We start from the raw sequence: 70,533 nt of genomic DNA, 5'->3' as shown, positions 1-70,533 counted from the left end.
GCTGGTGGTCTAAATAGGTAAAATAAAAATCCTCAGGGGGGTGATGGAGGGAAAAGGACTTGCAGAGAGTGGCACTGGGTGCAGGATGGGGAGCTGTGTTCATCATCTCCAGTTCTTGCTGTCAGAAATGCACGGAGGCAGCAAAGCGCAGCACGGGGGTCTCTGAGGACGTGTCGCTGGGAGGTTCATGTGGATTTGGTTAGGGGCATGAAATAGCGATGCTGGTAAGAGCACTCCCATCCCATTTATCACTGCGTGGGAGATGGGCAAAGCCAGCTGACAGCCCTGCTCGGTAGCTGTGAGACAGGAGTGAGTAATGACAAGTGAAATCCCACCGAACACGTCGCCCCCTGCTCACCACACGCATTTCTCCACTCAATCCTCTGCTTAGCACCTGCAACACCTCCAGCCCTGGAAAAGAAGGGCTGGGGGGGTTTGTCAGCTGCTGTGAGAAATGCCCTTCATTCCTCCTCATAGCTCCTGTTCCTGGGTAGAGTCATTTGTTTCTCCAACAGGATTTTTTTTTGGTAGGTCTCCCATGCCAAGATTATGTCAAAAGGGAGGCAGGGGAGCAGGCGAATTTGGAAGACGAATGTCTCACCTGCTATGTCATGTTAGTGTCAAGGCGTAGAGATCAGTGTGAATGGATATTGAGCTGGGAAACGCAAGGAGGGGGGAGAAGAATAAGGTGCAGACATAAGGAATAGGCACTGTCACGCTGTCTGTTTGCAGAAGGTTTGGAGCGGCTCCACAGCAGCTTATGAACGCTGAGTGCTGGGCTGTGATTTGAGTTTTTGGTTGTGATTAGAAGGGTGGTGAAACTGGGGAAGGGGCTGGAGCACAAGTGTGATGGAGCGACTGAGGGACCTGGGGGGTTCAGCTGGAGAACAGGAGCTGAGGGGAGACCTCCTGATCTCTGAACTGCCTGAAAGGAGCTTGGAGCCAGGGGGGTCGGGCTCTGCTCCCAGGCTCAGGGTGTGTGAGATAAACACCTACCCAATGAAATGGTTTTGATTTCAGTCTTGGAGGTCACTGTGATGGGCTCCAAGTCATGGCCAGGGATGGCAGGCACACGGACGTTGAAACGGAGCAGTCCGTCACAGCGAAGCGCCGATGTCACTTGAAAACTGTCAACAAGGGCCTCTGGGATTGTGTGTGAATTTATTTCGCGCCCATGAACACCAGTAGCACGAAGAGGAGGAGCAGTAGCTGTGTTCATATCTGCTCTGCAGTTGCGCTGTGGAAATAAGCTGATTTATCTGTGTTAGTCATATACACAAATGAGAATAACTTGAGTCATTGTCTGACTCCAATTTCTTCAAGCCATGATTCAGTAACAGACAACATGTGCTTAGCTCTGAGTAAGCGTCCCTGCTTGTGTGTGTAACAAAGTATTTACAGGTTTGGGGTAGAAAACGTGTCTAAAACCCACTGCAATAATGTGACAATGGTGATTTGTGCTTGGGCACTTTGTCACTAGCTGGGGACAAACACAAGACCGATACTCAAAGCCTGTGGTGTAGATATTTATATTCACATAGTCTTATTGATGCCACAAGATTTGTTCTTTGCATAAGTGCTTGTTGCTATGTGTGTTTCAGCAGTCAGATTCTGAAGAAAAGAATCTTGTATTGCTGCATGTCCCATGGGACAGACTTGCATGGGCCAGCTGGTGACAAAAACTTCATGCCACTTACAGGTTATGGATCATTAATGTCATGAGGAGTCACCATGTGATCGGGAGAAATAGCTCTGTAGGAAAAGGTTAAAGCTATTAAAAGTTGCCCTGACCCAGGTTTTTCCTTGCATGTAGCCTCTGGTCTGGTGCCTGGCTCGACTAAATGGAGCTTGCATGTCCATAGTGGAAGGAAAAGTAATAATTAGCAATCTGAAGATATTTATAATGACTTTGATCTTCATCTCCTCTCCCTGCAGCCACGCATGTGACCCCGGCTCTGTGCTGGATAGACTTGTTCTTGTAGTGCCTTGGTCATGGCGGATGCTGCTGACGCGTGATGGAAAGATGTGAGGGACACCATCAAAGCTGCCTTGTCACAGGGAACCCTTGTCTGCACCCTTTGGGCTGGCTTAAAATAAATTTGGGTCAGCAGCGGGGAAGCCTTAAATGGGCAAGAGAAATTAGAAAGATGCCCGGTCATTAGATAAAATAGTGTAGTAGAAAAAAAGAAACAAAATACAAACACAGGGGGCTTTGGATGTTGAGGTGGGTTATTAGACTGACGTGTGTAGGGATGCACATGATGGGATGTGGAGGGGTGACACAGACCATGTCACTTGGGGCACAGGCCCATGGGGACAGACTTTTTAGCAGGGCCTGTTGTGATAGGACAAGGGGTGATGGTTTTAAACTAAAGGAGGGAGATTCAGGCTGGACATGAGGAAAAAATTGTTGGCCCTGAGGGTGGTGAGAGCCTGGCCCAGGTTGGCCAGAGAGGTGGTGGCTGAACCATCCCTGGAGACATCCCAGGCCAGGCTGGACGGGGCTCTGAGCAACCTGAGCTGCTGAAGATGTCCCTGCTCATGGCAGGGGGGGCACTGGGGGAGCTGGGAAGGTCCCTTCAACACAAACCATCTCTGATTTGGTGAATTCTTTGCTTTCAAAAGCATTGACTTGGCTTGATTTAAATAAACCACGTTATTGCAGTTTCGAGAAAAGCTATTGCCTTCTCCAGGGTTTCTTCTGAAACTAGGAGTCAAGTATGTTTCACAGACACAGAAAGGGAGTGTAAATGGGGCTTATAGGCTTCTCTCTCCTGGTCCTCTTTAGGTTACAGTCACTGTTCCTCCTGCTCTCCTGGAGCAAACCAAGATGCTTTTTCTAGCAGTGCATCCTACCTGGGGTCAACAGGTCTACCTGGCCTTGGCTTGATCTTGTCTGTCATGGCTTATTTGAGGTCTCTTGGCTGCCTTGGAGAGTTTTCTGCTTCTCCTTGGTGATCTGCTCTGCACTGGGGACTATGAGCACAGAGAAATGTCAGAGAATGTCACGTACCTGCCCTGACCTGCTGCTGGGCCGGGGGCTCTTCCAAGGCTTCATTTCCACTGGAAGTTCCCATCAAGCCAGGAAAGAAGAGCCAACATGACCACTGCTTTCAAGATGCCCAATAACTTGATATTTGGGCCAATTCTGAGCCCTGGCAATTAAAAAGAAAAAGCATGTGGAGAGAGATGGCCTTTAGAAATCTCCAGACAAACCTGGCTGGAGGGATTATTCCTGCTCTTGCCTTCCCTAGAATACTGTGTAACTTTCATTTTTATTCCTCTCCAGTCTACCCCAGGTGACACCACCTCTCATGTTGCCCTTTGATATTCTCGTCTATCTGGTTGCATCTCATCAATTCGCCAACCTGCATTTTTCTCTAAGACTGCCATCTTTCCTATTTATTTTAGTGCTCTTCCTTCCATAGAACATCTGCAGCAAAAACGCACCCGATTTCCACCCCCTCATACAACAGCTTTGGAAGATATGAGGGGTTAACTTTTTTCTGCTTCCTTAAAAATGAACATACATCAAGAAATTAGCAGTGAGATACATCACACTGAGGAGGAGTATTCTGCATGCTCACTTAGCAGCAAGTATTATCTCGTTCCTAAATGTGGGTTTTTGAGTGGGTTGATAGGAAGAATATGTCACTGAGTAAGCGCTGAGCCTTGTCAGATAGTGATTTCCAATACAAGCTACGGGATGGGACATGACGGTGAGCTATTGCCTGGGAAAAGGGTTATTAGGATGCTGCAAAGTGCTCTTTCTGACAACTTCTGGGCTGAATGGGGCTCTTGGGAGGGATGAAATCCTATAACACAGTATGTATGGGGTCTCATGGTCCTCTAAATCAGCCTTACCCTGCTAGAGCCAAGGGTCAGATCAGAAATTGGCCAAAATCGCCTAATGTTATATACACACACACACACACACACACACACATATATATATATTACAGCTGTACTCTGCCCTTTCCTTTGCATATGGGCTGAATAATGTTAATAAATCAGTGTCCTTCTCCACCATAGAGAGTGGAAGAGGAAATAAGGGTCTCGGTGTGACCAAGGGCTTTGGGAGCTGCGGTGGGTCACAAAAATTACTGTGTGGCTTAAAAGATGTTTTTGACATTATAGTTTTATTGCCCAGGCTGAACCTCAAGGGTGTCCCTTTGTACCTTCGTGTTTTCCTGCAGAAACACACAATCCTTTGCTGGGGCTGTAAGAAACCTCAGAAATACACATTGATTATAGTGAGAGTGAAAGAAGAAAATTTCTGAAGGATGCAAGATGTAAATAAAATAGGAGAATATATAGACGGAAGAGCAAAAAAATAGCTGGATGTCCTATGTTTTTGTGTTGCTTAAAGATGGAAACGGGGGGGGTGAAATATATATGTATATATGTTTGCACTCAAGCAAGTAGCCACTAGATGGCAAGAGCACCCTGCCAGGATTGGCACCTGGCTGCACTGTGAGGATGCTTAGGATGGTGATTTTGATTTTATTTTCTTTTTAATTTATTTTTGGGGCATCCTGAGCCACATTTGCTGTTTGGACGCCTCTTCCCCTCCAGCATTTTGCTGCAACATTCACCTTAGAGCTGTTGTATTTTAGGGTCTGTACCGTGTGCATGGGAGGGCTGGGGCAAAGCAGCTTTTTAACTTCTCTGCTCAATCAAATAACATTTACCTGGGTAGGGAGAAATCTTCATCTCATCAGGAGCTCTTCTTGTGCTTATTCTTGGGCTGCCTGTTTATTTCTTCTTTCTTCCTTTCCCTATTTTTTCTGTTTTGGGGAAGATTCTCCATTTAAATCGCGGCTACCATACTGCTAATGGATCTGATAAAGCCCTGATAATGGCTTTAGGAACATCTGGGACAAGATATAGGTCAAAGAAATGCCCAGCTTTGCTTTAGGATCACAGAATCACAGAATGGACTGGGTTGGAAAAGCCCTCAGAGATCATCCAGTCCAACCCTTGGTCCAACTCCAGTCCATTGACTAGATCATGGCACTAAGTGCCGTGTCCAATCTCAGTTTAAAAACTTCCAGGGTCCTGACCGTCTGCAGGAAACCTCCTGACTGAGCTGGATTTTCCAGCTCTGTACCCTGTTGATAAGGTCTAATTCCCCTGAGAGGAGGAAAACAACATCATTCCAGGTCTTCCAGCCTCGTCTGCTGGCTCCAAAAGCTTCAACCCAGGGCTGAGAGGTACAAAAGTACCTGAAGTTTGGTTAAAAGATACCTTGACCTTGGTATTCTTTTTATCTAGGACTTCATAAAGATACCTTGATCTCAGGCCTTTATTTTTTTAATCCAGGACCTCTGTTACTCTGAGGACAGGATCTCAAGCATACAGTGAACCATGTCTGCTTCCCTCGGTGGCTTCATTTTTCTTAATATCCCTTGCAGGGGGTGCTCAGCAGCCTGTCCTGAGGGTGCACCCCAAGTTGTGTCCCTCTCCTGCATCCCTTTATGTCCCCAGGGACGCACAGGGATGCTCAGTTTGCTCTTCCTTCCCAGGACCGGTGAGAGCAATTGAATTTCGAGGCATCTCCTCTTCAAGGCGCATTTATTTTCCACCGAGGGCAAGCGCTGGTGCGTGGAAGGGGATGGTACAGGTTTATGTATTTATAAACTACTGAAGACATCTCCCATCAGTCCTCCACGCTTTTTATTGGCCATAAATTCCTGCTACTGCAATACTTTATTGCACCATAAGCGGACAGGTGGCCGTTCCCTTTTACAACCCTTAAAACATGTTTTTCACCGACTTTTGGTCTGTGGCTTTTTCTGCATTTCCAAGCAATGGAAATACAGGTGTTGGCTTAAAGTGACTTTGGTCAAATGTTAATAAATGGCAACTGGGAGTCACCTCTGAGGGCTGGGACTTGAATTGGGGGCATGTGGAGAAGGAAACAAGTTGCTCTGCATGGAGGTGGCAAAATCTGTGCTGCTGAACTGCTTTGCAATCCTGTGTCTTCTGCAAGAGAAAGAAACAAGGATATTGCAGAACTTGTGGGAGTTCACCAGGGTTGGGAGGAGGGAAGCAAAATAATTTGGGGGGCTCTGGAGCTGAGAGGGGGGTTGTGGTACCCATGGTGAGCGACCTGGGGCTTTGGGAATCCCTGTGCAATGTGTGTGAGATCTGCCCTCACCTGGCATTCATCCATCAGTGATTTCCACCCTGATGCTTAGCTGCTGGGCATCCAACTGATGCTAAATTACCTCTGCAAGCTGCAGCGCACCGCTGAGCGCAGAAAGGCTGCAGGTATGGATTTAGACTTCTTCTGCAGCTGAGCTCTGAAGTCCTGTACTTGCTTTTTAATGATTTCTTCGGCAGCCGCTGTTAAAGCTCTGGTTGGAGTCTCTGCTTCTCTCAGCGCTACTGTCGGGAGTTCATTATCTCCCTCGGGGGCACTGACTGAGATGAGGGAGTCAGCAGTGGGGGGCCTGGGGGTGTGGAAACTCTGTGTGTGCCTGTTAGATGCTATGAGGATGTTGAAGTTGTCTGCTTCACGCTGTTGAGGTCACAGTCCCTCACGAATTGATGCTCAGGTCGGATGTGGGGAACAATTTCTTCCCCAAAGGGCTGTGGGGCATTGGAACAGGCTGCCCAGGGCAGTGCTGGAGTCACCATCCCTGGAGGGTTGGACAGATGCATAGAAGCCTTCTAGGGACATGGCTCAGTGCTAGACTTAGGTTACGGTTGGACTTGATGACCTTAAGGGTCTCTTCCAACCAAAAGGTTCTCTTCATCCCAGACTGCCCAGCACCTGTGGGTGGCTTCTACAGGATGTGGTCCCGGGCTGTTATTAGTGGATGCATATTCTCCTATTCATTTTATTATTGCTTTGGGAAGGAGGAGCTGGAAATCTTGGTCTCACTCACTTTGTGGTCTTTTGGTGGGCAAAGGGCTCTCCAGCCACCCCTGGGATGCCATCAGCAAGCTGGGAGCATCAGGGCTGAGTGTCATGGGTGCTTTGGCTGAAGGCAGCTCCGGGATGCTCTCTGCAGCAAAGGGAAGTGTTTTTGGGAACGGGCTGGGACTCATTCTCCGGTTTCTAAGAGTGGGAAGGAGCAAGAGATGGTGCTTGTGCAGGATGCAGCCCAGGAGGGGTCAGCACAGCCCAAGGATTGGGAGGGGAGCAGGTAGGGGATGCCCGGGCCAGGGACCAGGAGAAGGACCACGGAGCATCAGAGCATCGCTTGTACCAACCTCAGCAGTGCAAAACACGGGGCAGTGGCCTTGGGGACCACACTGGTACCTGTTAGGACGGTTAAGACAAGGAATATCAGCTTTCCCTGGGAATATCCCGCATCCCTTTGTCACTGTGATGAAATAATTCAATGACGGGCAAAGATGTTAATTAATAGCAGAGGTGGTGTGGGGTAGGTTGATGATAAGGATGCTCTGCTGCTGGCAGATATTACTGCCATACTACTTATTGTATAGGTTTCAAAATGTCACTGCCTTCTAGGGTTGTGGCTGTGACACTGGCACTGTTAATTACTAATTACTGGGGAATCAGCTGCCCTAGATGAATCTTCTTGTGGTGCTGCCTGCCCTGGGTGCGTGCTCCCCCCTGCCAAGCTCTAGCAAGTTTTGAATGGCTTTAGGATGCAAATCTCCAACACCAGAGCATCCAGGAGCCAGAGAAGGAGGGGGCTGGGAGAGACAGACAGAGGTCTCCCATCTGTCTGCTGTCTGTCTGTCCTTCTGCAGAGGTTGAGCACAAAAGCACAAAATCTTTCTTTTTAGAAAGGGGATGCAGTGATTCTGGGTTTAGGGCCTGAACAGATGGCTTGGACCATGCCAGACCTTCGCACCGGCGCCGGCTGACAAGGGCAGGGAAGTGACACAAACCAGTTGCTAATTTGTAATTAATCAGTGAACCGCGCTGAGAGCAGGAGGCTGCAGCAGATGATGGGGATGGGGGTGTGTGTGCGAACAAACGGACGATGCCCCCGGGAAGATGCAGATCAGGTGTTTGCAGCCTCTGCTGATAAAACACCCCTGGGATTTGCTGCTCCGCATGCTCCTCTCGCCCTTGCTGGGTGTTTGTGGGGCTGATGTTTAGGAGCTCAGCCTGAGTCCCTTTCATGGGGCTCAGGCACAAAACCTGGGGCTGGTTTGGAGCAAGCGCCATCCTGCTGTGGCATCCGTCCTTGAGCTGGGCTCACGTGTGATGGTTGGCAGCAGCACAGAAGGAGTTTTCCTTCTTTTTGAACAAGTGAAACCCTGAAGGCCACATCTCAGAATAGGAAATGAATAAATATCTCCAGACTTGGAGACATGGCCATTGCACGGTGCCTTAGTGGTGGGAGAAAGGTGGTTTTGCCCACGTTCAGCTCCCCTTGCAAAGCTCTTTCAGCACTTGGTAGATCTCCACGGGATACATGTTTGCCTGTTAGGGTAGAGATGGGAATTTCTATCTTACATCCTGGAAATATCTCACCTATTCACCTTTCCCTTCTGATTCCAGTGGCTTGTTTGCAAAGAAAATGACCCTCCAAGGCTGGCTCTTGCTGCAAACTGCTGCTTTGGAGCCAGCAATGGATGTGACGGGGATGTAGCAGTGACCAGGTACCCCAAACACTCCTGAGCATCCACTCAGACCTTTTTCCCAAGCAGTGAGGATGCAGAGCTGCTTCCTTCCCCTGCAAAACTTTCCAGGCGAACCTGGAGCCAGCTCAGCTTTTCTTCCGCTCCTCGGGTTTCGGTTCTGCTGACAATTCCCCAAGAGGCAGCTTTGCCCCTTCCTCACAGCAGAGCAAGGGAAAAACAAAGCGGAAGGGTTGGTGCCGAGAAAGCAAAATGGAAACAAAAAAGGCTGTAAAGCAGAAGTGACTGGAGTGCTGAGGTGGCTCTGAGCGCGTCTTGCTGCTGTTTAAGGGGTAGAAGCGCGTAATGTGTTCGGACAGGGCTCTGCCTCGGCCAAAATTGACTTCTCTTGGTCCCAGCGCTAACTCCACTGGGGAACACAGGCAATTCCTGGCATTCCCAGCTTTTGGAAGTCTAGCAGCCTCCCCCAGCCCAGCAGGCAAGGGGTTAGGGAGCAGCCCGTGAGCCCCTGGAGGATGAGTTGAGGTTTCCAGCTCCTATTTAATGTATGGGACATTCTCCATCTTTTAGGGCTCCTGAGATGCTAAGCCTCATACCTTTTGCTCTCCTGCATCTCAGTGGCTGTTTCTGGCGTTTTCTTTTGGGATGCAGTGGCCTGAATTTGGATGGGCTTTCTCTGGAGCAGGGGCACACCTCGAAAGTGCCAAGTCTCTATTTTTCCATCCCCTGCAGTAGCTTTGTTCTGATGCTGCTGAGCCACAAAAAAACAAGGACTATATCCCCAGGTGATGCAGTTACACAGTCAGTTAATCCAGTCAGCGCCAGGGTTGGCGTCGCGAGTCTGCAGTGACATATTTAAGCAAAAAGGGCAGCGACCTCGTGTCTCCGTTGTCCTGATCCCAACCTGGGCTTTGCTCCCCTCCCGGCTGATAAACCGCAGTGAGGTGCCGGGATTTACTGAGGATGCTGGAAGAAAACAGGACCCATTGCTCTTTGCCATCTGCCTGGCTTGCTCCGAATCCTCCCGTATCTCATCTCCCTGCATATGCTCACCCCAAATCTTGGCCCAAAATCTGTGTTTATGGAAGTGCTGCTGGCTGCAAGCTTCTCCCTGCCCATCCTGGTGGTGAATTACCCGTCTGCTGCCGTGCTTTACCCATCCAAATCACCCTTGTGAGCAGCTGGATGCTGCAATGCATCATTTTTTTAGCTCACTGACCCCTTTTCCGAGCTGGATATTTTGGGGAAAAAGGTGGGGAAAGTGGAAAACGTCCCCTGCTCCATAGGGACCAAAGGGCTGGTGGCTCGAAGGGCTCGGGATGGCCACAAACAGCTTGTGGGGAGCTGGGCTGTTGGGTGGCTGGTTCCAAGTTACTCTTGTTTATTATCTTTAAAGCCAATGCTCTGGAGAGATGCGTTTCTTGCCTGATGTGGATTAAGGTATTTGCAGCGCCTGGTGATGATAGACTGGCTGAAACAGCCCGGTGCCCTCGTGTTGCTGATGGAAACATCAAGGCAGACAGGCCCTCGCTAATGAGCCACCCTGCCCTAACGAGCTTGTGTTTACAGGCTGGGGAAAGAGGAGAGAGGAAAAAAAAACATGTCAGAAAGCACAGCCATGCATCATCAAGACATGATTCTTTTTTATTAAGAGCTGGTTTTATTATGGGTGCTTTTTCCCAGCCATCCCGACCTGCTATTTCAGCCCTCGTCTATCATCCCAAACAAGGGAAGGAGGGGAAAAAAAGAAAACAATTAGCTGGAAACAAAATACTTGTAATGGCTGCATTTTAATTACAAATAAAAAGCTCTCCAAATAGGCCTATCATGCAGAAATAAAAAATTTCGGATGCTTGGCTTGGTGCAGATGCTTTTCTTTGTGCAAATGGCTGTTACGGCTTCGTCTCTGTTTATTCGATCGCGAAGAACAAGGGGTGAGAGCAGCTGTGCAGCAACCCGGGAGATCTCCTCGCAGCACATCTGGTGCTGGCGTGGCCGTATCCTTGGCTGCATGTCAGGCTGGGGGCTCAAATTAAGGGGTTAAAGCTAATGCGGGGAGTGGGAGCTTGGGGGTCTGAACCCCAGCTGCATCTCCCTTGCTCCTGGGGCCAAGCCCCTGGTGGGGCAGTGGGATTCACCCTGTGCAATGAGGGGAGTAGTGAAAATCAAGTGATGTGAGCGGCTGGGTGTTGGAGAGATGCTGCTGTGCTGGGAAAGCTGCATCCTTCTGGATCTGGGTACCAAAACTGGGTGCAACAGGTGGGATGCTCCTGTAGAGCTGGGGCTTGTATCAGTTTTAAAGTAAAGGAGGGAGATTCTGGCTGGACATGAGGAAGGAATTGTTGTCCCTGAGGGTGAGAGCCTGGCCCAGGTTGGCCAGAGAGGTGGTGGCTGAACCATCCCTGGAGACATCCCAGGCCAGGCTGGACGGGGCTCTGAGCAACCTGAGCTGGTGAAGATGTCCCTGCTCATGGACTGGGTGACCTTTGAAGGTCCCTTCAACCCAAAATATTCTATGATTTTCCCAAGACAGAGCATGCAAATGTGCCCTTTCCACTCTGGGCAAGCCTGGATTTTTAGATCCCACCGAAAAATATTGCAATCTAGAGTAACAGGGAGTCAGACCCCCTAAAATTTAACTGTTATTTGCACAAAACTGGTTTCTAGATGGAGCCGGCAGCCCTGGTTTGGTGTTCTGGGCATCCAGGATACTCTCCATGTGTGCTTCTTGCCTGTGTCTGAAACTATTTTTAATAAGGGTGTGCCAATTAGTGAGTTTGCAGTGCAGGTGAAGGGAAACGAAGGGTGAGCATCGTGTGTGATGGTTGCTGGGGATGCAGGGATGGGGGGACTGGGTACCACACTGGCAGGGATGGAGGCAGCTGTGGGGGTGCTGGTCATCCCAAGCATCCTCCATCCTTAGTGTATTTATTATCCATGTATAATAAATCCTCCAAGATGCTCTGCATCTGGAAAGGCCGGGCCAGAAGCTTTGCAGCTGCAAATCAATAGCTGGGGCTGACAGAAAGTTTCAGCCTCAAATGAAATGGGATTAATCCACTGCAAACGCAACCGATGGAAAATCAGGAGGGTTTCCCTTATACCTTGCGGACTTCTTGGATTTTGGGTTGATTTGCTGTCTGGGAACTCGATAAGAGGAAAAAAGGAGAATTATTTTTTCACCTGGCTTGATGCAAAGTTAGACCTGTGGATGTTTTAGGACTGTTTGCAATGGCAATAGTGCCCATTATGAGTGAAAACAGTGCTGCTTTGTGATGGAAAAGGTCTTTTGCTAAAGTTTTGGGGAGGGAAAAAAAGAAGAGAAGAGGCTTTATTGTTACCAAACCAAGCGCAAACCTGTTTCCAGTCTGAGCTTTTTAATTCTCCCTGTGAATATTTTGATTTTGATTTACTGTGTGCTGTAAAAAAAGCCACGTTGCAGGTATTTTATCCTTAGAGAGGGGGGTGTAAACCTGGATACCTCCCACTGAAACCGAGGAGGTGGCGGTGGTGTGAAACCGATGTAAACCTTTTTGTTGAAGGTTTAAAAACCCCCAACAAACCCAAACTGGCAGCAGAGTTGAGACGCCTCAGCCGTGAGCAGCGTGATGGATCGAATTTGTGTGTCACCGAGATGCAGCAAACTGCTCTCGTGTTGATTTTTCTAAAGATCCGCAGCCATCAGAGAAATGTAACATAATTGCTGCCCTGTTTATCGACGGCGGCACCGAAAATCCATTGCCGCGGCAAATTAACCCCCTCGCCCCCAAAATGCAGCTCCTGAAATGCTCCTGCATCCACCTCCGTTGGCTTTTAGCTCTCGAGCCACACCGGGGTGTTAATTCCCCACAGCATCCAGTCGCTCGGTTCCTTCCCAACATGGGAAGCATCTCTATCAATTAATAATTATATACATTTTATATTTTTTTGGCTTTCCAGCAGCTTTCTTGGCAGCTGTCGGGTATTGATAAGATTGATGTGGGGACTGATGCTCTTGTGATAAATGGAACTCTACTGCCGCGTCCTCCAGCATCTTCATCCTCCAGCATCATCTTCTTCCTCTCCCAAGGTGAGGAAGAGGAGAAGAGGTCCCTAAGTCCTCACTGTTGGTCCTGAGCTGCTCTAGACTTGGCTTTTCCATGGGATGGAGCCAGTGTCCCCCTCCTGGGACCCTTCCCAGGGCCTCGCTGGCTCTTGGCACTGGCCCTAAGCCCTTTATCAGCCGTGGCCGGTCCGGTCGCCTTCAAGCTGGGCTGTGTCACCGGCTGCTTTGTCACCGCCTGCCTATAAATAAAGCATAGGAATGGGACGAAAGGGGTGAAAAATCCTCCTGTGCCCAGAGCTGAGGGTTTAAACAACAGGTACAGCATGGAAAGGTCCAAAATCCCCACGGGAGGTGGAGAAGTTGGAGCCAAAGGGGTTTTTGTGTGATCCCTGGGCTTTAAACTGGGTCTGAGCAGGACCTAGAAGCACAGGACCGGGAGCTTTTCTGTTGCAAGCATCGCAGTGACCTCGCGCAGCTCACCAGCAAATTTTCCCGCATCATATTTGTGCATGAGCTGTATTTAGGGGCTGTTGGTGCGGCTTAGAGGGAGGGTTTCTTGCTGCTGGTGCTTCCTAACTAGTGACAACGTCTGCAAAACCCTTAAGCTGGGATTAAACCTAGCATCTGCGGCAATGGCAGCCACATTGGGGATCTGGTTTCTGCGGGCTGGCTGGTGGTGGGTTAAGGAGATGAACCAAAATAGCTGATATAATAATAAATGAGGTTTTATTTGGCTACATGGCAGCTTCTCGAGAGGTTGGGGCAAGGGCTTTCACCCCAGGGTTGGCACCTCTAGGGGACTTGGGGATATTTTCAACAAGGTCCATGAAAAGCAGCTGAGAAGAACCCAATTACTGTTGTTTTTTCCTTGAAATCACTGCCCAGTGCCTTGTGGTTTTGGTTGAAAATCAGCTGAAAACCATAAACACCCCAATCCTCCTTCTGCCACTCGAGGAGTTTTCCCTTCTCCCCCTCTTGGGCTCTTCTGTAAATAAAAATGATCTTTATTGATTTTATTTCAGTAACGGAAAAATAATTCGCCTTTGGCCCGAGCTCACAGGATGCTAAACTCCATCCAGCGTGGGTTTGGCTCTTTTTTGTCTCCTTTTTTTATAGTGTTTCTGATCTGTGTTTACGATGCCAGCGCTGACACATCCTAAACTACCGCACGGCTATAACCTCCGGAAAAACTCCCGGCGGGATCGAAATAGTGGCTGGCAAATGTTCCTTCCTCGCTGGAGCTTGTGAATCAAAAAGCATCAAGGGTTTAAGCAAAGGCTTGTGCCGGGGAGGGAGAACTTATGCTGGAGTCGATGCATATTTTATCACTGTGCTTATTCACTCGCAGCCCTTCTCCCTTCGAACGCCGTGCGGGTTTTAATTAAATAGTCATTGGCAAGGCTGTTATTCTAGCTTGGAAGGCCTCCAAATGGCCCTGTTTTTCCCCCAAAATGATCACAAGGGGATGTGTTCCCATCCCCCTCGTCCTCGCCAAAGTTCGTCTTCCGCAAATACCGCTAATTACGTTGGTCTGGCCGGCTGCCGGCTCTCCGATAGCATCTTTCATTAGCGCTGACCTCTCAGCGCTTGCAAGGAGCTGGCTGACGTTCCCGGAGCGGTGCCTGCTGGTTGCCACCAAGAAGTGTCCCTTTGGTCCCACACAAGTGGGTCTGGGTCTTGCAAGCGATAGGGTCGTGTTGGTGTTCGTTAGAATCTGTTTGCAAACGAGGTTATGAAGCTTGGGTGCCGCTCCCTGTCTACGCAACTGGGTTGGTCCTGGTTGCAAAGCGAAGCTGAGGTGGGTGCCTCCAGGATTTGTTCTACCAAGGGGTTGCTGGTGGTTGTGTGTGGGTGGTTGGCTTGGAAAGTAAAGACATGGACCTGCTGGAGAGGGGCCGGAGGAGCCACGGAAAGGATGCGAGGCTGGAGCAGCTCTGCTGGGGGACAGGCTGAGGCAGTTGGGTGTTCAGCTGGAGAAGAGAAGCTCCAGGGAGACCTTAGTGTGGCCTTTCTGGACTTAAAAGGGCCCATAAGAAAGATGGGGACACACTTTACAGAAGGGCCTGTTGTGGTAGGACAAGGGGTGATGGTTTTAAACTAAAGGAGGGAGGTTCAGGCTGGACATGAGGAAGGAATTGTTGGCCCTGAGGGTGGTGAGAGCCTGGCCCAGGTTGGCCAGAGAGGTGGTGGCTGAACCATCCCTGGAGACATCCCAGGCCAGGCTGGACGGGGCTCTGAGCAACCGGAGCTGGTGAAGATGTCCCTGCTCATGGCAGGGGGGGCACTGGGGGAGCTGGGAAGGTTCCTTCAACACAAACTATTCCATGACTGGGTGCAGAGAGCTGAAGAAATGAGTGGGAGCGGACAGGAGCTCTCTCCTTGCCTTTAAACATCTCAGGGAGTCTCTTCGATGGCAACACAGCCCATAGCAGCCTAGATGTTACTATACGCAACTCCCCATAGGGTTTAGGAGAAACCACAGCTGGAAGTCGAGCTGTTCCACCCCAGAGCTGCTGCGATGGGTCTTGCCCTTCCCCTGGCTTTAAATTCCCAGCCGGCAGCTCAACCACTGACACGACTTTGCTCCCGTTTGTCAGGAACAAGATACTTAATTTGTCAGTTCGCTACGCTTAATATTTCTTTCATGTATCGCGTTGGTTTTAAATGCAAAACATGTCTTGGATAAGCTCACTTTTTTTGCCTTTTTTCCTCATCCTGCTGTAGCTGACACATTGAAGGTGGCTGTGTTTAACTAATAAAACAGATTTTTAAAATGCTGGTTTTGCACTTCTTTAATTGACTTCCAATTTCCATTCGCATGCAGCCCGGTACATCGCGAAGGAAAAACGAGCACCCAGCAAATAAGAAATGCGTCACTCGCCCTTTTTTTACCATAATCAAAAATGTAAAAATTAAGAATCTGAATCAATGTACATTAAACTATGTAATTGCCTAAATAAACGTGTCGGGGGTAGATAATGGGTCTTCCTGATTAGAAAAAAAAAATACAGACTTTAATGCAAAGGTTAGACTTGGTTGCAAAGCAGCGTGGTTTAGAGGTTTGCACCTTTCTTATGGGGGATGGACCAGGCAGGGGGCTCAGGGGGCAGCGATGGGTCCGGGTGCTGGTGATGAAGGAGCTGGAGAGCATCCTCGGTGGTACCCTTGAGGGATGGAAGAACTGCTAGCGGATGGCGGAAACTGGCTTCCCAGCTCTCCCGAGCCTGATGGTGGTTGTATTTTCTCTTCCAGCACCCAGTCCTGGTGGTCCCTGAGCCAGCAAAGGTCTTGCAGGAAGGGAAGGGGCTTCCAAGAGCAGGACCTTCCAGGTAACCCCCTGTGTTAGTTGATATTTATCATTATTTAAACTTGCTTGGGGTGGTTTGTAGCTCCATAAGGCACACAATGGAGTTTTATTAGGATACGCTGTGCCTCCCAACCTATTTCCCTCTAAACTGTGGCAGCTTTGCCGATCTGATCAGCAAATGCCACGAGCTCCACTGAAACTGCTCGGTGGTTTTACGGTTATCCCGAGAGCTGCAAGCCCGTGGTTTGGTGCTGCCCATCAGCAGAAACACAGAGGTGGGTGTCTGGCAATGCTGGCAATTGGCAGTTAGGATCTGGTGATGGGAATAAGTGGTTGGGATCCGGTGGTGATGGCAGGAGTTGGCCGTTGCCACGGTGCCTGCCAGCCCTCCCAAAGCTCCTCCTATGTGATGGTATTTGGAAGCAAAAAAAAAATCATCCAGGTCTGAGTATCAGTTTGCATTTGTCCTTTCCTCTTTGTTTTTCTTTCACTGCAGCCAAAAGTCATTTTGCCGTCAACCACGGGATCACCACATGCTTTTTGCTCCAAACCTGCTTGTCCTTCCCTGCAGAACAAGCCGTGCTCCAGCACGGGATGTCCCCGGTGCTTTTAATCTCCAAAATTGCCTCCCCAGGCGAATTGCTGTTAATATTGGAGAGTGCAGGAGCGGCGGGGAGAGCTGCCCACCCGCCGTCCTTGTTATTCATCGCTCGCCGTCACGCTGGGGGAATGAGGAAAAGCTGCTGGGTTTGGAGTTTTGCAGCCTGGCAGCGCGGAGTTAAAGGTGGAATATGAAGAGGAAGCAAAGAGGCGCCGTGAGAAGGGCAGGACGGCAGGAAAGCTTTTCTGGGGAAGAAATAGAGAAATAAAACTGGTAGCTGGAAGGGCTCCAGCTGCCCGGTTCACAGCCGGCCGCACGTCCTCTGCTCCCAGCAGCCAGCTGGCCGTGGTGGGGATGCCGAAGGGCACGAAACTGAGATGCTGGCAGGGACAAGAGGCTTTTTTGCAGGTTGTAAAAGGGGCTGAGCTGCTCCGGTGAAGCAGCCGGTACCTGGGTTTTGCTGGGGGAGAAGCGGAAATGTGTTGCAGCATTTATGAGGCTATCTTGTTGGGCTCGCTGCTCTGGCTATGGAGGTAGCTAAATAGCAAAGAGTTAAATAATAATGATGATAATAAGGAGCTTTTTTTGACTCATAAGGTTTGCCAGCCTGAGCATGTTGGCAGCATGAGATGCTGGGATGCAGGAGGTGGCAGAACCGACACATCATGATCCTCCTGGGGTGGGAAGAGGTGGAAGAGGCTGGGCCAGGGCAGCTTTTAGAATCATAAAGTCACAGAAGAGTTTGGGCTGGAAGGGACTTTCAAAGGTCATGAAGTCCAAGCCCCAGCTTTGCACAGGGCCGGGGTGCATCACCCACCCTCCATACAACATGCTACGGCTAACGAGCAAACCTCAGAGGCAGGGTTAATTAACGCAGCCTCCCAAGGTCTCTTGACAGGGGTGGATGCCACTGATCTTCATAGGAAGCCCTTGAAGGCAGAAACCTGAGTTTTCCAGGCAGTGACTGAGAGAAGGAATAAATCCTTTTGGAAGCAATTTCAAAGAACATTAAGCTAAGCTCTCCTAAACCACCACGAGCAGCAAGATGTGTGATACCATGGGCTGCTCCAGCACCATCTCTTATCTCCAAGCCCTTCAAGCGCATCCCTGACTTTGTGCTCATGACCTGCTGCCACCAAGGAGGCAGGTACAAGGGTTTTGTCTGTCTGGGAGCTGCTTTTGTCCGTCTGGGGCTGCTGGATGATGGATGATGAGCGGTTTCTCTAATGGCTAGAAGGGAAGAAAACGCAATTACCCGGAGTAAGCTTTTGGCAGGACATGGATGCAGCAGAGTGAGGTCAGTGAAACCTGGGGAAAAGTGGCTGATGTTCACATCCAGGGCTCTGGTTTGCTTTTGGTTGCCTCCTCAGAGACACTGTTCGCGCGGTAATTAGCCATGTAAAACATGCGTCGGCCTCTTTGTTCCCATTAGGCTTGGCTAGGGCTCCAAATGATGTGCAACGGTAGCCCGCGGTTAATTTTACCAAATGTTCCCTTTAATTTCATTTAAGACCAGCTGTCTATAAATCTACGGTGCCTATTTACATTCACGTGCCTATAAATATGCATAAATTATTCTGTGCTGAGGCTAAGGTAACAGATAAGGCTCTGACGCCCTGTGGCCCCCAACCTTGATCCCTGGGGTGATGCGTGCAGTTAAGCCCTGAATGCTCAACATTGGCTTGATGCCATTGGGTGATACCTCCTCAGAGATCCAACCTCCACCCGAAAATTCCCTGTTTGTTGTATGTTCAGGTCAATATTAAATGCCCCGTGTGTAAAGCAGGAATTTATCAGGCCACGTACAGCTGGGAGCCGCAGTTTGTTTGCACCTGAGCAAGCACACCCATGTTTAAATACCTCTAAGCAAACGAGTCCACCCAGCTCCTGCTTTGCTCTTCCTTGTGTCTTGAAGTCTCAGTTTATTTTTACGATTCAAGGGCAGTTTGTCTCCTTCCTTACTTACGGGGACTAGGAGGATGCCTCCTCAATGGTAGATATGGGTAACATTGTCCTGGTAGTGTTGCTCCCATGCTACATGGCTCAATGTGGGTTGGCGGCTTCTTCTACCAGCTTTTACCATCATGTCACGTCTAAGCCACCACCTCTGTTGCACGAGACCCCAGCACAGACCCCTCAAACCTGCGTTTGCACCGTCCCTTGCTCCGGTAGCACCAGGATGGCCGGGAGGAGGCTGCCGCGGGGTGACGGGAAGGGCTGCAGCTCCTTGGTCCCAAAGCGTGGTGAGATGTGGTCGGCCAATAAGCGTATGTGGAAGTGCCGGCCAATGCAGTGGACCAGGTTGCCCACCACGGCGCACTGGAAGCCACCTGGGTCAGGCATGGCGTAGGCCGCGCACTCGTACCACAGCTTGGCCTTGGCGCTGCAGCGGTAGACGCCGATGCCCCTGCTGCGGTGGACGTCAAAGCGGTAGATGAAGCCGTTGACGCTCACCATGTCAACTGTCCTGTCCTTGCCGCCGCTGGCCGGGCTGACGCTCCAGCTGTCCGAGCGGGCGGCGTAACGCAGCAGCACGTAGTGCAAGGTGCCCCCCGTCACGTAGATCTCCCCATCACACACTGTGGCCATGTGGGCCACGGCAAAGGTGTCATGGGGCAGGGGGGCCGTGAAGGTCCAGCGGTCCTGGCGGGGGTCGTAGCGCTCCACCGTGTAGAGGCACTCGCCGCCGATGGCGTAGAGGTGGCCATCCAGGGCCACCAGCTTGCAGCGAGGCCGCGCTTGGTTCAGGGGACAGATCTCCCTCCAGATGTTGGTCAGGGGGTCATAGCAGAAAACACGCTTGGAGGGTCTTTGCGCCCGGCCTGTGCCCTCGCAACCAGCCACCACAAACAGGTAGTTGAACATGCTGCACATGGCACAACCCCTGGAGACCACCTCTGGTGGCACATGGCAAAGGTGACACCAGCGGTCCCCTCTGTCATCGTAGTAGCACAGGCGGCTGGTATGGAGGCCGGGCTCCTGCACGTTGACATCTGCCACGGCCACGGCCATCTTCCCCTTCATCCTCCGCCGCAGGATGAGCTCCCGCTCGCCGGCGTTGAGGCGGCCGTAGATGGACGGTGTCCTCAGCACCTGCAGGTAGTTGTCACTCATCACCTTGTAGGCGGCCTCCTGGAGGTGGCTGAGCTTCTGTGCCTTGGCTGTGCGCAGGACCTCGTAGCAGTTGCCCAGGTCCAGGTGGGTGGGTGGTGGCATTTGGAAGAGGTCGGCACTGGCCACCAGCCCCAGCCGGGGGCTTGCAGGTGGCGTGTTGGGTGGCTCCATGCCCCCAAAACCCTTCATGGGCAGCTGGAGGTGGGGACTGTCGGCGATGTGGAGGATGCTGTCCCTGCGGCCAGGAGATGGTTGCTCAGGGGACAACTCCAAGCTCCTCATAGGTGATGGAACTATGGAGGGGGTGGTGGGATCCCACATTGACAAAACTGGGTCAGGCTCCCTGGTTGCAAAGCTCTGTAGCTCCTCATTGACCTGCTCTGAGCTGCGTCGCCGGGATGTTCCCAGGGGGATGTAGGGGACAGACCTCTTCTTCAACACCGTTTGGGAGACGGACTGGACGTAGTAGTCATAGACTTTGCCTTTGAGACCAGGGACTGGCTGCTCGGCCCCGTCCTCCACCCGCCGCTCGCTGATGTAGTTCTCCTCCACCTGGATCTTTGCCACCGAGGAGAAAGAGTAGGAGGCATCTGCCACCACGTTGCTCACTGTCATCATTAGCCCCAGGTCTGAGGTGACACTAAGGGTCTGAGTTGTCCCTCTGAGCCCCTTGGCCTCCTGTTTAATGGCTCTGCTGGCTGAATGCTGCTCGGTGCTTTGGGCATGTCCATCAGCTGCCATCGGGCCATCGGCAGCCCCGGGGGACAGCCTGGTGTGTGGGGTGAGTGCGTCCTTGTCCCTGCGGCTGCTCAGGGCTTTGGCTGCATCCCCAGGGATGTAAGAGCTCAGCTCACTTCCCAGCTCAGTTCCTGCTTTGCTTCCTGGCTCACTTGCCAGCTCACTTCCTGTCTCAGTTCCTGGCTTTGTTCCTGGTTTGCTTCCAGACGTAATTCCTGGCTCCCTTCCTGGCCCACTTCCCAACTTTCTTTCTGACTCAATTCCTTGATTGCTTCCCGGCTCAATTCCTGGCTCCCTTCCTGACTTACTTCCCAGTTTGCTTCCCAACTCACTTCCCAGTGTGCTTCCCAGATTGTTTCCCAGCTTGAGTCCTGGCTCATTTCCCGACTCACTTCCCAGCTCAATTCCTGGCTCTCTTCCCAACTCACTTCCCAGTGTGCTTCCCAGATTGTTTCCCAGCCTGATTCCTGGTTCATTTCCCAGCTCAATTCCCAGCTCAATTCCTGGCTCTCTTCCTGACTTACTTCCCAGTTTGCTTCCCAAATCGCTTCCCAAATCACTTCCCAGTTTGCTTCCCAGGTCGTTTCCCAGCTTGATTCCTGGCTCATTTCCTGGATCACTTCCCAGCTCAATTCCTGGCTCTCTTCCTGACTTACTTCCCAGTTTGCTTCCCGACTCAGTTCCCAGCTCATTTCCCAGATCACTTCTCAGTTTGCTCCCCACCTCAATTCCCGTTCCTCTTCCTGACTCACTTCCCAACTCGCCTCCCCTCCTGTCCATCCCCTGTCTCCTCCACGCCAGCCCCGGGTCCCAAACCGCCTCCTCACCCTCCTCCTCCTCACCTCTCCGCTCCCCCTGCGCATCCACACGCCGCATCCCAGCGCCGCTCCCGTCCCCATCCCCACCTCCCCTCCTCGCCCCCTCCCCAAACCTCCTCCTCCGCAGCCCCGCCGCCCCATCCCCATCCCCATCCCAAGCTCCGTTCTCCCTTTTCTCTCCTCCCGCGTCACCCAGCGGGATTTTACCCCCGGCGAGCGAGCGGGACTTATAAAACCTGAAGGCCCATGTCAGGAGGAGCAGAGCGGCGGCGGAGAGGACCAGCTTGCCGGCCAGCTGCATGTCGCATTGCCAGGGCGGCGTTACCCGCTGGGGCATTTTTCCATCCCTTGGAACGCGGAGAAGCCGATTAATGATTGTTGAGCCAGCCCGGAGTGTGGATGTGAAGGTTCGGGGCAAGGTGACTTTGAGAAGGTGAAGTTGGCAGGAGGTTTCCGGATGAGTTTTGCATGTTTGGGGATGGGTTGGGCTCCGGGGAAAAGGTCCAGCCCAGCGCTGGCGGCACAGAGCCGGCTTTATTAAATAGCCTGGGAAACAGAGAGGCTCAGAGAGCAGCGAAAAGCAGCACAAAGGGAGGAAAAGTATCCTCTGAGCAGCCCGATGGTGCTGCCTCCCTTTCTTTTTTGCTATTAAAAAGGGATCATGCACTGGAAAGAGAAAATGAAGTTTTGTTGGTTGGTTGTTTGTTTTCTGGGAAAGGTCCCTTTTCCCCGGGTGCAGGGACGGAGAAACAAACCTTCGGTCCGACACCGAGCAGCTGCTCGGCGGCAGAGGCGGGTGACTAATTCGGCGGCCTTCGTTAGTGGCACGCTCGCTAACGAGGGGTGACAGGGAACAGCCCGAAAGCTCCTCGGGGTCTCTCTGAGGCCAGCGTGGAAGTGGCAGGGGAATAAAGAGCTGGTGGAAGAGGTGCTGGGGGCGTTGGGGGGGGAAAGCGGCAGCGAAGAGGAAATAAAGGCAGGATGGAACTGCGGCTGGTGGCTGATGTGTTCAGAGACCCGCACCCCTGCGCGTGGGGAGAGGGGTGAGCTCAGGGAAGTGAACAAATGTGCCACCACTGGGAAGAAATTTGGGGTGGGAGAGGTGCGAGTTATGGTTTCAAAGGGGTTTGCTGCTGCGCGTTGGATGTCTGCGGGGACTGGAGCCGCTGTGGGGAAACTGAGGCACGGAGGATGCCAGGCAGTGTCGTGCTTGCTTCTTTCTCCCCCTGGAGAGATGTCGGTGATGCGTCTCTGATCTGAATTTCAAAGATTTAGGGGAATTGTCATCCCCGTTGTCCCCGAGGCAGCCGGGTCCCCACGCCTGGACCGCAGCGGGGGGCGAGGAGGGGGCCTGGGGAATGGCATCCCGCATCCCTCACCCCTCATCCCTCATCCCTCCGCAACCACCGCTCAGCGAGCTCAATTCAAAGGGAGAAAATTAATTTCCTTTTCCCCCGAGGGGAACATCTCGCATACTGAGAGATGCACAAAGAATCGAGGCCCTAAACCAGCGAAGAAACAGCCCGAACGTGGGTGGGGGTGGGCGGCTGCTCCTGTTTGCGAACAGGGACTCGCTTGGTCCTGGTCCGGTGGGATTTGCAGGAGAAACGAGCCCAGGGGATGCTGAACCAGCTCCTTGTATGAGGTGTGGGTGCGATGGGTGCTGCGTGGGGCAGGGTGGTGGGATGGGGTCTGGAGTGGGTGGTGGGTGCTTGTGAGCTTGTACCCAGTGTCCACAGCCACCCAGACCACCTCGGGTACCACCCTTGGTGATGGGGAGCAGCATCTGAACCTCCTTGGGACACATTCCCCACCACCACAGCAGCTGCAGCACCCAAATGTCCTCCTGCCAATGCCGAGACGCTAAATTTCACCGTGTCGGTGCCAAAGGGGACGGGGGTGGTTGTTTATCTGCCACTTCGTTAGCCAGGGATGCTCGTTAGGTGGAAAACCATGTGCTAAACAGTGTGATATTTATGTATATATAGAGAGAGAGGATGGAAAAGCAGCAGAGGGGTGAATTTCCTGTGCTGGCCTGGCAGCTGGGGACCCCCATATATATCCCTGCTGTGAACAGGGAGACCTCACCGGTATTTTTTTGGGGGGGTTACAGTATTTGAGAAGATGTCGCCTCGTACAGTGACACAGGGAATTGGGATATTTAGATTAAGAGCTGACTGACGCATCCCACTCAGTTGCATCTCAAGCTTGAGCCCCAAATCAAAGCAACACCAGCCAAACCCCCCCCAGCTGCTCATCTCCATCCTAACTGACATGGGGACCCAAAAGTCTATCACTGGGGGGGGCTGGCCCAGCCAAAACCTTGGGCAAGGTGTATCCCTCTGCCTGCAAACCCACAGGGACCCAAGGCTGAGGCTGGAATTGGGGTAACACATTGAGGTTGGAATTGGGATAACACATTGAGGCTGGAATTGGGGTAACACCTTGAGGCCAGGCACGAATTTTGGGGCTTGGATAATCAGCAAAGGTCTGTGACCCCTGGGTTTCTCCATCTCTCGCTGCCACTGGTTTAAATCTGCAGGAAGATCTGCCAAGATCCTCGTGTTCAGGAGCGGGCGAGGATGAATTATGCATGTGAACCCGGTCACGGCCCCGTAACGAGGTGGGGGAGGCACCGGGTGACGCTCCCGGTCACTCCCGCTGACATTCCCGGCCCCGCGAGCTGCAGCATCCCTGCGTTGGTCCCCCACCCCAATATCCCAAAGGATGCGCCGTACCCTGGAGAGATGCAGGTTGGGCTGCCAGGACCCCAACTCTGTGCGTGTGCCAGGATGAGCGCGGTTGTCCCCGTCATCAGTGGGTTTGATGGACCTTGGGAGGGCAAATATGAAGCACGGGGGAGGCGAGGAGGTTTTTTTGGCTCTGGGTGCTGCTGTTTTCACAGATGGGTGGGGGGAGCAGAGCCTGATGCTGAGCCTGAGCTGCAGGGGCTAATGGAGGAGGATCCCTGTGTGGGGGGGGATGTGAAACTGCTGATTGTCCAGCAGGACCTTTGGGGCAAAATGTCCATTTTTAAGGGGTTGTGCTGTAGGGTGGGGGAGGTGAGAGGCTTGTGTGTCCAGACAGACAGCTGCGCATCCAGCCGGACACATGGACACTTGGACAGATGGACAGACACCTGCCCAGCCAGACACTCAACTCCTGCACCCTGCAGCGCAAACTGCCCAAAAATGGACATTTTGCTGCAAAGGTCCTGCTGGAAAATCAGCAATTTCACACCCCTGCCCCGCCCCCAGTGCAATGAGTGGGTGACAGACACACAGACAGGACACAGACAGACGGACACATGGACAGGCTGGGGGGACTAAAGGGCCCGATCCTGCCCACGAGTGGGGGCGGGGCAGGGGTGTGGCAGGGGCGTGGCGGGAGCGGGGCGGGGGTGTGAAATCGCTGATTTTTGAGGGGGGACTTTGAGGGAAAAGAATCTATTTTGGGGGGTTTTGTGCTGGGGGATGGAGGAGGTATCGTGTGTGTCCAGACAGATGGACAGTTGTGCATCCACCCGGACTGACGGACACTTGTTCGTCCAGCCGGACACTTGTACGTACCACTGGACAGACGGACACTTGTACGTGCAGCCGGACAGACACACACCCAGCCGGACACTCACCTCCCGCACCCTGCAGCACTAATGCACCAAAAATGGACATTTTTGCCCCAAAGGTCCAGCTCAAAAATCAGCGATTTCACATCCCCGCCCCACCCCCACCACACCCCTGCCACACCCCTGCCCCGCCCCCTCTCATCTGCAGGATCGGGCCCTTTAGTCCCCCATAATGTGTCTGTCTGTCGTGTCCCTGTCTGTGTGTCTGTCACGCACTCATTGCAGTGGGGGCGGGGCAGGGGTGTGGCAGGGGTGTGGTGGGGGTGGGGCGGGGGTGTGAAATCGCTGATTTTCGAGCGGGACCTTTGGAGCAAACTGTCCATTTTTGGTGCATTTGTGCTGCAGGGTGCAGGAGGTGAGTGTCCAGCTGGTGTCTGTCCAGACGTACGTACAAGTGTCCGTCTGTCCGGCTGGACGTACAGCTCTGCACAGACAACTCGGACACTTGTACGTGCAGCTGGACAGGTGGACACTTGTACGTACAGCTGGACAGACACCTGCCCAGCCACTCAGCTCCTGCTCCCTGCAGCACAAACCTCCCAAAAATGGCCTTTTTATCCCAAATGCACCGCTGGAAAATCAGCAATTTCACACCCCCGCCCCACCCCCACCACACCCCCGCCACACCCCTGCCCCGCCCCCTCTCATGTGCAGTATGGGGGCCCCCATAATGTGTCCGTCTGTCTGTGTCCCCGTCCGTGTGTCTGTCACCCACTCATTGCAGTGGGGGCGGGGCAGGGGTGTGGCGGGGGTGTGGTGGGGGCGGGGCGGGGGTGTGAAATCGCTGATTTTCCAGCGGTGCATTCAGGATGAAAAGGCCATTTTTGGGAGGGTTGTGCTGCAGGTACTGGAGTGAGTGTCTGGCTGGGCAGGTGTCTGTCCAGCTGTAAGTACACTTGTCCGTCTGTCCGGCTGTACGTACAAGTGTCCGAGTTGTCTGTGCAGAGCTGTACGTCCAGCCGGACATTTGTACGTATGTCTGGACAGATGCCAGACAGACAGGCACCTCCTGCTCCCTGCAGCACAAACACCCCAAAAATGGCCTTTTTCCCTGAATGCACCACTCGAAAAATTAGCGATTTCACACCCCCACCCCGCCCCCACCACACCCCTGCCACACCCCTGCCCCGCCCCCATTCAGCTGCAGGATCGGGCCCTTTAGTCCCCATAATGTGTCCGTCTGCCTGTGTTCCCATCCGTGTGTCTGTCACCCACTCATTGCACTGGGGGTGGGGCAGGAGGGGGTGAAATTGCTGATTTTTGAGTGGGACCTTTGGGGCAAAAATATCCATTTTTGGGCAATTTGTGCAGGAGGTGAGTGTCTGGCTGGGCAGGTGTCAGTCCCTCTGTCTGCACATACAAGTGTCCGCCTGTCCAATGGTACGTACAACTGTCCATCTGTCTGTCCAACTGTCCATGTGTCCGGTCAGACGTGCAACTCTCTGTCTTGATACACGAGACACTCCTCCAGCACAACCCCTTAAAAATGGACATTTTGCCCCAAAGTTCCCACTCAAAAATCAGCAATTTCACAACCCCCTCCCCGCCCCCCCCTCCACCCCTGCCCCGCCCCCACTCGTGGGCAGGATCGGGCCCTTTATTCCCCCACAATGTGTCCGTCCGTCTGTGTTCCCATCCATGTGTCTGTCACCCCACTGCTGGTGGGGCAGGGGTGTGAAATTGCTGGTTTTCGAGTTGAACCTTTAGGGCAAAAACGCCCATTTCTGGCAGCCCTGTGCTGGTGGATGTATAGATGTACATTTACCCATAGATGTATAGTTGTACATTTACCCACTCGTCGCGCTAAGGAGGACGCGCGGGGGTTGCAGCCGTGTTGTCTCCGAGCAGCGGGTGACGTCTCGGCGCTTGTGACTCTAATTGAATGTAATTGCCTCCTCCAAATTCCGCTCAAACCTTTCCAAAGTCCCTGAAACGAGGGACCCCGGCTCCCTGACGCCGCTCCTCGGGGTTCTCAGCCGCCTCCTTCCCTAAGAAGCGCGATTAATTTTTCACGAGCTAATCATCTTCCTTAGGCGGGTTGTCAGGCGCGGATCTGTCATTGCTCATCAATAATGGAACAACCCGAGCAGCTCCTGCCCCTCCAGCCTCCTGCATTATTCACCGGCAGGTCCTCAACCAACCGTGTGTGGTATGGGGGGGGGACCAGGGCTTTAATTGATGTTCTAATTACCTGCAGGCAGGTGGATGGGGATGGTGAAGGATGAGGTGACGGCAGAGTCCGGCACGGGATGTTTTCTTTCATAGAATCGTTGTGGTTGGAACAGACCCTCAAGGTCAATTATTTTTGCGATCGATTTTTGGATGATTGCTTTGGCATGGTGGCGTCTCTCCCACGTCTTGGGCTTTTTGGGAAAGCAGGCAGCACCTCTGCTCAAAATGAGGAGAGACCCCCGTCCCAGGTCAATGTTTTGGTGTTGAGAAGGTCCCATCCTGTATCCCGATCCATCACTGAGCATCCCGCGTGCACCCGCACGGGTGGATTTGGGATGCGGGACCTCCGAGCCCATCGATCCCCTCCCAGCTGCAGGATGGGGACATCACATCCCTCTTGAGATGGCACCAGTTGATGCTGGCACTGCCACTGTCTCTCTAATGCTCATTTCCATGGTTCCGGGCTAGAAATCGCCACATTTGCATTTAAATGGAGGTTTAGGCATCTGTAAATCCCCATTTTCCAAGCGAGAAGGCCTAATGGTTGTTTAATCACGTTGGGAAGAGGCGCCTGGAGCATCTCCAGCATCCGCGCTGCGACGGGGTCTCTCCTGCCTGCGTGGTGGCGTGGGGGTAAACTGAGTCGCATGGATTTCCCTAAAAAATAAAGGTTCACCTGAAAAATCAAGTTTCCCTTCTTGCCCAGGTAGGTGGTCGAGGGGGCAGCTGGTCCGAAGGGATCCGGCTGCTCAGATGCTGGTTTTTGGGATGAAAGCGGAGCCGCTGATCCTCTTCCACCCCAGAAAGCCCCCGACCCACCCCTGCACTGCTGCCAGCCCCAATTAGTGCGCACGGGAAGAAGCTCCTGAGCCGCCGCGCGTCTGTTCAGCTCCTCCGAGGCCGGGAAATCGCTCGCAGCGAGGTTGGCGACGGAGCATGGGAAGGACTGAATCTGCTTAATAATAATTAATCATAATAGTAATAATAACGCTTAGCACCCGTCCGGGGGCTTTGGAAAGCTGAAGCACCGCACGGCTGCTTGCTAATCCTTCAGGATTAAGAGCTCCTGGAGGAAAAGGCAGGAGAACACCCCGTCCTCGGGCTGCTCTCCCCTGGGGTCCTGGATGCTCTTGGTGAACCCCGGGGAGGGGACACAGCCCCAAAAAACCACCGGCATCCCCAGCACTGGGCGGGATTTGGGCAAAACCACCTGTTTTTTGTGCAAAGAGCCGTCCTGCAGCAGGATTAACACCGTCCTGGGATGCGCCGGGTAGCACCAGGATCTGGGCGAGTTATCTGTTTCCATGGTAACGCTCAGCTAAGAGGGATGGGGAGGGTGGCACGGACCAAACGTGGGTTCTAAACTCAACCGGTGCCTCGTGCCACGGGACACGCGCTGCCCGCTCATGTGTGAGCGGTGACATTTTGGGTGGGAGCCGCCTGTCACTAGAGATTGAGCGTCCAGCCGGGACGAGCGGCGCGCGCGGCTCCAGCTGCCAGCAAAGCCAGTTTGCCCCAACCACAGTCCCGGGGTGTAAGGTCAGTGATCCGCGGATTTTGGGCTCCCAGCACCACCGCGCGAGACTCATCCCCAGTGTGACACTGGGGACACGTGCAGTCCCTACCCCAAGAAACTGAGACCTGGAGCAGCTCGGTGCAGTGGGAATGGTGACAATGGATTCTTTTTCCTGGGGAAATCTGCCCCTTGCATAATAGACACTCCCCCCCAAGACTCTGCAAAGCCCCTGGGCACCCCAAAATGGTTCTGGGTACCCCAGCACAAGGTAAAGCACTAAGCACAGCCTTCTACACGGGGAGAATTTTCTTTTTTCCTTTTAATTAAATTGTCTGAGGAAGCCAAGACACAGACAGAAAAAGATATAGACTGTAAATAGTATAGAAAAAAAAGAGAGAGCAAGAGAACCAATTGATGGAGATGTAAATGCCAGGTGGAGCCGTACGGAGGAAGAGGAGGAGGAGGAAGAGGCAGGCGAAGCTTCACGTCAGCTCCAGGATCACTGTTAGGGTGAGCACCAAAACTAGTCTGAAGCCGCGGTGGCCGGTAAGTGAACCTGGGCAAGAGAAGAAAACGGATGAGGAGTTTCGGGAGCCCCGTCTCGCTGCTTGGGTTCAAGCAGGATGGGGTCAGCACCTTTTCTTTGGGGGGATCCCCCTGCTAACTTGCTCTGGGGCTTGTGTGGGGTGGGAAGCAGGTTAGGGATGCTGTGGGGAGCAGTTACAGGGACCCTTGGGGTGCAAGGACATCCCTGCTGCAGGGGCGAGGGCTTGGGGCGATGCGAGATCATAGAAGCATTTTGGTTGGAAGAGACCCTTCAGATCATCGAGTCCAACCGCTCCCCACCCCTGTCCCTGCCCCATGTCCTGAGAACCTCATGTCCGTCTGTCCAGCCCTCCAGGGATGGTGACTCCAGCACTGCCCTGGGCAGCCTGTTCCAATGCCCCACAGCCCTTTGGGGAAGAAATTGTTCCCCACATCCAACCTCAACCTCCCCTGGCGCAACTTGAGGCCGTTTCCTCTGCTCCTGGCGCTTGTTCCTGGGGAGCAGAGCCCGACCCCCCTGGCTCCAAGCTCCTTTCAGGCAGTTCAGAGATCAGAAGGTCTCCCCTCAGCTCCTGTTCTCCAGCTGAACCCCCAGGTCCCTCTGAAGTGTTCTCGCATGGTCCTTCCATCCCTGGGGGGGTTCAGGTTGAAATCTCAGCGCTACCACCACTCACCGTTGGAGTCCTCTGTTCCTCTGGGAATATTTGGGTTTTCTAATGGGAAAGAAACACCAGACAGTTTATTGGGGGTGGAAGAGATGAGCGAGGATTTCCGGAGGGATGGGGTGACCCCCGCGGTGCCGTCATACCGAAAACGATGAGGCGGGTGTGTGTGTCGGTGGAGCCCAGCGGGTTCTGGGCGGTGCAGCGGTACATGGAGCCGTTGAGCTCGGCCGGCACCCTCTCCAGCACCAGCTCTTTGCCGTCGTGCTCGGCGCTGCCGTCGAGGAGCCGGCTCCCCACGCGCGTCCAGGTGAAGAGGGGCTCGGGGAAGACTTCATTCTGCGGGGAGAGGGGGGTGCGGGGTGAGAAAACCCTGGAAAACCCCCAAATCGTAGAGTCATAGAATCACAGACTACTTCCTGCAAAGAGATTTTAGACCTGTACAGTATAGCCATGAACCGTATGCTGACCTAAAGAAAACGGGAAGAGCAACAGTAACTCCAAAGTGGCAGGAAATATTTAACATTCAAACTCGTTTTCACACAGACCAAAAGACCATATCCAGACACAAAGCCTCTTGTCGCCAACAGCTGTGACCACTTTAGAATGAACCAGTACAATTCATGCTGAAGCAACATTGTTGGTCAAAAAAACAGTTTCTGGCATATTTGAAGTTACTTTTGTCTCTCTACGAGACTGCAAATAATAAAATGTAGACATTAACACCTCGTGAATACATTTAACTTTCCATTTAGCTATAGCTTTATTCAGCATGACTATAGGTAAGGGTAGGAGCAAACAATCATTGAAGCTTAAAGAACGTTTTTAAAATAAGTACCAAGGCTTCCTATTTGTTCTGAAACTGTTTGTTCTGTTTTTACAGAATACTGTTTAATTTAATTGTCTTGATTTTTTAAGGGTCTAAAGACCCTCAGGATCATTGAGTCCAGCCATAAGCTAAATCTAGCACTAAACCACGTCCCTAAGAGCCTCACCTAAATGTGCATCAGCGTAAGGACCGGGACGCAACCCAAGGGCAGCGGCCCAACCGTGAGGCTGGTTGTTGGGACGGCACCGCCCCGCGGCCATGGGAAGGATGGAGATGCTCACCTGGAAGCCCTGCACCAAGATCCGCACGGTGTCTCCCACGCGGGCTCTCGTCGGGGTCATCGTGATCTTCGGGCCCTTGGGAGCCACTGCAAGGGAAGAGGACAAGGAGGGACATGAGCCGAGCGAGGGGCTGTGGGTGCGTGGCCTTGGCTGGGGTTTAAATAACGGTTTGATGAACTATGGTGCTGAGGGGCTGGTTGGCTGGTGGCTGGGTGATGGATGGACAGGCTGATGGGTGTCCGAATGACTGACAGACAAGGCAAGGACCCTGCGGGCGGAGGAATGCAAAGCCTGTGAGATTGAGAGACAACTGTAGCGGGATGCACGATGGAGAAGGACAGATTGCCTAATTGAACCCCTCTCTGCTCAGAAAGAGGGGTCAAGAGGAGGCAGGTTGGTTTGAAGCCATGGAGATGGGCACCTCGGCAAAGCAACCCATCAAAGTCTTGGCCTCATGGGGCTGCAGAAGGTGTGAAAATGCTGGGTTTAGGTTATTTTGGGGCTGCTGAGAGAGAGATTAAATGCTCAGGAGGGAGGAACAGATAACAGAAAGCCTTCTATTAGCAAGAGAATTGCTGCTCTCCATGTTGAGAGCCAGCCTCCTGTTGACCTCCTTATTGCCACCAACCTCTCACTAACTGAGCCGGTTGATGAGCAATTTGCCAAGAAATGCCAAGAAAAAGAGGCAAAAAGTGCCAAAAAAGCCAAGAAACCCTTCAAACCGTCCTTACCAAGCGTCACCTCAGACTGCATGGGCATGGAGAGCGCCGGGTGCTTGACCTCGCAGCTGAAAAGCGCCTCGTTGTCGATTTGGGGGTTGAGGGTCCAGGTGAGGGTGGCCCGCGCCTCCACCGTCCCGTCGCTGACGGGCGCGTGCGTGTGGCGGAAATAGTAGATGGGCTCGGCCACGTGCACCCAGCGTGGGAACTCCCGGCTCACCACCGTTTCGGGGATGATTTCGGTGACGGGACCTCGCTCGGCAGCCAAGCCCCGCGGTGGGTCCATGGTGACCGGGGCTTGGCCGCCTCCCACTTCTCCTTCGCCCGCCAGAGATTTGGGGACCTTGGTGTCATCCAGGTCGCGGTGAAGGAGGTTACGGGGTGCCCAGTTTCCGGCGCCGGCCGGCGGCTCCGGCAGCGGGGTGGCCTCGATGGGTTCTCCGTCCCGCTTGAAGTACACCTGCGTGGGGACAGAAGGGACAGTGAGGGGATGGCCACCACCCTGGACATCCCCAGCATCCCTTGGGGAGCTTTGGATGGAGCTCCTTCTCAAGGTCCCCACGGAAAGATGATGCAGGGCAAGATTTGGGTAGCAGGCAGCTATTCGCCTTATTCAGCCTCCAAAAGCAGCACATATATACAATATATTCTCTCTATATACATTTTTATGGTTGATTCATGTATGTATATGAAAGATAAAGCCCCGGGGCTCACCAGCGGGGCGGGCTTGCCGCCGGAGACCACGCACACCAGGGTGAAGTTCTGCGCCTGGTAGCGGCTGAAGGGCGCCGGCGTGTCGGCCGCGAGCACCGAGATGGACGTCGGGGGAGCTGCCGGGGAGCAGAGCCAGGGCATTGGCACAGTGTCCTCAACATGCACCCATCGCCATCCTCATCCTCACCTCTGTCCCTGTTCCCATCCTCATCTTCATCTTTATCCGCATCCCATGTTTGTTCCTGTCCCCATCCTCATCCCTGTCACCATTCCCATCCTCATGTCTGTCCTCATCCTCATTTCCATCGCCAGTTTCATCCCCATCTCCATCCTCATCTTCATCCCTGTCCCCATGCCCACCTCCGTCCTCATGTTTGTCCCCATTCTCGCCTCCCTCCCCATCCTCATCCACTTCCTCATTCTCATCTCCATTCTCGCCATTGTCCCTGTTCCCATCTCCATCCCCATCTATATGCCCATCTGCATCTTCATCCCCATCCTTATCCCTGTCCCCAGCCCCATTCTCATCTTCAGGTTTGTGCTCATCCTCATTTCCATCCCCATCCTCATCCCTCATCTCTATCCTCATCTTCATCCCTATCCTCATGCCCATCCCTTGTCTCCATCCTCATCGTCATCCACATCCCTTGTCTCCATCTTTATCCCCATCCCCATTTCTATTGCCAACTTCATCCTCATCCCCATCCCTCATCCCCATCTCCATCTCTCATCTTCATCTTCATCCTCACCTCCATCCCTGTCCCCACCCCCAGGGATGGGAGAATGAGCCAAGCCCCTCCTGTCCCCAAACCGCGAGACCCCGCCCTCATTTCCCGCCCCGGTCCCACTCTCCGAGGCGCCGCACTCACCCATCACGTTGAGGAACACGTTCCCGGACGCCAGGACCACCTTCTCCCGCGTGGCTCGGTCATAAATCCCCACGTGACACTCGTAGGGACCGTTGTCCGAAATGCGAACCTCGGGGAGGCTGCGGGGGACAGACAGGGCTCACCCCTTGCTCCCCCCGCCATCCCGACCCCGTTTTCCCGGGGGACGCGGCATCCGGATCCCGAGGCATCGGATGGGGTCGCTTTTCAGCAGCGCCGGGGATCAATAAACTATTAATAACCGCAAAGGCTGCAGGAGCGAGCTGCGTAATGCAGTTTAGCAGCTGGAGTTTACCGGCACTGACAGCTCCTCGGGAGGGTAAGTAATTGCATTATTGAAAGGAGAAGCGTACGGGAGGTAAAGGCACCGCTGAGAGCAAAAAACCCACGAAGCGTGGACATGAAACGCCTGCGAAACGCCGATGGGAAAGTCTCGGCACCAGACGTTCCAGACCGCTCGGGTGATGCGGCGGCTGCAGCAAAGCGTGGCGGATAAAAAGCATCAAAAGCCCGAACTCCAAGCACACGCTTCGATCGGTGTATTATTGAGAGTCTTTAAATAGATGTCATAAAAAAAAGAAGAGAGGTGCGAAAGGATTGGTGCCGCTGGAGGTGGAAATGCTGGTGGGAGTTGCAAAGGAGTCACTTTGCTGAGCGTGAGGGTCCCACCGCGCCGGCGAGCGGCTTCCCACTGCGGCGAGGAGGAAGGGGCAACCCCTGAGCAACCCCTGAGCAACCCCTGAGCATCCCCTGAGCATCCCAAGCATCTTCTGACCCTCCTGAGCATCTTCAGAGCATTCCCTGAGCATCTCCTGAGAATCCTTGGAGCATTCCCTGAGCAACCCTTGAGCATCCCAAGCACCTCCTGCCCCTCCTCAGCACCCTCGGAGCATTCCATCTCCTGAGCATCCTTGGAGCATTCCCTGAGCAATCCCTGAGCATCCCAAGCATCTCCTGCCCCTCCTGAGCACCCTCAGAGCATTCCCTGAGCATCCCAAGCATCTTCTGCCCATCTTGAGCATCCTCAGAGCATTCCATCTCTTGAGCATCCTTGGAGCATTCCCTGAGCATCTCCTGAGCATCTCCTGCACCTCCTGAGCATCCTCAGAGCATTCCATCTCCTGATCATCCTGAGTATCCTCACAACACCCTGCTGAGCATCCCCTGAGCACCCCAAGCATCTCCTGATCCCCCTGAGTAATCCCTGTGCATCCCCCTTGAGTATCCTCTGAGCATCTCCCGAGCAATCCCCATCATCTCCTCCCACATGGAGCCACCCCCAGCTCAAACCCCCACCCTTTTCCCGACAAACCCGCTTTGCCGAACCCTTTCCAAAATCCCCCGGTGCCTCCTCCTCACCACACGAGCCCCCCCAGCACAAACAAGCCCCCGTTGAAGCCACCAGGCAGCTCCTTTTTCACGGCCGCGCCGCTTTCATCTCAAGCCTCCGCCATCTGTTCCAGCCTCTAATTAACCGAGAAATCATCCACACCCTTCGTTAGCGACATGCAGGAGCGGTTCTGGTCCCCGCCAAGAAGAACAAGCCCTTTGGGTTCGCATGCGGCTTTGGGTGTAAAATAGTCCTAATTGGGTCAGTTCGACGTTTTTGCAATCGGAAAGGACCAGAGAAAGGGAAACCCCAGCCCTGCAAAGCCAGAATGGCGCTTGGGGTGTCCTTTGCGTCCTCTAAGCACGCTGGAAATAAGGAAAAATAGAAATTATATAGCTATGCGTAAAGCAGTGCCTTACTTGATGAGGGTGGGGTTTTAATTAGAGGATGGGGAAAAGAAATCATTAAAAATCAAGGGTTGGATATCTCTCTGGGCTTTGCTTTTCACATGTGAGGGGGTGGCGTTCAAAGGCGGAATGAAAAGGAGCAGATAAGATGCGTGGATAACGTGGGACGGCACCGACGTGACCGTGCCCTTAAAAAGATGTAAAGAAAACAGGCAGAAAAGGTGAAAGAATAGAATGAAAGAGAGAAAAACCTGAGTGGAAATGGTTGGGAAGTGACCGAGCCATCACCGAACCCTTCCAAGAACTGTTCATCTGCTTCACCACAGCCCAAAATAAAGCAGGACTCCCATTGAAAAAAAAAGGCATCAAGCCAACGATTCAGAAAACAAGTTCTGGAGAGAAATATCTCCTTGCTCCCCAGGCAAGTTGTTGTTTTCCTCCGAAAAAAGGCGACCGCGTGAAAAGACTTTGACCGCGAACATCCACGGGCAATTTGCCGGCGCTGTGCCGGCGATTACCGAGGCTTTTAAGCTCTTGGTCCTAGGGCGGCGAGATTTTCTGCTCACAAATTCTATTAGTTCTACAAACATGTGGTGAAAGGGAGAAAAAATGGAGGTTTTTGAGCCAAAAAAGGAAAAAGAGCAGCTGTTTGTGCCTCGCTGGGATAGTGCAAGGTCCTTGTCTCTTGCTCAAGGGATGCTCGTGGTTGGGATGTCTTGTTCTGCGCATGGGGGATGTTTGATTTGGGTTTAATTCCCCGAATTTCATGGTGCTCCCTGCTAGGGTTGGGTTTATGGCAGGGAAGGAAGGCTGGTGAGTTGGGGAATGTGTAATCTCTTCGTGAAGCTGCCAAAAACGGGCTCTAAACGATCATTAAGCGCGTCAGAAACTTGTACGACAGCCGAGCGAGCGGCTGAGCGGAGCCTGTGCCACGCGGGGAAACACAACTCAAAAGTGGAGCAGCCCCTGAGCATCCTCTGAACATCCCCCTGAGCAACCTCTGATCGACGCCTGAGTATCCTTGGAGCATCTCCTGAGCATCCCCCTGAGCAGGCCCCGCACATCCTCCTGGGCAACTCTTAAGCATCCTGAGCAATGTCTGAGCATCCTGAGCAACTCTGGAGCATCCCGAGCAACCTCTGAGCATCCTGAGCAACTCTTGAACATCCCGAGCAACCTCTGAGCATCCTGAGCAACCTCTGAGCATCCTGAGCAACTCTTGAGCATCCTGAGCAACCTCTGAGCATCCCGAGCAACCTCTGAGCATCCTGAGCAACCTCTGAGCATCCTGAGCAACTCTTCAGCATCCTGAGCAACCTCTGAGCATCCCGAGCAACCTGTGAGCATCCTCTGAGCATACCTGGAGCATCTGCTGACCCTCCTGAGCATCTTCTGAGCATCATCTGAACACCCCCAGAGTAACACCTGTGCATCCTCCTGAGCAACCTCTGAGCATCTCCTGACTCCCCTGAGCATCCTCTGAGCAACTTCTGAGCATCTGCTGACCCTCCTGAGCAACCTTTGAGCATCTTTGGAACATCCCCTGAGTATCTCCTGAGCAGGCCCTACACATCCTCCTGAGTAACCTCTGAGCAAACCCTGACCTTCTTGAGCATCATCTGAGCATTCGCTGACCCTCCTGAGAATCCTCTAAGCATCTTGGGAACATCCCCTGAGCAACCCCTGAGTATCCCATGAGCATCTCAAGCATCTCCTTAGCAACATCTGAGCATCCTCCGAGCAACCACTGAGGATCTGCTGACTCTCCTGAGCAACCCCTGAGCATCTCTGGAGTAATCTCTGCGCATCCACCTGAGCAACCCTGGAGTATCCTCTGAGCATCCCCGATCACCTCCTCCCCAGCCCCGTTTTCCTCCTTCTTCACTCTATATTCACATTTATTCCCCTGCAGCCACTTAACACCATTTCTTACAATAAAACATCCCTCTGAGAGCAGCAAAATTACAGCAGAAAACCCACCCAAAATTCAAATTCTAAGGGATTTCACACTCGCACACACGCTCATCCACCACATTTGCAGGTGCAAAGCATCACATACTCTATTTTCCCCACCATATGCAGAATTTTATTACCCCGCGCTGGGGAAAAAACAAGCTTGGAAATCCAGTTTGCAAATTCTAACTTAAAAAAAGAAATGAAGAAAAAAAAGGTGAAAAAGAAATACTTCAGCCCAGCCTTTTTTTGCCTTGAATTAAGGTTCCCCTTGATGTTTGTTTTCAGGCTCCGGTTTTGTTTTTATAGCACTGGCAATAAAACAAGTGTGTAATTAGTAATAAAGCTGACACTCCTGCAAAGTGATTTGGCACTTGGAAGGAAAGCAAAGACAAGCTTCCATGACGCCTGTTTTATAAATATATATATACACATATATATTTTTATTTATTGCTTTTTTCCCAAGCTTTGTTTTTCTAAGCCCATTTTCACCCTTGGAAACATCCACTAATGTCACTTCTTCCCCAGGGACAGACTGTGGGTATTTGGTGACGGCGCACAAAGGGACGATAATTCCCTTGCAATATAACGAATCCTCACCCGCAGTCAAAGAGGACACAGCGGATATTGCCATAATACCCTCAACTGCCCCAAAATGGGGGATATTCCTAAAAAAACGGCATTCAAAAGTCAAAGGAGGGGATATTACCGCACGGTGGATTGATAGACCAGATCCTCCCTCTTCCGATAATTCTCCATGTGTGAAAAATTGGTGGAGAACATGGCATCAAAGGTGAAGATCTTCTGCTTGATGGTGCCACCATCGGTGACCTGCGTGAAGGAGAAAATATAGATGACATACCCGTGGTCACTTGTGCGAACGCACGAGCAGCTTTGCACCCGCTTTTGAATTTCAAAAAATACTGAAAAATATTTTTATTTTAATTAATTTCATCCTTAATATTTCTACTTTACATATTTCTCCTTTGATATTTTTCCTTCAAATATTTTTACTAGAAATACTTTTAAATATTTTTATTCTTCATGTTTTTCTTAAGATTCGCTGCCCATGATTTATTTATTATACACTTGCTGAGATTCAAAACCAAACCCACGTGTTTCCATCCACTTCAAAGAATCCCAGAATCCCAGAGTGTCAGGGGTTGAAGGGCCCTGGAAAGCTCATCCAGGTCAATCCCCCCATGGAGCAGGAACACCCAGATGAGGTTACACAGAAGGTGTCCAGGCGGGTTGGAATGTCTGCACAGAAGGAGACTCCACAACCCCCCTGGGCAGCCTGGGCCAGGCTCTGCCACCCTCACCGGGAACAAGTTTCTTCTCATATTTAAGTGGAACCTCCTGTGTTCCAGTTTGCACCCATTGCCCCTTGTCCTGTCACTGGTTGTCAGCAGAAGAGCCTGGCTCCATCCTCCTGACACTCCCCCTTTCCATATTGATCCCCAGGAATGAGTCCCCCCTCAGTGTCCTCTTGTCCAGCTCCAGAGCCCCAGCTCCCTCAGCCTTTCCTCACACGGGAGATGCTCCACTCCCTGCAGCATCTTGGTGGCTGCGCTGGACTCTCTGCAGCAGTTCCCTGTCCTGCTGGAACTGAGGGGCCACAGCTGGACACAAGATTCCAGGTGTGGTCTCCCCAGGGCAGAGCAGAGGGGCAGGAGAACCTCTCTGACCTACTGACCACCCCCTTCTAACCCACCCCAGGTCCCATTGGCTTCCTGGCCACAAGGGCCCAGTGCTGGCTCATGGTCACCCTGCTGTCCCCAGGACCCCCAGGTCCCTTTCCCCTACGCTGCTCTCTAACAGGTCATTCCCCAACTTATATTGGAACCTGGGGTTGTTCCTGCCCAGATTCAAGACTCTACACTTGCCCTTGTTATATTTCATTACATTTTTCCCCACGTCGCCAACTCCCATCTCCAGCCACTCACTGGAATTGTAATTTTTAAGTGGGAAAAAGTTCTTTTTAAGAGTGGGGAGGACTCACTTCTTCTTTGTTTCCCCCAATACCTCCAGATTTGTTTCTCCCTCTTGCAAGGAGTGAGATTTAGTACAAAATTCCGGAGGAAAAGGCAGAGAAAAGCAATGGAGCCGGGAAATGGGCATTTTGGGGCTAGAACAGCTCAGATCGATCCATCAGAATGTTAGAACAGTCTTTTTTTTTTAACAGGCCATGCACAGAAGGGGATTTTTGGGGATTAAACCCCCAAAATCAGCATCTCTCCAGCATGACCCAGCACTTCTCTCCCCTCTTGGGCAAAATTCAACGCCAAATTTTCTTCATTCCCCCCTTTTTTTAATGGCAAAAAGGAAGGGAAGAGAAGAAATAACAAAAAGAATCTGTCACTAAACCCACCTCTTCAAATTTATTCGCCAAGGCTGAGGCTTTTATGGCAAAGCAAATACACGTTGGCACGGACACAGGATAAAGAACCACAGGGAGAATTATCGGAGCCATAAATCTGTGGCCTTGGGAACCAAGGGAAGTTTTCAAGGACGCGTTTTGATTTGTTTTTCCCGGTTTTTAGTCATGCCTGGAAACCTCCTGGATCAGGGAATTCTTTGGTTATTGGTAAAAAAGGGGTTTATTTAAGGGATTAGTTTTGGGATGCAGCAGAGTGGTTGGTCCCAGAGGGATGCTCGGGGTGGGGACCACTGGATGTGACCAGGAGTTTAAAGACATAGGAGTTTCCCAGCACATCTGGACAGATGTGGGTTATATATCTATCTATATCTACATCTACATCTACATCTACATCTACATCTACATCTACATCTACATCTACATCTACATCTATATCTATATCTATATCTATATCTATCTACATCTACATCTACATCTACATCGATATATCTATATATATGAGTATGGAAAAAGGAAAACAAATGCAGCTCAAAGCATCTCTCACACCAACACTCCCCCCCCGGTACCCATCACATCCCCCCGAGGATGCACAGAAAGGGAAGATGCTGCAGCCTGGTCGTATCCTTGGGGATTTATATAAAAGCACATTAAAAAAAATAGTCTTTCTCTAGGAATTAAGACCTATTTTCAGCCTGAAAATGACCCTGGGGTCATTTTTGATTTGGAAAGGAGCTACTTATAAAGTTGGTGTGAGCGTAGGAGCCGCCAAGCTGGGGAAGAGGCCAAAAGGATGATCATTCCGCAGCACCCAAATTGCCCCAGATTTTATGGCCACACTGAGGAGCGGGAGAAAAAGGCGTTTGGGGAGAGGGAAAAGCACATTGAAGGCACCAAAGCTGAGCTCAGACAGCTGAATTATTTATAAACTCCAATAAAAACCTTATTCTTGCCAAAACCGCAGCGACTGCTACAGTGCGGGGACACATTAACCTCCTGCCCCCTCCTGCGTGTCCCCCACGGTTGCTGTCACCTCACCAGTGACCCGGCACTTTGCTGTCCCCAAAATCCGCCGGTGCTGTTAATACTGGCAGAGCCTCTTGCCGGGATGCTCGGGGGGTAGATAAGGCTGCGGATGGGGGACCAAAGGGATGTTGGGGGTGGATTTTGGAGGACAAACCAGAGATTTTGAGGGTGTTACAACCCTAAAATTCCAGGCGGTCTCTGTAGCACCCTGGGGAACAGGTCTGGATTCCTTCAACCCTCCTCGTCTTGAGGCCGAATTGACAATTTTCCTCCAAGTAAATGCTATGGAAAAAGGGAAAAATACCCGCAAGGGGTGACTGATGCTTGAGGGGTTTGTAGCATCCCGTGTCGCAGCTGCAGGGAGAAACGCATCACGCTGGAAAAACCCTTTCTTAGCTTTATTTCTGCCTCCTTCCCCTGCTTGTTCAAGCATCTGCATTTAACCCAGCTGGCTGATGTTCCTCCTCCCACCCTGAGCTGCCCCACCTTGCTCAGAGCCACCCAAACCGCCGCCATCACATCTACCTTCCAAAAACCACACATGAGTTGATTTAGTTGCCCAAACTTGCATGATTTGAGCACTGCAACCCTTTTCCATCCCCCAAAGGGCAGCGCCAACGCTGGCACCCCCCTCTCAGCATCGCTAAAAATCAATCGTGCAAAGGGATGGTGCAATTTTGGGAAGCGCAGCCCGCGCTCCCCGCTGCCGGAGCGATGCCCTGGCCCAGCGGTAATAGAGAGCTCAATAAACTGCGCTGCTGCTCGTGACCTTCTCTCCCCGCCTAAGTATGAGGAATTAAAAGAGTTCCCCACGCTGACATTTAAATTATCATCTGCGAGGCGCGGGGCCGACCCAGCCGGTGGGTAATGAATGGCACCGCTCAGACCTCTCGCGGTTTCCAGCCCCAAATCTCTCCATCAGCCGCTTCGCTCCGATTTTGGTGAATTTCTCCGCAGGTGTAGAACTCCAGATTTTTTTCCTTAAAGAGCAGCAGGTTTATAAATCAGAGGCCATGAATTGGGTTGGCTTGAAAGTTTGGAGGGGGATGCAAATGTCTGCGAGATGGTTTTTAAGAGCGAGAGGCTAAAAAGCGGCATCCCAGTGCTGCATCCAGCCCTGCATCCCAAAATTTGGGGCTCTGGCTTTCCCAGCAGCATCATAGGGTGGAGGAAGCGTTTGTGACGTCCCTGGAATATCGGGTGCCCTTCGCTTGGTCCCTTCACCCCGTTTTCCCCCTCCCTGGAGCCGCTGTTGTTGCCAGTGGTGACTTTATCACTGTCACCAGCAACATTTCCCGCTCGGAGCCGCCGCCGAGGCTGGAACGTCTCGTTTCTCCTAATGGGCAGTGGCAGAGGGAGCCCCCGTGGGGACAGCCATTTGTCACCATCCATCAGGTGGCTCCGAGCGGCGCCGCCAACTTCTGTGAAGCGTCGGCCACCACTTGCCGTGGGGTTTGGAGCCTCCGGAGGCGTTTCCCAGGCAGGGATGAGCCCTTAACAGAGCAAAATGCTTTGGAAACCCCTGCGCCGAGCCAGGGGCTTCAAAACGAGAGCTGGGGAAAGGGGGGGACATGGGGACGTGGGGTGCGCCCCCTCACCTGCAAAGGCCACGGTGTGGAGAGAAGCGCTTGTGTGCGGGTGCTACAGAGAGCAATGTCCACATCCTATGAGTGCTACACAGAGCAAGGTCCACATCCTATGGGTGCTATGGAGAGTAATGTCCATGCACTATGGGTGCTGTGGAGAGCAACGTTCACATACTATGGGTGCTACAGAGAGCAACATCCATACACCATGGGTGCTACACAGAGTAATGCCTGTGTACGGTGGGTGCTGCACAGAGCAATGTCCACATACTATGGGTGCTACACAAAGCCATGTCCATGCACCATGGGTGCTACACAGAGCTATGTCCACTTACTACAGGTGCTACAGAGAGCAATGTCCACATACTATGGGTGCTATACAGAGCAATGTCCGTGCACCATAGGTGCTACAGAGAGCAATGCCCACTTACTATGGGTGCTACGGAGAGCAATGTCCATTCATCATGGGTGCTACAGAGAGTAATGCACATACACCATGGGTGCTACACAGAACAATGTCCATGCACCATGGGGCTACCAGAAAGCAAGGTCCATATGTCATGGGTGCTATGGAGAGCAATGACTATGCATCATAGGTGCTACAGAGAGCAATGTCCACTTACTATGGGTGCTACAAAGAGCGAGGTCCATATACTATGGGTGCTACAGAAAGGGATGTCCACATATTACGGGTGCTGTGGAGAGCAATGTCCATGCTCCACGGGTGCTACAGAGAACCACGTCCATACAGAGAGCAATGCCCACATACTATGGGTGCTACAAAGAGCAACAGCCGTGTGCAGGCACTGCAAACAGCATCGCCACCCCCAGCTCCACAATCTTTTCCTTCTTGCTAATTACACCGAGCACCAAACTCTGATCAACCGCGGCAGAGCGGCTCCCCGCGGGTTCCCCCGTCCACCCCCAGGCCGAGCCGCGCGTTCCCGCTGGGAAATCACGCCGGGCCCTCGCCTGCCACCAAAAAACCTGCAAACCACTTTTTTCTTGCAATTACCATCATCTCATCCGCGCCGCGGGCTGTGTGTACAGCGTGGCTGCTGCCGGCCGCCCGCGGCCCCCGCCGCTGCCAGCTGTCTGCACAGCCACCGCAGGCACTCCGAGGATTCCCCGTCCCTTTCCCACTTCTATATTAATTTTTTGAGCTCTGCACTGCTGCAAAAAAAGCAATTTTCTCCCTCCCCAGCCCTCGCACTGACCACACTAATCAGGTCTGGAGCGCGACCCCTGAGACGCCTGCGACAGCAGCCAGTGAACGGCTTGACAGCTCCGCGTCTTCCCGGACTCATTACACGCTCGTTTGCAAGGATGTCACCACCCTCGTCACCCGCAAGGGGTTTTTTGGGCGCTCACCTAACACGCCAGGGGTTCGGACCCGTGTTTGTACATGTTCTCAGGCAAATCGCACCTTCTGGAGACAAATCTACCGTGGAAGGGGGTGGTTGGATGTTAATTAACGCCTCTGCAGACGCTGCGTGTTCTTGTTTATGCCGTGAAAAAGCACCTTTGCTCAGCCCAGGCTTCCTCGAGTCTTCTGCATTGTAACTGCTCGAGCTGAGGGGATTTATGACCCAAGGAAAACATTGTCCCTTGCTGCCACCCCCTTCTCCATGTCCCTTGGCCATGGGGCTCCCAGGGGAGTTGCTGGAGCGGGGCTTTGGGGGGTGCTGGGTTGCAGCACGGTGCTTTTTGGGGGGTTTTACCTGCTGCACGTCTAAGAAGCCCCTTTAGTCCTCACAGCCTTCAGCCTCGGTCTGCAGCACTCCAGGGGTTGTGCACCCACCCCATGGGTTATGCACCCATCCTATGGGTTTTGCACCCACTCTGTGGGTTATACACCCACCCCAGGGGTTGTGCACCAATCCTACGGGTTGTGCACCAATTCTATGGGTTATGCACCCACTTGAAGGGTTTTGCACCCACCTGAAGGGTTATGGACCCATCCTATGGATTATGCAACCACCCCATGGGTTGTGCACGCACCCTATGGGTTATGCACCCACTTGAAGGGTTTTGCACCCACCTGAAGGGTTATGGATCATATGGATTATACAGCCACCCCATGGGTTATGCACCCACCCTGATGGGTTATGCACCCACCCTGATGGGTTGTGCACCAACCCTATGGGTTATGCAGCTACCCCATGGGTTATGCACCCACTTGAAGGGTTTTGTACTCACCCTGTGGGTTATGCACCCACCCATGGGTTATTCACCAATTCTATGGGTTATGCACCCACCCTAATGGGTTATGCCCTCACCCTGTGGGTTATATACCCACCCATGGGTTATACACCAATTCTATGGGTTATACACCAATTCTATGCCCTCACCTTGATGGGTTATACACTCACCCATGGGTTATACAACCACCCTGATGGGTTATGCCCTCACCCCGTGGGTTATACACTCACCCATGCATTATACGCCCACCCCATGCCCTACACCAAACCGCTGCTGAATTTGCTGCTGCACACTCCCCTTCTTTTGCCTTTCCCACCCCCTGCAACCCATCAACATCCTTCGACTCAACGAGCTCCCTCTGCTCTTGGGAAAATAAACCACGGGAAGCGGGAGCCCCACGAGCCCCCAGCCCGGCCGGGTGCCGCACACAAAGATGCTGTCAGGATGATTCACAAACAGTATAAATATAACTCTGTACTCCCAACATCACTCCAGCTCCCCCTGCACGGAGGAGCTGAGAATGGGGGTTCAAAGTCTGTGAGCGAGACAAGATGGGGGGGAAAAAGGGGAAAAATCCCTAAAATGGGGAGGGAATCTGGGAAATCCTGAGGCGCTCTATAAAAAACCCAGCTTTCTGAATGCGGGATGTCCCTGTGAAAGGAGAAAAAGGGAAAGCGGGTAAAAAATATGGAAGAAAGGGGGATTTGCGGTGATAAAAATAAAAGCTGGGTGATTTTCTTCCCCTCCCACCCTCTCCGTGGGTTCTCAGAGGGTGATTTGCTCGGCCGCCCCGGCGCATCGTCCCCTGAGCGAGGGCTCCAGCGTCCCTCCGTGCAGGGGGATTATGCAAATCCAGCTCCCGCTCGCGAGAAAGTGGGTTAATCCAATATTATTGAGTGGAAAAGGGAAGGAAAAACTCGATGGAGACGGCAGCGCCGTGCAAAAAGCCTCCTCCCCAAAATAAGGGGGAGACGAAGGCCATTGCAAGCTGAAATGTAGGGTTTGGGCTGGCTTTTGGTTTATATTTGGGTATTTCTCTGTATCCCCTACACACCTAAATACACATATTTATAGCAAAAACCAACTAGGACTTGACAGAAATACGCCTGTGCACACACCTGGCTCCGGCAACTGAATATATATCAGTACAGCGAGCACATTTTCCTATTTATAAACCTGCTTGGATGCAAAAAAGAGCTTTAAGGCAGAGCCGCTCCTTGTTCAGGGAGCAGAAACAAGATGGTAAACCCAGAAAAAATATCCTATGGAGGAAGGTGGCCCCTCCAGCCGAGGCCACCAACCCAATTAGCTCTTTCTTGTCCTCCTCCGCGAGCAAATGTATAAAGAGTTGAGTTTTCCCCATCCTGGAAAACGTCTGAGTTTTCTCTGATCAAACCCCTGCGGGGGTTTTATTCGTGTTTGGCAGCTTATCTTGAAATTCCCTGGAGAAAGCCAAAAATGCTGCTGGAGACTGCGATATGTGAGGCTGGATCCAGGCTCGGTGCGCTGGGAGTGATGCTGGGGCAGGGGAGAGTTACAGCCTCCAAATGCCCCCTCCCCGAATCAAACCAGAGGCTCTAAGTCTCACATCCCACATCCTTGAGTATTTTGGGGACAGAGATGGCAAGGAGAAAGAATTTCCTGGGGAGGCTTGAAGAGCCCAGTACTACTCCCCAAATACCCTCAGATTTGCATCATTTCCCCCCACAGCATGAAAACCACCCTCTTTTTCACATCATTTCACACCCACCATGCAAATCCTGTTTGTGCAGCAGTGCCAACCCGAGCCCCTCGCTCCCAAACCCCCATTGGCAAAGCCCCCAGCACCGAACCGAGCCTCAAACCCACCTGAAAAACATAATAAAAAGGCTGGAAAGAGCTTCACACAGCTCTTGGGATGATTTCAAAGCCGTTTTACATCTCTTCCCCCACCCAGATTTTCAAAGGCCGCCCTGCTATGCCAAATCAATATTCCCATCAGTGAGAGCATCATTTGCTTTTCTCTCCTCCATCCAGCCTTGACCTTCTGTTGCACAGGAGCAAAGCAGCCGGGTGGCTCCATGTCCCTGTCCCCAAGGGCTTGAGAAAAGTCACCGGCATCGCTTACCCGGTACCAGACGATCTCCCGCATCTTCCCATCCGTCTTGAAGTTGCATTTCAAGGTGACGGCGTCTCCCACCACCACGGGCGGCAGCGGCTCGATGCTGACGGTCAGGTAGGCTGGAAGAGGTGAAAAAGAGGAGACAAAGAGACGTGAGCTGCCGGGAAGGATGGGGCAAGGGGTTAAAATGTTGTTCTTTAAACCGTTTGATGGTTTTAATGGCTCTGCAAACACTGGCTGCATCCCAGATGGGGATAACGCATCGTGTCCCCTCGCAGTGATGAGTTTCGGCTGCTCCCAAAGCACAAAAAGACCCCACAAACTGGGGCAAATCCTTCCTGGCCTTATTTACCAGCTTCTGGCACAATAAGGACCCAGCGTTTTGCTGCTTTGCAAAACTGCCCATGTTTGCCTGAATAAACCCTGGGCACCCAGCTTTTGAGGTTCGCCTTGATCCACACGCAAAGCCCTGACCCTGCAAACTCAAGCCCAACCTCCCTCTGAAGATCTTGGCTTTGACTTGGTCTCCACCACCATCCGCCCCACATCAACTCTGTCCCCATCGCAGACCAAATTCCTCCTCGGAAGGAAAGAAAACGCTTTAAAACCCTCTAAATGACTCATTTCCCACGTGAACAGGTCCAACCGGTTGATCAGAGGATTTGCAAAGCCTGAGCTGAGGTTTTACAGCCCAGCTTCTTCCCCATCTCCCCCGTAGCTGGATGCAGGATCTGTCCTCATAGCAGAGGGAAAAATCAGAACACGGGCGGCTCCATCTGCTCATTTTCTCCCTGTTTCCCCTCGATTTGCTGCAAAATATTCCAGGAGCACGGAGCAGGCAGGGTCAGGAGGGCAGGCAATTGCATTTCTATTCTATTTTCCTCTATTTCCTCCGGCTGCTGGAAGATCCCAGATTGACAACCCGCTAGATCTGAGCCTTTCTTTAGCATCCTTGCCCCGACCGGACCCGTTTGACACCGTTTCCAACCAGGGCGCCCCAAAACAACCCTTAACCCGCTGCAAAAATCCATTCTTTGGTAAATTATTGCTTGCACCAGGTAGAAAAGCAACACTAAAGAACTCCGGAGCGCCTGGAAAATGGGAGCGGGTTTAGAAATGAGGCCGAAGAAATGAAAATTCCTTTGCAGAAAATGCCCTGAAAGGAGGAAAGGTGCTTTTATACGTCCCGCAGCCAGCGATTCGAGGCTCGCAACACTTGTAAAACAAGTTGCCGGTGTTTTCGCAATAAATCTCAAGCGCGACCCGCGGGAGAGGAGGCTGCAACACGTACCTGCTGCAACAGCAAAGCAGCGTGGCCTGGAATACTGAGCACGGTGCTGTCAGGCGCCACAACCCCTCTTTAAACTGGATTTTTGGGGGGTTGCGAAAGCAAATTTGCTGCTGCAACCGGTGGGTTGCAAGGAGATATGGAAAACAGTGACTTTTTCTCGGTGGTGGGGAGCGATGGAGGGTGTTTTTTGCAGCGTTGCACATGGGGCCAGCAGCACTAAGCGGGGATGTGGGGTGGAAATGAAGGGCTGTTTTAAGGCCTAAAAATGAGGTTTAGTTTTACATCTTTGCCACCCCAGCTCGCCAGCAGCCGCATTTATTTAGGGACGGCTTCTTTCCAGCCTCTCCTCGCCTGGACGGGGTTTATTTTAGCAGGCTAAAGCGGGGATTAATTCCTCACGGCTGCCAACACAGCACATGCTTCCCCTCCAATTCGGGGCTTTGCAGATGCAGCGATGGGAGAGGAGGAGGAGGAGGGACGTGAGGAAGGTCAGATGAGGTTCCGCAGCCCCGATTCCCCCTGCATTTCCAAAATTGAGATAGGCAACGGGCACAACAAGCAAAGGGAGGGCGACAAGCGAACGTTTTGCTCGTCTGCCCAAAGGAACTTGGGGACGGAACCTCCACATGTGCGGAAAAACTCTCCGTTGGAGCCGCGGGGTGAGATTATATCTCCCTCCTGCCCCGGCGTGGATCAATGGGGTGATTAAATAAAGCGGGCGGGTGACAAAGACAGAGCTAAGGTTGCGTTTTCCCTCGTGCCTGTGTATTATTGAGGGACAGGAGTTCCCGGCTCGTAACCGCAGCATCTCGGATGGTTTTCCTGTGCACAGCAATGGGAAGCCGGAGCATCCCCGTCCCAGGCGTTTTGTTGGTGGCTTAGAGTGTTTTCTGATAGTTGGTGGCTTTTTAAAGTCAAAAACCAGCCAAGCTCAGGGTGTTCCCGGCCACCCACCTCCGCTCACGTGCAGCCACCGCATCGGCACGAGATTTACCGCAGCAAATCCAACCGCAAACATCCCCAACCTGCTTCTTCCAAACCTCGAAAAAGCCAAATGAGGGGGTTTATTTTTGCTTTACACCCTCCATGTGCTGCATAAATCACTTTGAGATGGCTCAATGGGGCTGCAGCTCACCACTTTGCACCTCTTTACCCAGTAATTTGGACTGGGCTGTGCTGGGATCTGGATACAGGGTCCTTAAAAATAGTGGGTGATCCGGGATTTCTCCTCCTGTGCAGGTCCTGCCTGACAAAGCCAAAGCTCTAGGGCTTTGGGGTTTGTTGCACCGGTGCCGGGGTTGCCAGGGGTGATGCTGATGCCTGGACGGTGAAACCCCAAATTCAGAGCAAAATCACCCCAAAAGATGAGGAAAAGAAGGAAGGAAAGAGCTCGAGTGCAAGGGGAGAGAAACAGATGCACAATCCCCGGAGGAGCCAGCCCCCAAAATGCTACAGATGTGTGTAAGGGAGGGGGAAAAGCAGCGAAAATCAAGCCCGACGCCAAAAAAGAACATGAGAATCCAGATGGAGCCGTCCAGACCCTGCTGGTTTGCTGCTTGACGTGCGAATCTCATCCCTTGTGCCCCCTTTTCCCTTTGCTTTCCAATAGTGGGGGATGGCAATGTGTCACCACTCCTCAAAATCCCCCATTCGCTCCTGGATTTACCAGCTGTGCCAGGTATTGCTGAATTTTAAGGACTTTAAAGAGGGCTGAGCACCAGATTTACTCCTTAGTAGGAGGAGCCGGACCCAACATCTCCATCATCCTCTGCATTATCAGCATCCCAAGGGCAGCTCCGAACCCCGAAGCTCCTCTGCTTCCCCTTTGCTCTTTTTGAATAAGACACATTTGATAGCGAAAGCTGTGCCGGGCCACCCTCTGATTAAATTCTGACCTATGGAAATTCAGCCTTCTGATTAGATCGCATCCCTGGGGAGAAAAGAGTATTTTTGCTAGCGAGCAGTGGGAATTCTTGCAACATCCAGTTTAAAGGGGAAAAAAAAAGGAGAGAGAGGGGGAAGGGAGAGATAAATGAAATGTCCTTTTAAATCAGGAGTGACACATTAATAAAAGGAGCACATTGTAACATGCTCGGCGCTTTCAATTACCAAATAGCTGCGAGGGGGGCAGCAGGTTTCACCGGAAAAAGACCCATTTTTGCCCCGTTTTGAGCATCCCGTGGGGGATTTTTGGCACGTGAGAGCAGCCCCATGGACACCTCATATCCCAGCCCTTCCAAAAAATTAACCTTGAACCAGCGAGGGGCTTTACCCCTTTGGGACGTGTCCCCAAGGTCCAACCTGTCCCCATCTTTGCGTTTGGGGGCATTTGGAGCAATGACAATGCTTCCAGGGGTGCGAGGGGAAAGATGCTGTGGGATGGAGCTGGAGGGGGACGCGTCTGTCCCCACCGTGTCCCCCCCATCCTTCAGGTGCAAACACGTCCCCCCTCAGCTGGAGGCAACGGGGAGAGATAATATTAACACATCATCATTTTAATCAGCCCGTGATTAGCGGGGCTCATACATAATTCACACCGAATCCTCCGCCGCTTTCCGGCGCATCCCCAGGATGGTATTTCGGGGTGCAAATACAAGGAGGGAGGGGGAAAAAAGGAACCAAGAACCCCCACTCATGAGCACAGGGCTGATTTTCATCATTTTCCAAGGTTTAAGTCATCCAGGAGGCACTTTGCTCCTTGCAGAAGAGCCGGTTGCGATGCTAAAAGATCGCCGATCACCCCAAAAAAATAAAAGCAAAGGGGTGATTTCGCTGCCCGTTCTCAAGCAGAGGAAGATGATAGTCGGCACGAGGGGAAACCACCGGTATCTGCGGGTTTGTGGCCACGTGCGAGGCCTCGGGGACGTCACCTCCCGTGCGCGGGGGCTGAGGAGCATTAAGCAAACGCGCTTTGACTCGCAGCACTTTGCAACATCTTGTTCATTAAAAATTAAACGCCGACAGTTGCTCCCGTTCCTGTGAGCGCAGCAGATCCCTTCCCCCGCCCTCCCAGCTCCGGCGATGCCTTATTTATGATATTCTGCCATGATTTACAATGATAATGTCTTGCTGCTTTTTCTTGCTAAGCCAGGAGGGCTGCGAGGGGCATGAACGGGTGAAGGATTCGCATCTGTCCCAATGAGCGGCCAAATTTTGCTCGGTCTTGAGCTTTTCCTCCTGGAAAGCTGCTGCATTGAGATACATATATATTATAATATATATTCTATTATTTTTCTTTTTTTGAAGTGGAGCAATAAGCATTTTAACACATATTTAACAACAACGAGCGGAATGGGATGTGCCCTGTGAAGAGCATCGCGCCTCCTTTTGCAAAGGGAAAAATAATAGCGGAGGGAGCCCATTTATATTTCTAAAAGCACAAACTGCTCGAGTTTTACTCCAACTTCCAGCTTTTCCTTCGACAAAACCAAAAGCCAAGTGTTAGCGGGGCTGAGTGTCACGGAGGCACCCGAGGTTGGTTTAAGGGACAACAGGGTCCAAACCAACTTTGATTAAACGGGTGAGAAGCAGGGTTTTAGCATCCAAAAGTGACTCGAATACAGGTTCGGATATCAGTTGAGGAAAATTATTAAGGGGCAGCAACTAATAATTCAGGAGGTCCACAGTGTGCATGCATGTGGCTTCACCAAAACAATGCCGGAGCCGGCCCTGAGCCCGGGAGGAGTCCACACCTGCCTGATACGGTGTGGGGTTATTGTAAAGGGATACATGTACTCGTATTGAGTATGGAAAGTGTACACTCACAACCCTGCGAGGGTTAATACACGTGCAAACGTGCATGGAAAGTCACACGTGCTCACGTGGAAGCACGGGAGGAAAATACACTCGCGATTACGGGAGGATTAATTTATACGCGTGCTCGTATTGAGCACGGAAAGTACACGTGCATATGTGCACGGAAAGTATAAATACACGTGTAGATACACTCGCAATCCTGCGAGGGTTATTTTACTCACACCATGGCGGTGAGGCCAGCGGAGTCTCCATCCCGGGGGGGCTCTCGGCGGCAGCATCTTGCTCCTGCTCCAAGAGATCCGCACAAGGAGCAGAGTCTCGACGAGAGTCCTGTCTTTATAAGCTGATCAGATGTGACTGTGGGCATTCCAGAAGCTTCTCTGCACCCCCACACTGGCTGTGGGTGCCCCTGAAGCCTCCAAACATCCCCCACACTGGCGCCTTGGCGCTCCCTTCTCCTACCGGCCCTGGCCAGGGGCTCTGGGGCCATAGGAAAGAAGCTGTCGGCCTCAAGCAACAGAGAGAGAGGGAGATGTGTCTGCTCCTTCCATGATGAAGGAGCGAAGGGAAGAGAGGGGGGGTTTGCATCATGACACACTGAGCATCCCCAACCCGCTCAAAATTTGGGCCGGATTCTGCAAAACTCGAGCTGGTTCGTGGAATAAAAGCGCAAAAGCGCGGCCCGCTGCGAGGAAGAGCCCTGCTGGCACAGAGCAAATGGTATTAACGCTGTGTAAATAGGATATTAACGGGCCGACCAAACAATTAAAGAGCCTGTAATTAAAATTCATCTTCCATCACACCGCGGTGTATTAAAGTACAAACGTTTAATTAGATGCCTCTTACCTCACAGCCATTTGCATAAGTGGGAGGAAACACTTTGCGGTTGTACATTTAATTATTCTTTATGGGTTTGCTGGGCTAAACCAGCCCCAAAATCCTTAGGTATTGCAGAGCAAATGTATAGAATATATAGGGAGTATATAGAGAATATGCTTGGGTCTATTTTTCTCTGACTAACTAGGATGCAATAGGCACGTTAAACCCAACAGATCCTACGGATGCCTCTCATGTCTTGTTAGCTCTTTGTCATGCAAATCGATAATTTTAATCGATACATCGATCGAGAGCGGCCGGTTTGGCCTTTCGACCCCTTTTAAATCCAGATTAACTGAGAAAACCACTTCATCAGGGCTGGGGGACAGACTGACCCCAAGGGGTTCTGCTGCACTTCGGGTTTAATGATCAAAATCTGTCATAACTCTACAAAACGATGCGTTTTTTAAGCTTTATCAGTTCAAAGTGTATCCCCATGTCCCAGTCCGAAGCTTTTTGCTTTGCTTTGGGGTGTATAACGCGAAAATTAAACCCAACTTCCAACGATTCCAATGCTGGTGACAAAACCCTGTTGAGACGGGGGTTTGAACGCCACCCACAACTGTTATTTTTGCCTCAAATCCTGGATTTCTCCTGGAAAAAATATTCTAGCCAAAAAGTATAAAGCAATAAAGCCTAATTTTCAGTACCCAACATCACTTTGTGTGCAGCCGTCTCAGCATCACACAGAGTATCTTCAACACTGTGCGATCACATAAGGGCTTCCCAAAGAGTTATGTCAATATATCTTAAGGAAAAAAATCAATTTTTAGATGGTTTTTGTCCTTATTATGAACGCTACAGTCGTTTTGACGTTCTTAAGGGGAGAGATTGAATCTTACGCGCCAGCGTCTGTAGCGAAACCCCGGTGTGGTGCAGCAACACCGCAGGTTGCGGAGAAACGAGGCTCCAAATGGCTCACGCTGGGCTGAAAACACGTTACAAGTGCTCTGGCTTTGCGGGGTTTTCATGCACATCGGCATGGTCAACGACCTCGGACAGAAAAGGAGAGTTTGGGCCACTTCGGGCGTGGAAATGCGATGGCTGATTTGGGTGGTGGGAGCCTTGGGATGCTGCGGTGTCTTCTCCTGCCGCTCAAACATCCACCTCCTGCCTCTTCTCCATCTCCTCCTCCCACCATTTCCACCTTTCCCTCTCCATCATCCATCTCTTCTATCTCCTCTTTCCACCATTTCCACCTCTCCAACATCCATCTCCTGGCTCTTCTCCATCTCCTTCATCCACCATCTCCACTTTTCCAACATCCATCTTTTCCATCTCCTCCTTCCACCATTTCCACCTTTCCCTCTCCAACATCCATCTTTTCTGTCTCCTCCTTCCACCATTTCCACCTCTCCCTTTCCAACATCCATCTCCTGCCTCCTCTCCATCACTTCCTTCCATCATTTCCACCTTTCCAACGTCCATCTCCTGCCTCTTCTCCATCTCCTCCATCCACCATCTCCACCTTTCCAACATCCACCTTTTCCATCTCCTCCTTCCACCACTTCCACTTCTCCAATGTGCATCTCCTGCCCCTTCTCCACCTCCTTCATCCACCATTTCCATCTTTCCCTCTCCAACATCCATCTTTTTTATCTCCTCCTTCCAGCATTTCCACCTTCCCAACATCCATCTCCTGCCCCTTCTCCATCTCTTCCTTCCACCACTTTCACCTTTCCCTTTCCAACATCCATCTTTCCCATCTCCTCCATCCACCACTTCCACGTTCCCCTCTTCCAGTTCCTTCTATCAGCCACTCAACCACCAGCTCTATCCATCACCAAGCGCCAGCTAATAGACCAGATGCAAACACCACTGTTTTCACAAACCCATCGCCACCTTTGGCGCGTGTCTCCCGACAAACAAATCCATGGCGGATGGAGCCATCCGTATCAGCTATGCGGTTTGGGCACGGACCGAGACAAAACCCGCTTTAACGTCTCCATCGCGCCTTTTCTAAGTGAAAGCTCATCGGCAAGGGCTGTTCCAGCTCATTGGAGCACAAGATGAGAAAGCCCATTTCTAGCTCGGCTCCTTCGACTCGCGGCACTGAGTTAGTGCTTGTACTACATCTCCGTCAAGGCGTTTGCCTCAAATCCTCGGGAAATGGGTCATTCCAGCGAGAAGATGGAAGTTCGGAGGCAAAACGTCTGGAACAAACCCGTGTCCTACTACAAACACCTGGAATAACCTTCAATGTGTCATTTGGATGCTCAATGGATCCTGCAACCTAAAAATCAGGTGGTTTCCAAGACAGAAACTCAGAGATGCAACGTTAGCGGCATAAATCCTGAAGTCATGAAGCCAAAGGCCACGTCTTGTCCACCCCGTGAAGCCAAACCCATCGCCTGCAAAATGAGAGATGCTCCAGGTGGTGGAGAAGTGATGATTTGGGGGTGAATGCAAGAAAAAGGAGGTTTGGAGGAAAGCAACAGGCACTGGACAACTGGGAGCAGCAGGATTTTGAGGGTACCTTACTGGGATGAATGGGAAATCTCTTCCATTTGGGTAATACTGCAACACCTGCGAGGCATGAGGTTACCCCTAGATGAACATGGAGAAAGACCAGAGACCCACCCAAAACCAACAGCCACTTGCGAAACACCGACCCAACCCCAAAACCCCATCAATCAACCCCCCAAAAACCAGTCTATGTGAAGAAGATGGGTCTCACCATCATACGCAGCTTATCAGCAGGGTTGTGCTCACCGCTTTGATAACTCTTCTTGATATATCATATTGTATTAGCTGCTACCAGACCTCCCCCCGCACAGGCTGGGAAGTTGTGTACGTAAATTATAGATTTAATATTTATCTCCCGCCGTCACGCGGACGTGAAGTATGTTTAGCAGCACTTACTCCAGCTTGGTAAAGCTTTATTTATAATTTCTTCCCCCATGCTGCTCAGCATCGCCGTAAAGCCAATGGCTTATAACACACGCCTCCGTTTCCTAACGACGCCGGGTGGGGGGGGAAGGAGAATTTTACTACCGCATCTTCACACCGCTGATATTGCCATTAAACCAGAGTGCTGGAGCACCCAGCTGCCGTTTACAGCCACTAAAATTGGTGGTCGTGACCCGCGATGGGTCGTTGGGTTTGGATTTTTGGAAGAGAAAGGTGCGTGTCATCATTATATTGCTTGTCGGTCTCGTTCTTTTATCCCCAGTTACAGGTTATTTAAGGATTTGGCCATCCTGGGTGATTTGTTGGGGGGGTTTTGGAGTCCTAAATGATGTCTTATCCCAAGAGAAGAGGGAAATGAAACCTGGTAGAGCCCCAAAACAAGAAGCCGGTGACATAACCAATTGGGAGCAATGGCTTTGCCGGCACCTCTCGGCCTCTCCCGGCTGCACAAGCCGCCGCCGCTGCCAAAACGAAGCCAAAACCCCCCATGGGTCAACCAGGGCCTCCCATGCCCTATTTTTCAAATAGAGATGACACTCTTCATTTGCATATATGCAAATAGGGGCCGATTACCTTGCCAGTCGTGCTGTTTGAAAACCCCCCCATGCCAGCTGTTTAAGGTAGAGCCCTCAAAACCAATTGAACCCCAATTTTCTTCCCGTTTCACAAGCTAAAGCCAACAGATCCGGGCAAAACAAGGTGCAAGGGCTGGGAGATGCCGCCCATGCCTTGGAGCAGCTCTGAGCACTCATCCCTCCTCTCTCACCCCAAATTTTCCTTTCCCCATTTAAGCAAACCCAGTTCCCACCGGATTCTTGTCCTCCTGCAGATTTCCCCCAAAGCCCCTGAATTTTCCTGAAGATTTCCACCCCAAATTGCCACCGAGCGCAACCGCAGAGCCAGAACCCCCTCCCGCATGCCGCTCGTGCTAGTAACTCCCAGCAGAGATTTGCTTTCTCCTTTTTCTAATGACGCCTCATTGTAGCTGTTAATTAACCCCAAGACCTGCTAAAAAACCCCAACTCTTTATATTCCCCGACCCCGTTAGCGCTTTAGCAGCTCTCCCCGTGCTGCACCGTGGGACGCTCCTCCGAGCGCATTTATTAGTAATTCCATGTATTTCCAGAGGGACTCGCAGCGGGGTCTTGTCTTTCCCCAGCAAATCCTGAGCTCGCCAGACGGGGTATTTTTCTACACTCCCACTTTTGCAGAGCGGGAGCCACCAAATTCAACGCGACGCCTCCGGGATGCTGCAGCATCCCCCCTAAAAATGCATTGCAATAGAATATGTTGTCCCCCCAACGCCCGGGCAAGATGTGGGTTAATGCCCAGGTGTCAGGATGCAACCTTAGCAGCCTCCCCATGCCAAAAATTCACATTCCCTCTCCTTTCGTATTATTTTTCATCATGGTGGGATCTGCAAATCTCCAGCAAACCCCGTCCAGATGTGGGGGGTTAATCCAGAATTAAGTGCGGCAGAAGAAGGAGATACTATATTATAATCCTGCGCTGCAAAGACTTGGAAATGTTGGGGGTTTTTTCGCCCCAAAAAACCTCTTTTCCTCTGCTTTGCATCCTGACACAGAAGAGAATCACTTCTGGCAGCTCTCCCTGTGTTGGCATCAGGAAGATGCAACATCTGGACGCTGCCCCCGAGGATGGGGGATTATGGAAAACCTCACCTGGGATCAAGGGTCTCGTCTCCAGCTGGTGCTGAGCAAAAAAACCACCACGGAGATGCAATTCAGAAGGAAAAAAACTAAAGTGAATTATTTGTATCCAGGCTGGTTTGTCAGAGCTCTAAACTGAAGCGGATGGATTAGATACAGATGTTGAAGTCTGGAAAAAAAGGTGTTGAGCCCTCGGCAAAGTCTGATCTGGGTCTTGGGTGAGCAGGGATGGACCAGCCGATGGTTTTGCTGCTTCGTCCCCCGTCGGGGTGAGGATTATGACACCGGCAGCTCATTATTGGAAAGCACGGCTCACGGTGTTAATCTAGGCTGGAGCTTAATCCCAGTCAGGGCTAATTAGCGGAGCTGGGAGCGGCAGGGAGATGCTCGAAGGATGCTCTTGGGAGCAAGTCTTGCTGCGTGCCTCAGTTTCCCTGCTTGCAAGTAAGATCTTTCACAAACCCATCTGAGATCCAGCGAAAATCCCATCCCGGAGTAATCACGAGAGGTTATTAAAGATGCTGCTCCTCTGCAAAATAAGCGGAATTTTGAATTTTTCCCACCTAAAACCCCACAATCCTCCCTAAACCGTCTCTTCTTCCAGCTTTAGCGGGAGATACACAGACTTGGGGTGGGCAGAACTGGGAAAGATAATTAATTTCACTTAAGAATGAGGATGAGGGTTTAGGTTTAGATGCTGCCATTAGGTTTCCCATGGAGTGAAGCGTCCCGGCGAGGTGTCGGTTGCTCTGCCAAGGTGGCCCAAGAGAAGTCGGTGACCGTGACCCAGCTGATGAATTCACTTATTTATTTCTCTATTTGCAGGAAATCCAATTATCCCATATTTCTGATTGGTGACAAATGAGGCAGCCATCGATTCTCCCCTCCGTCCCCGGCTCTGCCGGGAGCGCTCTCCGCCCGCACCATCGATTCCTGTGCTGCGGAACTGCAAAGGGATTATTCATAATTTTTTCCCCCATTTTCCCTCTGAACAACTTCTCTGCAGCCCAACCTCGGGCAGAGGAGGGGGGACAAAGCCCGGCACCAGCTGCAAGTGCCAAGTGCTACTAAATCCACTATTTTCTTGCAAGTTAGAGAGTGATGTGCAGCTTTTTACCCCAAAATGACCTGGAGGGAGCTGGGGGAGGTTGGATTGTCACCTTCATTAGTGAAATCGGGTGCTGAAAAGCAGCCAAAGCCACCCTGAGCCTTTCTGAAAACCGCTCTGTGCTCTCATGGGGAATGTTCTGGAGGCAGCTGGGGTTTCTGGATGTATATGGGAGTAGGGGATGGATGGATGGATGGATGGATGGATGGATGGATGGATGGATGGATGGATGGATGGACGGAAGGAGAGACAGAGGGATGGATGAAGAAACAGAGAGAGGGATGGAGGGAGTGATGCAGGAATAGAAGGATGAAGGGATGAAGGAAAGGATGGAGAAGTGGAGGGATGAAGGAAAGGATGGATGCAGGGAAAAAGGAAGGGATGGAGGGATGAAGGAATAGAAAGATGAAGGAATAAAGGAAGGGATGGAGGGATGAAGAAATAAAGGAAGGGATGGAGGGATGAAAGAATAGAAGGACGGAGGGATGAAGGAATAGAAGGATGGAGGGATAGAGGCAGGGATGAAGGAAGAGATGGGGAAAAATAGAGGGATGGAGGGATGAAGGAAGGGATGGAGGAATAGAGGGATGCAGGAAGGGATAGATGGAAGAACAGACGGATGGAGGGATGATGGAGGGAAGAACAGAGGGGTGGATGGAGCAGAGGGTTGGGTGGAAGGAGGGATGAAGGGACAGACAGACTGATGGGTTCATGGAACAAATACCTGCACATCCTACATTACAACAGACACAAGACACCAGGACTTCCAGCTACAGCCTCTGGCCCTGGCCCAGAAAAGCCCCTCACAGGCACCAATTTGGGGTTCAGCGCATCCCAACCTCCCCCTCACCCCCGGCACAGGATTTTGCCGTTTCCCTCGGTATCTCCCCCAACTCAGCCCCATCTGCCGCCTTTTCCCCTCCAGCCCCACCACCCCCTTGCTGACCAAAGCCAGATTGCTAATTCCAAGCTCCCCTCTCCTCCCCGATTAACGCTCCGTGATTAATAATCCCTTTGCTCTCCCAGTAATGCCGCGCCGCTAATAAGATTAAAACATATCTCTCTCCTACAGCACTGATTCACAACGCTGATTTATGGTTACTTTACCGCTCTTACGGAGAGGATACACACGGCTGTTACCTTAATCCCTATCCATCTCCGCACCGTTGAGAAATAACTGCTAATTAATACCTTTCTGTCTCCCGACTGCTTCCAGATATGCCCAGCTATCAGTATTTGTCTGCCTTCTTGCTCCTGATCTCCAAGGCTGATAGAGCAAACTCCCAGTCCTGCTCCATGTGTTATCCCTGCAGAGGGGATTTTGGCATTTTGGGGTTTTTCCCCCAAAAACGGTGACATCCCGGAGGTCCTCGCATCCCAAGGTTGATCACAGCAAAGCTGATAAATTAGAGGAGGTTTTTCTGAGCATCTTTGTCTGGGGATGATCTCAGCTCCATCTCCCCGTGACTCCACTTGTCCCACATCCACCCCTATTCCTGCATCACGACCCGCATCCCCCAGCCAGTTGGGATACAGAGCATCCTTAGATAAAGCAAACAGCCCCATTTTTCACCCCATTGCATATTTTCCTCCTCTGCCAGGAGACCCTGGACTGGCCAAGCCAAGCAGCTGGATGCTTTAGGAACGACAGAAAGAGCTCGGGAGGGCGAAAAAAAGGGCAAAGAGAAAAATACCAGAGCCTCTGATCTGATGAATGTGGCAGGGGAGGCCGATGCTCTGCTTTTAATAAAACATAACGAAGCGTAGGATCATAAAATATTTCCTTTAATTCAGTGCTCCCGCGAGGCTGGGTAAGAGAGGCTGGGTAATGCGGTAGGTTTTCCTCGCGGCTCACTGGGGGGGTGACCGCTGCTGGGGTTGTTAAACAGCCCATTTGAAAGCATGGAAGAGCTCTCCTTTCCATTTCCAGCCCAGTTTGGGGGGCAGGAAGATGGGGGGCTGTGTAGACCCCCATAGAGCTGAAGTGCATCCCTCCCGCTGCACGATTCGGGGGGTCCCCAGCCCCAGAGCCGCATCGCTTCACCCCACAAAGATGGACCTTTTTGGGGGAAAAAGGTCAAAAAGCAAATTGAGGTGGGATGTTGGACTCCCATCCTCATCCTCAGCGAGTATATACATGTCTAAGCATATATATTAAAAAAAAATACTAGATATAGATATATATATATATACACACATCTCCAAGGCAGTGTGGCGTAAGTGATTAACATTCTTGCGTTAAAAATCTCTCCGCATCTGCTTTGTCCTGCACCCGGCACTAAATATAACCGATCCAATATGCTTCTCTCCCTTCACCAGAGAGATAACATTGTTTAAATAAGCCCTTTCAATTGAAAAGAGTCGGGTTGTTTTCTCGCGGCGGGGAGCTTTGCGCAGATCGGGAGCCAGAGGAGGGTGGTCCATGCAAATCAACCCAGAGCCACCAGCATCCCCAACATCCAAATGTCCAAATCCCACCCCCTTCCAAATCATTTCCCACTGCGAAGTCGCCCAGATGTCATTTCCCCGCTCTAAAAAAATACACAAAGAAATTAAAGGCGCGTTTCTAGGAGCGGATGACGGGTTTAATTTGGAAACCTCGAGCGTCGCTGCGCTCCCACGCTGCTGCTATAATTATAGCGGCGTAAATGCGTTCTCCGTCAGGAGGAAACCCAACCATCCTCAGCCAGGCGACCGCTTGCGAAGAACTTCCGTAGGAAAGCAAATAAAACAAAGCCGCGATAACGCAACGAGAGATAAATAGAGCTTAAAAAGAGCCGCCTCCACCGGCGCTTATGGGAAATATCTCATGATCGAGTCGCGAGGCGGGGAGATGGTTTGAGCGGAGATGGAGGTTTTTCTGTAGGAATTATGGTCTATCTGAGGCCAAATCAATGGTGTTATCACTCAGCCTTGTTCCTGGTGATGTTCTATTTTTTGCATCCTTTCTGGAGGAATATCAACCCGTTACATGATGCTTCTCCAGCATTTCTACATGGAAAATCCCCGCTCGCCACCAGCTTGCTGGATATATTTTGGGGTGGTGGATAAGGCAAAGTTGCCCAAATCGTCCCACCCGGCTCTGAGTCACCGTCTCCTTCTGCAACACGACTTGGCAGGTGCATCTTTGGGAGAAAAACCAAGAAAAGCAGTTAAATTCAAGCACCAGCTCTTGGGATGCTCTTGGGCACGGCAAAGCATGTGGTCCCTTCATCTTGCAGCTCGTGCAGAAGCTGAATCTGCAGGGAACAGGGCTTTGCTGGGCTTAAAAATATGAGGAAGATGCTTGATGGAGCAAAAAAACTATCTCAGATCATAGTACATCAAGGGACAGCCTGAATTCGGGCTGGAAATCTTCCCAAGCGCGACTTAGAGCCAAGCTTTGAACTCTGCTCTCCAGAGGTGCAAAGCTGGGATGGAAACCTAAATCACTTGGCCATTAAAATGCCTTTCTAGATCATTTCCAGCCAAACCAAGGAGATATATATATATATTTTAGAAGGAAAGATGGAGCCAACAGCCAACTTGTCATGAAGAAGGTGCTCGTCTCTACGAGAAGACTCATGGGGTACAGGGAGCTCAGCTCACCCGCATCCCCACCACCTCAAAATTGGGGTGATTCTGGTGATTTTAGTGATGCCTGCCGAGCTGGAGCCTTTTTCTCCTCCTCCTGATGTTATGGCCCGTCTCTTGGTGCCCAAAATGATGCCAACTGCCAGGCAAAAATCTCACTTGTCATCATTTTCCTCTTCTCAAGCATTACCAGCCCCAAGTGGAAAACCAGCCCCAGCACGAGCACCATCAAAAGCAACATTCCTACCAGCGAATCCGGGGTTATTGATGAAACACATCCCAAAAAACGCACTTCCATGGCTGGCAGTCCACCCAGAAGCAAACCCAAGTGTCCCCCTGCATCCCACCCACCACCCGAAGGAACCAAACCCCCATCGCTCCGCATCTTTCCATTGCTCTCCATCCCTTCGCGAAGGAAAAAAATAGGTATAAATATACGTACCCAAACCTGCATCCTGCTCCAAACCAACCTCCATCCTGCTCCAAACCAACCTCCATCCTCCTCCAAACCAACCTCCATCCTCGCTCCAAACCAACCTCCATCCTGCTCCAAACCAACCTCCATCCTTCTCCAACCTCCATCCTGCTCCAAACCAACTTCCATCCTGTTCCAAACCAACCTCCATCCTCTCTCCAAACCAACCTCCATCCTCGCTCCAAATCAACCTCCATCCTCGCTCCAAACCAACCTCCATCCTCGCTCCAAACCAACCTCCATCCTCGCTCCAAACCAACCTCCATCCTTGCTCCAAACCAACCTCCATCCTCGCTCCAAACCAACCTCCATCCTCGCTCCAAACCAACCTCCATCCTTGCTCCAAACCAACCTCCATCCTGCTCCAAACCTCCATCCTTCTCCAACCTCCATCCTCGCTCCAAACCAACCTGCATCCTTGCTCCAAACCAATCTCCATCCTTCTCCAAATCTTCCTCCTCACTCCAAACGTCCCTCATTGGGGTTGTCAGGATCCTAATAATGATATTTTTTGCTTCTAGCTAACACCAGCACCAATTGCATTTCAAAGGAGTGGCTCCTCTGCTGCCAACACACATAAACCAGGTGCTAACGCTGCAAGATCGCAGAATTGCAGCAAGGAGGGTCCCCCAAAAAGGCCTTGAGGTCACCCCACTAGATAAGCACATGGGGAGGGCTCTGACACAGTGTTTAGGGGGGATAAACCAAATTTTTCAGCCAAATGAGAGTAAAAACAAACACCTTCCCCAGTTCAAATGCTTCAGCAGACCCTAGAAACTTCATTTTATAGAATAATGCTATAGAGGGAACCATGGCGGTGGGTTATTGTCGCTGCATTTTGCTACGAGCCCGCCTGCCCTTGGCACTCCGGGTGAGTCCAGCCCCCAAAAGCGTCGAAAACAAGCCCGTGATTGACGGTTTATTTTAGGAAGGAGAAGGGGAAAAGTAGGAAGGAGATAATGCTGGGGGAAGAGATAATGTGAGCGCCAGTCATTAGTGAAAAACAAGCCCATCAGTGCTCCAAGTGCCTCGGCAGCAAGCAAACAAAAGGGCAAAGAGAGCAGCTTGGCAAGGGAACAGAACCGGCGGCATCAGCTGCATCCTCCTCCTCGCAGCGGGATTTGTGATGTGCGAAGTTTGCAAAGCAAGAGCTGCACCTCCAGGAAATCAAGATTTGGGGGCTCCTTCCCTCGATTTGCCTTTTTGCTGAGAAAAGAGCAAGATATGGTGTCACTGAAACCGCGGTTTTCTCATAGAAAATAGGGGGAAAAAGCTCAAAGCGCTGAGGAAATCCCACGGGTCCCAAGCGGGGTGATGGTTTGTCCTCCCTGTGCCTGGTCCCAGGCAGGTCCTGGCCATCCCCATCCTTGCTGGGATAAGGTGTTGGCTCCATCCCACCTTCCTGGGAGGCTTTTCCCTCCACAAGTGCTGCAGGAGCCTTCGCAGGATCCTTGTCCCTGTCTCAGCCTAATTCCCGAGCCATTAGTCTGGATTAAATCAAACCCGCTCTTATCACAACACAGCGGAGCGCTTTTCGTCGGCAGATCTTGGCAAAAGGAACAAGGCAAAGCTGGTCAAGCTTTCCCAGTCGAGGATTTTCTGTCAGAAAAGACCATTTCTGCAATGACAACCAGGAAAAAAACCCGAAACATCTCCCCGGAATGGGAGGTTTGTGAGAACATGGTTAATGTCACATCTGGATGCTCCGTGAAAAGCCATCGATGCAGGAGCTGAGCTGCATTTCCACGTTGCCCAAGCCTGGGTGCAACACCAGGGTACAGACACCCTGCCTGCAAGTGCTTGGAGGCATCAGAGAAATCACAGGAGGCCTGTGAGGTATATAGCATTTAGCATATGGCATATAGCATTTAGCACGCAGCATATAGCACTTTGCATTTAGCATGTAGAATTTAGCATTTTGCATTTAGCATATAGCATATCACATTTGGTGCCTTGCATATAACAGGTAGCACCTTGTGTTTAGCAGGTAGCACGCTGCGTATAGAACGGAACACCTTGCATTTAGCACGTAGCATATAGCACCTTCCATTTAGAATGCAGCACCTTGTGTTTAGCATGTAACATATAGCACCTTGCATTTAGCATACTGTATTTAGCACACTGCATATAGAATGTTGCACCTTGTATTTAGCTTTAGCATATAGCACTTTGCATTTAGCACCTTGCATTTAGCATGTAGCACGTTGCATATAGAACATAACACCTTGCATTTAGCAGGTAATATATAGCACCTTGCATTTAGCAGGCAGCACCTTGCATTTAGGGGGTAATATATAGCATCTTGCATTTAGCACATTGCATATAGAACGTTGCACCTTGCATTTAGCACCTGGCATTTAGCTTTAGCATATAGCACTTTGCATTTAGCACCTTGCATTTAGCATGTAACATATAGCACCTTGCATTTAGCATGTAGCACGTTGCATATAGAACGTAACACCTTGCATTTAGCAGGTAATATATAGCACTTTGCACTTAGCAGGCAGCACCTTGCATTTAGTGGGTAACATATAGCATCTTGCATTTGGCGCATTGCATATAGAACATTGCACCTTGCATTTAGCACCTGGCACTTAGCGTTAGCATATAGCACTTTGCATTTAGCACCTTGCATTTAGCATGTAGCACGTTGCATTTGGCACCTTGTACACAGAATGTAGCATTTAGCACTTGGCGTTTAACGTGTTGCACTTTGCGTTTAGCATATAGCGTTTAGCATATAGCGTTTAGCACACAGCAAGGGCTGCTTAGCTCAAGGCTCTTGCAAGCAAACCTGTACCACAAGCCCTTATTTCAGCGGTAAGGGGAGCAACATCCCCAACCCAAACCCTCCAGCATCCCTAGGCTGGACTTTTTTTGGGGGGGTACTAAGAATTCCAAGGGATTGCTTGTTGCAGGAAGGGAATTTGGGGGGTAAACACCACAAAACTGAGCTCTGACACATGGGGGAGCTTCTGAAATGCTCAGGGACAACCAGGGACCAGCCACGATTTAATGCATGAGCGTTTCCGCAGATTAATAAAGCTCAGACTATCTCCGCACCCCAAAGATGCTCATTAGCTTGGGAAGGTATAAGGCGAGGGGAAGATCCTTGCATGTGTTAAAGGGTTTTTTTAAGAGCTCTGGGTTCAAACTGTCAGCTCTAAACTGTTCAAAAATGTAGCTGGTGGGAAGAGAAAAATTGGGCTAATTGGGGAAGGGCAATTAGTACGGCCAGGAGGATTTTCGGACGGTGCTGCGCGGCCTGGATTTACCGGAGAGCAAAGCCCAGGCTTCATAGAAATGCAGAATCCATAGAAATAGTAGGCGAGGATTAACAAATGAGGTGACCCTGAGCTGAATGCACGATTTGCCGGGGAAAAGCAGGAGGAGAAAAGGACGGAGGGAGCGTGGGATGGTTTTTCGGGTCAGTGCGGTGTCTGCAGGTGAATGGGAGCAGGTTTCGCTCCCACGTGGCGCGGAGGACGCTCCTCCTTTCCACTCGGCCCCCCCAGCGCTCAAACTCCCACCCAACCCCTCTTGGCTTTCAGAGAGCTCAGCAGAGACGCGGGCAGGTGGCTCCCGTCACCCCGGCAAAAGCCGCACGCCGGCATTTTCCTACGGAAAGGACAAAATCAAGAGCTTTTCCAGGCTTGCAATGAAGGGGTTGGACGTGAGCTGGGAAAACCCCTGCGAGGAAAAGCCTCGGGGTGAAAGGAGAGAGGGGAGAAATCCAGCTTGCTGAGAAAATTACAACCCTAAAGGGATTTTTCCTAGCTGGTTTTTGGCTTGAAGCAGCAGCGCAGGGATAACCCTTAGGATAGATCCCTGCAAAGCCCGGCCCAAGCAAACCTGGCCTTTTGGGGCAAAGCCCGGAAAACCCATAAGCAGCTTCAAATAAGAAGCTACACTTGAATTTTCCCCATCTCACGAGGCACCGGGGGGGTGGAAACAGCAGCTCAACCGAACCACTCAGATAGAGACTTTATAAATATCTCACCCAGATCAAAACTTGACATATTCAGCCCTTTCCTTTCATGTTTGCAAAACACGGCTCTGATTTTCCACGGCTGTAACACAAACCCCCGCGAATGTTTGGCGGCGACATATTTCAGGCGACAAGCTGAGCGCCAGCTCGGATTTCGGCGATGCCAAAAAAACTCTGGTTGCAGATGGGGCTTCCCAAAATCTATGGGGGGGGGTGACCAGAGCCTGGGGCTCCATCTCCATCATTATCCCTGGTCCAGCCGCTCGCCTCCTCCGCGCGGCCTCGTTTTCTCATCTTGACGGCTCTTTAACCCACTTCTGGCCCTGCCTTAGGCGGCTTCTGCTGGCCAAGATTGAGCTTGTTAGATATTAAAAATAAAAGAGCTGTCTTACAAGGGGCGATGCTCCCGGGAGGGATGTTTAACACATCGGGAAGGATGCGGCCGACCTACCGCACAAGCGGCTTCGTTCGGGTAAAGAAAAGGGCTTTTTGTTATGAGGCAATAGATGGAAACCTTAAAAACATTCCTAATAAAGGCACAGGTGATTTTGGGATGGGAAGGATCCCCAGCGCTCGGGATCTTGTTGCTCCTCGTGGATGTGGCAGCGACGGGGGCACCGTGCGATAGGTAAAGTGACAATAAAAATAAGCAAGATTCCCCCCGCAAAACGACATGGGAGGTATATGAGAGACACAGAGAGCAAATACACTAAAAGCAATGGGAGTTTTGGGCACGTGCCCCACCGTGTGTCCCCAGGAGATGGGGCTGGATGCTGATGGATCCCGCGCGAAATAAAGCGCCGGGAAGGGACAAAATTCATGGGGCACGTCCTTCCTCCCCAGGACGCCGGCAGCTGCGGCCAAGGGTGCTGTCAGCCACGGAAAAGCCATCTGCCCATCGGCTTTGGGAGCGAGCGCTCGGCCTCCGCAGCTCCCGCTTCCCGGAGCAAAGGGAGGCGCCGCGATGGGAGTGCCAACCCCAAAATGAGCCTTTTTGCAATGATTTTTAGCCATTTGCTGAAAAAGCACAGTGCAAACTGGCTTTTTTTTGGGGGGGACAGCATTTCTCTATTGAGTGCGGAGAGATGCTTAAAGCAGCTGATGCTTGGGATACAGGAAAGTAGCAAAGTCCCAGCATGGTTTGAAGAGCTCAAACCTGGCTCGTGGATGCCCAAACCTGACAAACCCGCTCATGAGACCCTATTGAACGCCACGATCCTCGTCCCGCATCATTTTATAACCCATGTTCCTCCCCCAAGGGCCACCAGCGTCCTCTAGACCCATCGCAAACCAACTTTTTCCTCTTCTTTTTCCCCACCAAAGCCGGCGCCGCAAACACCCGCGTGCCCGCTCTCACATATCGGCAGCAGAAGAGCGATCGCCCAATTTGCAGCGATTTAAAAACAGGATAAAGGGTGGAAAAGCGATCCACGGATATGATGGACAGCTTGCCGCTGGGGAAAAGCTCGGGGGATGCGTTTTTCCTTGGAAATTATCCACCCGTGACCTTAAAACAGTGGTGGAGGTGGAAAGGAGATCCAGGTGGGAGGCAGGACTGGATTTGGGGTGTGTTCCCCCCACCCTGAGCCGTGCGGGTTCGATTATCGAGCGCGTGTTGGGCAGTTGGGATGCTCAGAGCAAACCGGGGAGGGGGAAAAAAGCAGCAGCCGCAGCCCCGCAGCACATAAAACCCATCGCGGGGGGGGGACGGCAAAAAGGGATGCTGGGGATGCATGATGCTTTCCCGTCCCTGGTTCAGCTAAATCCGAGCCTAAACTCAGCGGTCCGTGGTCCTCCAGGGATTGTTTAGGAGCTGCTCGCGATGCTGGGGAAGAATCGGCTCCTTTGTGTGGAGCTCTCCCCGCTCAAGCCCGCAGAATGCGGCCGCCGCTCCCCCCCCCGCGCCCTGCAGCAGCTGACGGTGCCTTTCCGGAGAGGAAAAAGTACATTATAAATAAAAAGAATAATAAAACGAGGAGATAGCGAGCTCTGCTCATCCCTGGATCAGGCGGCGCTTGGCAAAGCCTCTGAGGCTCCGGAGAGCAGCCGGGTCTCGCTGTGCTCATTAAAGAGCCGCCACCTGAGACCCCAGAGTGCGTGATTTGGGGGGGCACGGGGAGGGGGACGCGTGGGGAAACGGGGGAAAGAGAAGAATGATTGCCTGCGAGCGCACAAGAAATCAAATTGCACGGCTCCCCCTCCGCCGGGATGCGGGGAGGGGAAAGTTTCCTGCCCCGTTGATTTTTACCTCCTAGGAGCCCCGTTTTTGGGGATGGGTTGAAAAACCTCGACAAAGATAAGCGGGAGTCAAAATGTTCATTGGGGATTGGGGGGCTGCTGCTCCATGCTGGGTGTCCCCTCCCTCCCATCTGTGGGGTTTAGGGCACCCCCTTGCATACCCAAAGGGTTGGGGGTCCCCTGGGTGCTGCAAAATCCCCCTAAACACTCATGGGGGTCCCCAGGGCATGGACCCCCGTACGGAGCGAGCGGAGCCAGGAATGGGACTCGCAGCGGAGCCCCAGTACGGAGCGGGGACGGGGATACTGGTCCCCTCTCAGTGATGCTCAGGGGTGAGGGACGAGCATCCCCCATCTTCTCACCCCGTCTCCAGTACCCAATTACCGGGTCCAAAACAGCTGCCCTATTAACACATCCACTATTAATTGCTCCCCTATTAACGTCTCCCCCATTAATGGCTCCAACACCAGCACCCCATTAATAAGCTTCAAACCCCAGTTCGGGGGGTGGCACCCCATTGACGGGTCCAAGCCGGTCGCTCCATTACCAAGTGACTCCAAAACCAGTCTCCCATTATTGAGTCCAAACTGGGCACCTGCCCCCCACTCCACAGCCCCCCCAAGTCCCTTGGGGGTGCAAACCCCAAATCCGCCGCACTCTTACAAGGGTACAGGTGGGTTATTTTTTGGGGGGTGACACTCACCCAGCACCAGGTCCAGCAGGTCCCAGAGCAGCAGGCACAGGAGGGGGCTCATTGTCCGCATGATGCCCACGGGGGGGGGCAGCCCCATTTGGGGGGCTCACCGGCCCCCCAGCCGTTTATCCGGGGGGCAGGCGGGCATGGCGGCGGGGGGTTCAGCCCGGGTTTTGTGTCCCCCCCCCCGCAGCTCCTCGGCCCGCACCCGTCGTTGCTGCCGCCCTAAGCCGATTTATTGCAGCGGGAGCGGAGCGAACTGGCGGCCGCCCGCCCCCGGGCCCCCCCCCGCTGCTGAGCCCGCCCCGGCCCGGCCCCCGGGAGGGGCTATGGGGGGGCGGTGAGGATGCGGGAAAGGACGGAGAAAGGGATGCAGGGTTTGGGGGGAGGTGCGGGCAGGGTTGGGGTGTATTGGGGGGGTGGAAGGAGGGAGCTCAGTTTAGGGAGGGGGAGCAGGGTTTGTTGGGGGGAGGGAGCGGTACACAGGGGGCAATGTGCGATCCAGCGGGGACAGGGGAAGGATGCGGGATGCAGGCAGGAGGGCAAGATGCAGGCAGAGATGTGGGGTGCAGAAGAGGGAAGGACACAGGCAGAGATGTGGGGTGCGGGCAGGGATGCGGGGTGCAGGCAGAAGGGCAAGATGCAGGCAGGGATGCGGGATGCAGGCAGGGATGCGGGATGCAGGCAGGGATGGGGGATGCAGGCAGAAGGGCAAGATGCAGGCAGGGATGGGGTGCAGGCAGGGATGGGGTGCAGGCAGGGATGCAGGCAGGAGGGCAAGATGCAGGCAGGGATGGGGATGCAGGCAGGGGTGCGGGCAGGGAGGCGGGATGCAGGCAGAAATGTGGGGTGCAAGTAACCAAAGGGAGCCCTGGGACTGCAGTTTCCATGTGCCCCCCCTTCCTCCAGCAGTCCCCTGCACCCCAGGATCCAGCCCTGGAAGCACCGAGTCCCCCCCAAACCCCACCCACCGGCTGGGGACGCACTCCCTCCATGGCCCTGCTTTGCAGTGACCTTGTTTTCCTCCAGCTCCCCAGATTTAATTAGTTCCTGGACATAGAGGAAAACACAAATACTATTTATACAGAGCGCAGGTAGGATTGGGGCAGCCCGGGGCTCACAAACAGCCATGGCAGAAGAGATCAGGGGGCTGGAAGAAGCTTCTCCTCCAGGTTCGAGGCCTTTTTCTGTTGCAATTCCACCTTAGAAGCAGCATTTCCTTAAAACACACCTTTTTTCTTTACAAAATCAGCTTTTTTACCACTGTTTTTCACTTTTTTTCCCAGTCCCGTGTGCTCACCCCAACACCTTTTCTTACAGCCCTCAAGCCCGGCTTAACGCCACCGCTTCCCAAAATCAGGCGAAAGCCCCTCAAAAGTCAACCCCATGTAAAATAACACTCCCCCAAACCAGCATCCTCTTCTGGGGGTTATATTTGCCAAAAAAAAAGCATAAGGACTGAAGGTGTCCCTGGGATAAGGACGGGAAACAGCCTTCAGCACAACCAGCGACACCACTCTGGTGGAAACTGGTGGGTTGGGGCTTGTTTCTTAAATCCCCACCTTGAAAGCATCAGGCTCTGTGTAGATCAGCACATAAAAAATACTAAATAAAACCAATTAGTTGCTGCAATTCCCCTGAGTGAGCTGGATTTTCGTTCCCCTCTCGCTCCGCTTTCCATCCGCTGGGAAAAGCCGCAGCTCGTTCTTGCGCGGAGCCGTCCAGAAATCAAATCGCGCTTTGTTTGATCCTGGATTTGATGGCTCCCCGAGAGACGGCGCCTTTTCCTTTGCTCTCCTGGGTTTATAACAATGAGAGGAAGAAGAACCG

The 70,533-nt window shown here is 52.1% G+C and overlaps 2 protein-coding genes across 3 annotated transcripts; both read right to left on the bottom strand.

Moving 5' to 3' along the window:
* Positions 1–18,657: 18,657 nt before the first annotated feature.
* On the bottom strand, positions 18,658–21,528 carry KLHDC7A (kelch domain containing 7A; the record flags this gene model as incomplete). The annotated part of the gene is made up of 2 exons (XM_082069851.1): positions 18,658–21,228; positions 21,379–21,528. 2 exons carry the CDS (start codon positions 21,526–21,528, stop codon positions 18,658–18,660), a joined length of 2,721 nt encoding a protein of 906 aa, XP_081925977.1.
* A 7,320-nt stretch (positions 21,529–28,848) lies between these two features.
* On the bottom strand, positions 28,849–68,901 carry IGSF21 (immunoglobin superfamily member 21). Of its 2 annotated transcripts, none has more exons than XM_082069983.1 (10): positions 68,713–68,901; positions 46,131–46,243; positions 37,542–37,663; positions 33,125–33,243; positions 32,256–32,371; positions 31,554–32,001; positions 30,823–30,908; positions 29,859–30,131; positions 29,725–29,763; positions 28,849–29,060 (listed from the first exon to the last, which is right to left on the bottom strand). In XM_082069983.1, exons 1-10 carry the CDS (start codon positions 68,798–68,800, stop codon positions 29,028–29,030), a joined length of 1,437 nt encoding a protein of 478 aa, XP_081926109.1. In that variant the 5' UTR covers positions 68,801–68,901; the 3' UTR covers positions 28,849–29,027. The 2 variants fall into 2 exon arrangements, with proteins under 2 accessions (XP_081926109.1, XP_081926110.1); XM_082069984.1 differs by having other exon boundaries at positions 29,859–30,051.
* Positions 68,902–70,533: the final 1,632 nt, after the last annotated feature.

This window comes from Streptopelia decaocto (genome assembly GCF_964273445.1).
Source record: "Streptopelia decaocto genome assembly, chromosome: 20".
In the NCBI taxonomy this organism is placed as follows: Eukaryota; Metazoa; Chordata; class Aves; order Columbiformes; family Columbidae; genus Streptopelia; species Streptopelia decaocto.
The sequence above is the reverse complement of the archived record's forward strand: the minus strand, read 5'-3'. Positions and strand labels throughout refer to the sequence as shown.

Bases quoted from the DNA above. Each gene is read 5' to 3' on its own strand.
- IGSF21 (XM_082069983.1), bottom strand. From the start codon at position 68,800: ATGGGGCTGCCCCCCCCCGTGGGCATCATGCGGACAATGAGCCCCCTC. The intron at 32,002-32,255 runs GTGAGCCCCGGG...GTCCCCACGCAG, and splicing joins GCGGCAAGCCCGCCCCGCTG to GTGTACTTCAAGCGGGACGG. The intron at 30,909-31,553 runs GTAAGGACGGTT...CTTCCCTTGCAG, and splicing joins GCAGTCTGAGGTGACGCTTG to TGGCTCCCAAGGGCCCGAAG.